This window comes from Nicotiana tomentosiformis, chromosome 5 (assembly GCF_000390325.3).
Source record: "Nicotiana tomentosiformis chromosome 5, ASM39032v3, whole genome shotgun sequence".
Lineage (NCBI taxonomy): Eukaryota > Viridiplantae > Streptophyta > Magnoliopsida > Solanales > Solanaceae > Nicotiana > Nicotiana tomentosiformis.
In genome coordinates, this window is record NC_090816.1 from 125,767,602 (window position 1) to 125,839,690 (window position 72,089).

Sequence of the window (72,089 nt, forward strand, 5' to 3'; positions counted from 1 at the left end):
GGACATGACAATATTTAAGTGTGGGGGTAGAGGATATATATATATATATATATATATATATATATATATATATATATATATATATATATATATATATATATATTTGTGTATGTTTATATTTTTTTATCCATGGATTTCTTTGTTCAGTTCTTTGTCATGGTCGTAATATTTTGAACTGAACACTTTCTAGAATTTTTAGTATATAAGTCGGCTAATAACTTCATTTTTTTGAGAATGAGATTTTGAAAAAACGGGATTAATTGAGTATCATCCATGTATTTTATGAATATTTTTACACTCTCATATTTATTTATTAGTGATTAAAATTATAATGTTTGTTGATCCCAGGTGTATGTGTTGTCAGGTTATATCGCCAAGTTCTCTAGCTTATTCGAAAATCTAGAACTTGTCTTAAATGTGGTTCGAGGCGAAATTCTAGGTAGATTTTTGAGTTGAGAAATGAAAGTAGGCCTTCCTTGTTGAACCATTACCTAAATTAACCTGCCTTAATTATATTTAATCACTTGCCAATCCCTTTGAACCTAAATAAATTATCCCTTAGTTTTTTGATAGCCAAACTTTAACCCTTAGCCTATTTTTATTATCACATCTATTTGTTCACCCTATTTTCTTTCCGGCACTTTGAAAATTCAAAAAACTAAGTGTGAGGGAGTTGTAGTGGAAGGAAGAAATGAAAGAATGATTGTTGGGTTTACTAATTTTTTGAGAATGTTGTCATGTGACTTTAAAAGAAATAAATTATTGCTTGTGAAAAAAAAAAAAAAGAGGATTTTTTTTTATAGCAACAAAGAGAATTTTGACAACTGAAAAAAAAGAAGGGAAAACAAGAAAAACACTGAAAGAGTTGAAAAGGGAAAGACAATAAAAGAAAGGAGGTTAATTTGTTTTAGAAAGAATAAAGACATTGGTGCTTAATTGTTAAAAGTATTGTGGTGCTTGTAAGAGACTTGAGTCACTTTATCCATATGCATCTTACTTATCCTTGTACCAACATTACAACCTTATTAAAGCCCTACATGATCTCAACTCAAAGACTCCTATATTAGTGGAGAACCACATGTGTAACGATCCGACCGGTCGTTTTGAGCATTTACGCTCCTTCAACTATTTGAAGTCCTGAATAATTTCCTATGAGGTATTATGACTTGTGTGAATTGTCGGTTTAGGTATTAAGGTATTTCGGGGTTAGCTTGGAAGAATAAAATTTCATATTGGAAGCTTAAGTTGAAATAGTTGACCGGATGGTGACTTATATGTAAACAACCCCAGAATAGAGTTTTGATGATTCCAATAGCTCCGTATGGTGATTTTGGACTTAGGAGCATGTCCGAAAAATTATTTGGAGGTCCGTAGTGGAATTAGGCTTAAAATGCCAAAAGTTAAATTTATGGGAAGTTTGACCGAGGGGTTGACTTTTTGATATAAAGGTTGGAATCCGATTATGGAAATTGGAATAGCTTTATTATGTTATTTATGACTTGTGTACAAAATTTGAGGTCAATCGGACTTGATTCGATAGGTTTCGGCATTGAATGTAGAAGTTGAAAATTTCATAAGACTAAAGTTTCAAGTGAGTTCGCACAAGACCTAATATCAAATAAGTATAACTCTCATGATACAAAGTGTTATATGGTTTATTACCTATTAAAAGAAAGATATTTGAATTTAGTTTCTAACGCTTCAAACCGTTCTTCATTTGGACATTCCTACAAGATGTTATGACCAAATTACCAAAGGCTAAAAAAATACAATTCTACGACCAATTATGCGATCGCAAAACTGCTTCTGCTACCGCAAAACTTGTCGCAAAATGGACCAGAAGAGCCCAGTTTTGGGCACCGATTTTGCGGCCCGCATACCCATTCTGCGGTCCATTATGCGACCACATACCTATTTTCGGAGGGTTAATTTTTTTATTTTTATAACCCAAACCCATTTTGATAAATAGGCTTTGGGACTCATTTTGGAGCAACAATCTGACTTTTTTAGAAAGAAGGGAGAGTGTTCTAGAGAGAGTAAGAAGCTCAAGTGCTTTGTTCATCAAGATCTTGTTCAAGCTTTAAAATCTAACAAGGAAATATCACAAGATCTTCACCCAAGAGGTAAGGTTCTAACCCCTAGTCTTCAATTTTAAATTTGGGTAAAGATGGGTGATTAAGAGTATGATTCTTGGGTGTAATAGTATCATTTATACATATCAATAAGGTTTATGAAAAGATTGTTGAGTTCAAATGGGTATAGATTGGGTTGAAAATGGTAGAAATCTTCAAAGACTTTAATTGAAGATTTGAGGGTCGAGTTGATGTCGGAATTTGGTGAAATTTATATGGTTGGACTCGTGGTTAGATGTGCGTTCATATTTTGTAACTTTTGAAACTCGGGTTACGAGACATGGACCCCACGGGCATTTTTGAGGTAATTTCGAATTTTATTAAAAAATTAGTATCTCCTTATAGAATTAATTACAATAATTAGCATTGACTGAATCGAATTAATTATACCTAGATACGAGGCTTTCGGAGACCGATTCTCATGGCAAGGTCTAGCGGAATAAAGAATTATACGGTTTGAGGTAAGTAACACTTCTAAACTTGGTACTGAGGGTATGAATCCCCGAATTTGGTATGATATAAATTGTTCAGAGGTGACACTCACGATTGGTGACGAGCGAGTGGACGTGCACAATATAAATTATGTCTTGAATAAATCCGGTGTAGTTGTAAAGATTCAAGAATTATGTTATTATATGAACATGTGCCACGTATTAGAGGAATTTAGTTGAGGCTAGTATTAAAGATCATGTTTAGGCTATGCGCCGATATTTTAGGACCCATGGGGTCGTGATGTTATTGAATTAATTGTTCTAAAATATACATTTCACACTCAGTAATAATTGTCCATTGTGAGGATATATATGGGATTGAGCTGCGCAACGCAGTAGGCCAATTGGCTTTATATATGTTGTTATTAAATGGATCGAGGATGCCCGCCTGCAGCCGACCTCATTGGCTTTACTATTTTATGGATCGGGGTTGTCCGTCTGCAGCGGGCCTTATAGGCTTTGTTATTTTACGGATCGGGACTGCCCGCCTGCAGTAGGCCATATTGGCTTTGTATTACGCTTGGGCTGAAAGAGCCCCTCCGGAGTCTGTACACACTCTCAGTGAGTGTAGATGATCATCGATATTCAGGATGGACTTCTCAGGGCATGGACTTGCCTTACTTACTGCTTATATATATATATATATATATATATATATATATATATATATATATATATATATATATTTGGGATGGATTTTCCTAGGGCATGGACTTGCCTTACTTATTTGTATTGTAATGAGTTTATCTGGACATGGATCTTGTTCGTATCATTTATATTTGCGGATAAATTATCCCAAGACTAGACTAGCCTTATATGGTACTGTGTGACTAACTGTCACTCGATGTGCATATATATATATATGGGTTGGAATACCCCTGGACTGGATTGACCATAAACAATACCAAGTAATAGGATAATTTGTGACCAGTATTTACATGAGGTCTTTCTACTGAGATGTCATATGCCTCATATCATGCATTATTGATCTATTTCACTTGTATTGAATTTAACTGTTGAACTTGAAAGCATGCCTACATTTCTGTACCATTATTTTTACTGGACTGTACATGCGGAGCTCATCATTTCTTTCAGCGTAGAGGTTAGTCTTGTTATTTATTGAGTCAGTTGTACTCATACTACACTCTGCACCTTGTGTGTAGATCCAGGAGCTCCCGGATACGACGACTGCTAAAATTCAGAGTTATTTCTGTTGGAGAGTATCAAGGTAGCTGCTTGACGACCGCAGACTTGATTCCCTTCCTGTTTAGTTATTGTACCATTCTATACTTCAGACAGTGATGTTTAGCAGTCAGACTTTGTATTCATTTATATACTCATATACTCAGTGACACCAGGTTTTGGGGATGTTATATTTGAAATTGTGAGATTTCCTCTGCTGAATTTAATTATTTTATTTTCAAATTTAAAAGATATGGTATTTTATTGAGATTTTTGGCTTGCCTAGTATTGAGATAGACGCCATCACGACAGGTGAGATTTTGGGTCGTGATAAGTTGGTATCAGAGCCTAAGTTACATAGGTCTCACGAGTCATGAACAGGTTTAGTAGAGTCTTGCGGATCAGTACAGAGACGTATATACTTATCTTCGAGAGGTTGCAAAACCCTTAGGAAAAATTTCACTTTCTTGTATTCTGTCGTGTGAATTTATTGATTCCGGAAGCTAAATTTCTGTTATTCTATTCTCTCACAGATGGTGAGAACATGTACTAATGAATCGGACGGTAAGCTACCAGTGCCACCAGTTAGGGCCGCGAGAGGCCAAGGTTGTGGTAGAGACCGGGGCCGAGGTGTAGCTCGTACCACAGTTAGACCAATACCGGTAGTACCATCAGTTGCTCCAACTCAAGAGCAGATTGCGGATATAGTTGAGCCGACAAGATCAGCTTAGGTACCAGCTGTACCAATTGAGATTCTAGTCATTCAGGAGACTTTGGCTTAGATATTGGCAGTCTGCAATGGTCATGCTCAGGTGGTTTCGGCTCAGGCAGCACCTGCCACTTCTCAGACCGGGGGAGGTACTCATACCCCTATTGCTCTTACTCCAGACCAGGTAGTACAGGGACTCCAGATACCAGGGGTACTACCAGCCCAGTCGGCTGCAGCTGCTCAAGCCCCGGTAGTTCCTGTTATGGCAGATGATGAGCAGATGATACTTGAGAGATTTGAGAGGCCTCAACCTCCATCATTTAGCGGAACTGAGTCAGAGGATGCTCAGGATTTTCGGGATAAGTGTCAATGGATGCTTCAGATAACGGGTATTCTGGAGACCAGTGGGGTCTCATTCACTACTTTTCAATTTTTTGGGACTGCACTCAGATGGTGGGAGACTTACGAGAGGCGTAGGCATGTTGGCATAACACCCCTTACTTGGCAACAATTCTCCGTGGTCTTTTTGGAGAAGTTTGTGCCTCAATCCCACAGAGAGGAGTTGCACAGACAATTTGAGCAGCTTCGCTAGGGTGATATGTCCGTGATGCAGTAGGAGATGAGATTTTCTGAGTTGGCTCGTCACGCAGTCTGGTTAGTTCCCACTGATAGGGAGAGGATTATGAGATTCATTGATGGCCTTACATATCAGCTGCAATTACTTATGACTAGGGAGAGTATCTGGTGCTACTTTTGATGAGGTAGTAGACATTTCTCGGCAGATAGAGATGGTTTGTAGCCAGGAACGTAGAGAGAGAGGGTCTAAGAGGCCTCGTGGTCCAGGTGATTACATCAGTGTTCCTTTAGGGGGTCAGTTTTACCGCGGTAGGGGTCGTTCTTATAGACATGCTCAGACGAATCATCCAGTTCACAGTGGTGCATCATCTTACCATGGTTCATACAGTTTTCATTAGAGTCAGTCATCTTTCAGTGCACTTCCAGCCCCAAGTACGCTCCGTGCACTATCAGTCCAAGGATCATACGTACCAGGTCCTTTTGGTAGTCATTCTGATTCCTGCGGTCCGCCTCAAAACTCGCCACCATTCTTCGAGATGGAGTGCTATGAGTGTGGAGAGCTAGGCCATGTGAGGAAATATTGTCCCCGCCGTACGCGAGGTACAGTTCAGTAGAGGAGTCAGCTCAGGGTGGAGTTCAGTTAGCTAGGGGTCGCCCAAGAGGGGGAGGCCGATCCGGTGGCGGTCAGGGACGATTCTATGCTTTTCCTGCCAGGCCAGATGTTGTTGCTTCAGATGCAGTGATCACAGGTATTGTCTTAGTGTACCACAGGGAGGCATCTATATTATTTGATCCTGGTTTCATCATATTTTGTTCATTTTTGGATATGCCCTGCGAGTCCTTAGTTTCACTTGTTCATGTATCCACGTCGATGGGCGATACTATAATTGTGTACCGGGTGTATCGGTCGTGTGTGGGAATTATTGGGGGACGAGACATAAATTGGTCTTTTATTGCTTAGTATGGTCAATTTAGATATTAACTGGGTATGGTGAGATATCAGATGTTTTGTTATATGGCCTTGGGCCAAGTGGGGGAGTCTGCTATCTACGATTTGATTGCACGATTAGGTGTGGTATTGGTTTTGGTTCGAGGCATACTGTTGATTAGTTATGACTTGCATAGGTTGAGAACGGGGATGACTCGAGTAAGAAAATTTCTTGAATGCATGTTACATTGCATTTTATGAAAGTATGAAAATTATGGAATGAGTAAGTTGTTATTTTGAAGGATGTAGTGCACACGAAGTATGAATTTGATTGGTCATGTTAAGGTAGGGTTACTTATTTGAGTGTTAATTGTGCTAAAAGAGCACATGTCCTCCGGCTTGTTCGGGAGGTGCAAGTTAGATTTGAGCATAGCGGTGTGTTGTGAGGGATTTAGATTTATAGGTACAAGGTGGCAATTCATTCTTGAAAGGAAGATCACAAATCCTAAACGGAATTGTCAGTGTTATATATTAGATTAATGTTATAGTTTCTCGGTAATCCTTGAGAAGGGTATGCGGTTAAAAGTTTTTTTAAAAATTGTTTTGGATTACAGATATTCATTGGTATTACGGTACTCTCTTGGTTGATAGACTTTTGATATTCAAATTATTGATATTATTGGCACGTGAGTTGTCCGTGCAGGTTCAGATATTGATACTATAGCACGTGAGTTGTCCATGCGAGTGATATTAGTGTGAGCTCTAGAAAAGCTGGTTACTGTTATTAGACTTGTTTGTATGGGTTCTACTACATATAATAATAATGAGCTTATAGCATTACAATTGTGGTGGTGCTTGTTGAACTTACAATATAGTTCTCTACTTTGAGACATCTCCCATATTTGGGTATACAGATTGCGCAGTTGTGTCTTAAGTTATATCGATGTGGCGTGTCTGTGGGACAATTGTATTTAACAAAATAACATTATTGGACCTAGAATGGGTACTATCAGGCTTGATTATTGTATATTCGAGAGGATTGTGGTTCTGGTTGGGGCGAGAGAGCTCCATGACTTGTCGATCTGATAAGAGGTTATGAATTATTGATTGTTTCTTTCATAATTGGCAGTGTACGAAGGTTTTGGAATGAGGTTCTGTTGAATGCGAGGTTTAATACTTGTACTTTGTTGGTTTGGAGTAGTTATTGTGATCAGGAATGGTGCTACGAGAGAGCGAGTTGTGTAATATGCTGGGTGATTATATTTGTGATTATAGTTATAGCTCGATGCATCTTGTTCAGACTCATACAATGTGTAAATGTAAGATTCGTGTCTGGAAAAGAAATTCTGAAAGTTTGGGAATTGAATTCCAAGGTTTTTTGGGGCTAAGATTAAATTAAAGATTTTCAGTTGTATTATGTTGTCAGGCCTATATGGAATAGGGTGATGTGGGATCACCCCAGGTATGTGCATGGTAAAGAGGAACAGTGATTTAAAGGCTTAGGAACAACTCTTGGCACGTTCGAGGACGAACGTATGTTTAAGTGGGGGAGATTGTAACGACCCGACAGGTTATTTTGAGCATTTACGCTCCTTTCAACTATTTGAAATCTTGAATAACTTCCTATGAGGTATTATGACTTGTGTGAATTGTTGGTTTTGGTTTTAAGGTATTTCGGGGTTAGCTTGGAAGAATAAAATTTCATGTTGGAAGCTTAAGTTGAAATAGTTGACCGGATGGTGACTTATATGTAAACAACCCCAGAATAGAGTTTTGATGATTCCAATAGCTCCGTATGGTGATTTTGGACTTAGGAGCATGTCCGGAAAATTATTTGGAGGTCCGTAGTGAAATTAGGCTTGAAATGCCGAAAGTTAAATTTTTGGGAAGTTTGACCGGGGGTTGACTTTTTGATATCGAGGTCGGAATCTGATTGTGAAAATTGTAATAGCTTCATTATGTCATTTATGACTTGTGTGCAAAATTTGAGGTCAATCGGACTTGATTCGGTAGGTTTCGGCATTGAATGTAAAAGTTGAAAATTTCATAAGACTAAAGTTTCAAGTGAGTTCGCACAATACCTAACTTCAAATGAGTATAGCTCTCATGATACAAAGTGTTATATGGTGCATTATCTATCAAATGAAATATATTTGAGTCTAGTTTCTAACGTTTCAAAACGTTCGTCATTTGGACATTCTTACAAGAAGTTATGACCAAATTACCAAAGGCTAGAAAAATGCAATGCTGCGACCAAATATGCGATCGCAAAACTGCTTATGCGACCGCAAAACTGGTCGCAGAATGGACCAGAAGAGCCCAGTGTTGGGCACCAATTTTGCGGCCCGCATACCCATTCTGCGGTCCATTATGCGACCGCAGACCTGCTTTCAGAGGGTTACTTTTTTTATTTTCATAACCCGAGCCCATTTTGATAAATAGGCTTTGGGACTCATTTTGGAGCAACAATCTGATATTTTTTTTAGAGAGAAGGGAGAGTGTTCTAGAGAGAGAGAAAGAAGCTCAAGTGCTTTGTTCATCAAGATCTTGTTCAAGCTTTGAAATCCAACAAGGAAATATCACAAGATCTTCACCCAAGAGGTAAGGTTCTAACCCCTAGTCTTCAATTTCGAGTTTGGGTAAAGATGGGTGATTAATAGTATGATTCTTGGGTGTAATAGTATAATTTATATATATCAATAAGGTTTATGGAAAGATTGTTGAGTTCAAATGAGTATAGATTAGGTTGAAAATGGTAGAAATCTTCAAAGACTTTAACTGAAGATTTGAGGGTCGAGTTGCTATCGGAATTTTGTAAAATTTATATGGTTGGACTCGTGTTTGGATGGCCGTTCATATTTTGTAACTTTTGTCGGGTTCCGATACGTGGTCCCCGCGGGCGATTTTTGAGTTAATTTCGGATTTTATTGGAAAATTAGTATCTCTTTATGGAATTAATTACAATAATTGGTATTGACTGAATCGAATTAATTATGGCTAGATACGAGGCTTTCGGAGACCAATTCTCGTGGAAAGGGCATAGCGGAATAAAGATTTACACGGTTTGAGGTAAGTAACACTTCTAAACTTGGTTATGAGGGTATGAATCCCTGAATTTGGTATGATATAAATTGTTCGGAGGTGACACTCACGATATGTGACGAGCGTGTGAACGTGCACCATATAAATTGTGTCTTGAATAAATCCCGTGCAGCTGTAAAGATTAAAGAATCATGTTATTATCTGAACATGTGGCACCTGTTAGAGGAATTTAGCTGAGGCTAGTAATAAAGATCATATTTAAGCTATGTGCCGATATTTTAGGACCCATGGGGTCGTGATGTTGTTGAATTAATTGTTCTAAAATATACATTTCACACTCAGTAATAATTGTCCATTGTGAGTATATATATATGGGATTGAGCTGCGCAACGCAGTAGGCCATTTGGATTTATATATGTTATTATTAAATGGATCGGGGTTGCCCGCCTGCAGTAAGCCATATTGGCTTTACTATTTTATGGATCGGGGCTGCCCGCCTGCAGCAGGCCTTATAGGCTTTGTTATTTTACGGATCGGGACTGCCCGCCTGCAGTAGGCCATATTGGCTTTGTATTACGCTTGGGCTGAAGGAGCCCCTTCGGAGTCTGTACACACCCCAGTGAGCGTAGATGATCATCGATATTTGGGATGGACTTCCCAGGGTATGGACTTGCCTTACTTACTACTTATATATATATATATATATATATATATATATATATATATATATATATATATATATATATGGGATGGATTTTCTTAGGGCATGGACTTGCCTTACTTATTTGTATTGTAATGAGTTTATCTGGACATGGATCTTGTTCGTATCATTTATATTTGGGGATAAATTATCCAGGGCTCGACTAGCCTTATACGATACTGGGTGACTGACTGTCAGTCAATGTGCATATATATACGGGTTGGAACACCCCTGGGTTGGATTGGCCATAAACAGTACCAAGTGACTGGATAATTTGTGACCAGTATTTACATGAGGTTTTTCTACTGAGATGTCATATGCCTCATATCATGCAGTATTGATCTATTTCACTTGTATTGAATTCAACTGTTGAACTTGAAAGCATGCCTACATTTTTGTACCATTATTTTTACTGGATTGTACCTGCGGAGCTCATCATTTATTTCAGCCCAGAGGTTTAGTCTTGTTACTTATTGAGTCAGTTATACTCATACTACACTTTGCACCTCGTGTGCAGATCCAGAAGCTCCCGGATACGACGACTGCTATAATTCTGAGTTATTTCTGTTTGAGAGTATCAAGGTAGCTGCTTGACGACCGCAGACTTGATTCCCTTCCTGTTTAGTTATTGTACTATTCTATACTTCAGACAGTGATATTTATCAGCCAAACTTTATATTCATTTAGATGCTCATGTACCCAGTGATACCGGATTTTGCGAGTGTTATATTTGAAATTGTGAGATTTTCTTTGCTGAATTTAATTATTTTATTTTCAAATTTAAAAGAGATTATTGAGATTTTCGGCTTGCCTAGTATTGAGATAGGCGCCATCACGACATGTGAGATTTTGGGTCGTGACAACATGATAGTCAAGCTTATGAAAATTTTTAGTGGCTTGAGATACTTCTTTGTTGAGAGTGTGCGAATTTTTCAATGTCCTTCTTTGTTTTGTATTGATATATTGTGATTTATGGGCATCTATCTTCATTTGGTGAGACATACTTGGGATTTAAAACTATTATAATTTTGGTTCTCAATAAGTAAATATGAGTACGATTAAAGATTATTTGAACTCGTGGTTTGATCTTGGTTATATTCTTGTTTGCAGAAAGTTCACATAATTTTATTTTAAAAAATTTAACCGCTATTTTATTCTGTGTACTTTGCTCGAGGACGAGCAAACGTTCAAGTATGGGGGTATTTGATAAGTATATATTATATATGTTTTTAGGTATATATTATATTAAATAAACAAATACTTTATTTATAGATATGGCGCTTTGTTTAATATTTGTACAAATTATTAATATAAGTTGCAGAAAAAAAAATAAAAAAGAAAAGAAAAAAGAAGAGTGTTCAAGCAGAGATAGCAAAAAGGCCAAGAATGGCATCCCCGATCCAAGGATGTCATCCTCAATTCTAAGGATGATATCCGTGGAAGAAACAGCCGGAGAAAATTGATCAACTCAGACCAAGGATGACATCCCATACAACATCCCAGGTCAAGGATGACATCCTTGGGAATTTATGCTTGTGTTTGTCCCTATAAAAAGGGCGTAAACTTCAATTGAAAGGAGAACCATTCTTGAGCAAAGAAAACCAACTTTAATTATTTTTTTTTAGTTTTAAAAGCTATTTATCTTATTGTAGGAATAGTATTTTTCTATTTTATCTTTTCTCCATAATAGAGTAATTTTCTTTGGTTGGGATATTAGATGAAGCCATAAAAGTGTTATAATAATTATCTTAATTTTATTATCTTCTTATGTTGATATTTTCTCTTTATCATCATTATACACCAGGGTATTTGATATTGATTATTTCTATTATTTGATATAATTATATCACTTACTGAAATCTTTATCTTGTTATTTTGTTTCTTATTCGGGAGAAGAGAAAGATTTAAATAAGTTTATTGATTTAGAAAAGGCTAATCGAAAGAGGTTTTTTCTCACTTGGTGCATTCAACTAAGATAATTCTTGTTTGAAGCCATTACTTTAATTGGTTAACTACACTAATCGAAAGAGGTGTTATTAGTCAACTATTGTTTAATGTCACTAACTGTCAATAAATTAATAACATTAAGCGCAGGCGGTACTATTTATATATTGTTGTTATATGGAGTGATGTCTTAGAAATAAGTGATCATTCTTCAAACAAGGTCTTTATTTCACTGTTAATCGACTGACTACACTAATCGAAAGAGGTGTTATTAATTGGTTACTTTTATATGATTTGATTGAATTAGAAATAAGCGATCATTTCATTAAATAGAGAAATAAATAATAAAATTTTGATTTTATTATAATGGTTTATCTTGCTGATTCACAATATCCCAATCTCTATCTTTTGTTATAAGACTATAAATATTTATTGCTTTTATTTTTCTAATTTTTTCAACAACTCTCTCCTTACCAATTTGATTCTCTCAAACGGTGACAGACAATACAAATCTGTAGCCTAGGTGGTTCCAATCTCTGTGGGACGATATCTTAAACTTTACTATAATTTGACAAAGTACGAGCAAAAAAATCATATATGCCCAGAGCTCGTCATGGCCTCTTGAGAAGCTTGGCCAAACAGGCTAACAAACTGCTTCTCTTCAAAAGTACTTATTTGAAAAGCACTTTTGGAAAAAATACTTCTCAAAATAAGCAGATTTTTTTAGCTTGGCCAAACAAGCTATTAGTGAATTTGTACATAATATAATGTATCTGTATCATTGTATGTGACTAAATAACAAAGAAGAGAAGAAAGTTCATCAGAGATGGCGTTTTTCGGCCAAGCAAAATACTGTTACATTGTATTAAAACTAAAAATGGAGAAGAATAAAAACCCCGACCCTCAAATCTTCTCCGGCGTAGAAAATATTACAGTATCCGTCGTTCATGTTACATTACCCATGCTCTACTCAGATTATTCTGACATCATTTTTTCTCTACGCGTAGTAGCCCTAGCCTCATAGCGACGATCCCTCCCTGCTATGGAGGAATCTGATTTTGATGAAAAGGTTCGTCTTTCCCCTCTTTCTCCCAACATTTTAGAAGTGTTTTCAATTGCAGTAACCCTAGAAGTTCCGGCCAGAGAATTCACGATTAAAAGCATGTATTTTGCTCGAAGAGAAAGAGAAGGAAGAGATAAAGAAAGAAGAAAAATTATGAGAGAGAATTGTGTGTTAATTGAAAGAAAGAGAGAGGAAAAACATAAATAGCGTATTTCACGCCTCAATTATAGTATATACCATAAATACCTATTTTGCTATAGAAAATAAAATATAAAAGATAGCTATAGAAAATAATATTTTAAAATATTTTTGGTTTATAATAAATAGGGTATATATCTTTGATATAAGAGGTAAAATTTCCTAATTTTATCCCACATGCATAAGCTTGGTTTTTGAAGAAAAAAATTGTCAAATAAAATAAACTATATACAAAATATGTCCTTATTTATATTTCATTCTTTCTTTTTTCCTATTAAAATTAGAATAAGATTCGTAATATGAACCAAATGAAAATACTTTGAATTCAACATTGCCCCTCGTATGGGCAAACATAATAAAAATCTAATTTCTAAAAATCGACATCATATTTACATGGGGCTCAAATAATCGTGAAGATAACTTGCAATGTTAATCTTATTAACGTGCTTGTGGTTGATCGGCTTCTTTTGTATGCCTAACTACATGTAACCACATTAACTTTTTAACATCTAGATATCTTTAATATACTTGTGTGGTAATCACTTGCTTGATCTTAACTTCTCAGTACATAATCCTCGATTTATGTAGAGGCAGCTTAGCCCTAAGGCAACTAAAGCCAAGGCTTTGGGCCCCAACAAATATAGGACCCCAAATATTACTCATATTATATATATAACAAGTATATTTTAAATAATTACTCCTATAATTCTACAATCTAATAAGAGGGAGTTAAGCACACAGTTGGACGACATGTCTGCTTGGGGTTGTAAGGATAATTTGGTCATTTCAGGTAAAATGGAACATTATGGTAGGCTACAAAGGAATATTACTATAGCTGCTATATAAAATTTTGAGTACCTTGACCTTCACTACACACTTCTCACATAGCTTTACTTTGTAGTTTGTTCTCTCCCATGTGGACCCCACGTCCCCTCACTACCTAAACCGTCTCTCAACTTTGCATTTTTCACCCACTCTTATCATTACAATTGTCACTATTTACTAATTGCATACACTTATATTAATCTTTTAGCTCCTGGTTATGTAATTAGTCTATAGTGAATTACCACTATATGTAAATTATGTGACTAAATTTTTGGAAAAGTTTATAAATTATTTTTTAAAAAAATAATCAAGTTTTTTGTTAAATAACCACAAGTGGCGTAAATATTTCAATAGAAAAAGGAATTTGTGTTCTACTTAATCATATTAAATTTATAATTAACTTGCTTGCTGATAAAAATAATAAGAAAATATTTAGTTACTTCTAAAGTTATCATGGCATTATGCAATATTAAATTACCTCTTTCTGGTAAAATTTATTGTTGCACAATAGCTTAGATTCAATTAAGACTTAATAAATTAAAAATACTTGGAAATATAATCATACTAATTAATTTTTCAACTAATTTCAACACTGAACTATAATGAAGAAAATTGTATTATACTATAAAAATGCACGTAAAATGGGACTAAAAATTTGACAAGGATCAACTTATTAATTTATTAATTTCAAATATTTGATTTATAAATTTTATTTTAAGGTCAATTTGACTAATTTCTAAAACAAACAGAAAATCAATTCATTTTTAAATTAAGATTGAGCACAAAAATTACTAATGCAGCTATAAAAAAGAACTAAAACCTCTAAATTTGATTAAGGATGAATATAAATTAATTTTAAATACGGACACTTTACACAAATACCGATGACCAATAGTAAGAAGACAAATGCATACTTGGAATAGAATTAGGAATTCAAGAGCAAGAAAAAATATTTTTAGAGTCAAATGTGAGAAGGAAAAGAGTTTTTTATTTTATTTATTAATATACTTTAAAAAGAAAAAATATGAATTCAAAATGTCATCATATAATTACCATCAATGTTTTGCCCCCTTGAGAATCGGGGCTTGTAATCGCCTCATTTTAATAAAGCTCAATTTCATACTGACTAAGTAATTATATACAAAGATGAATATACCAAATTGTTAATTTACTCAAACTTAATTTCAATAAATATTTTCAAAGAAATATTAAAGGTGCGTATCCGAGTTCAATTGGTTGTGCCCGTGCTAGCACAGGCCAACGCCCATTCTTTATAATAGTAAGTAAATCCTTTCAAACATTTGCTATGCCAATAATCATTATGGCATAGTCCAAACATTATGTTATTTTTCAGGGCTAATTTAATTGAAGTATAACAAATGAATGACATACACTTAAATGATCCTCCTCCATTCTTCTTATTCTCTTCAACTTGGATCAATTTTTTACTTTATGGTGGCTTCTGTACATACCTTGAACTAATTAGTTCAATATTGATTTTTTGGACTTATTTTATAACAAAAGTACTACGAAAAACTATCAAGTAGATCGATAATACTCTAATCAATATACTAATGAAATAAAAGATTGGGTTATATAATATTGCTCATAGAAAAATAAAGATATTTTCCCCAACGGAAAGATATTTTTCGAAAATAAAATTAATAAAACTTTACCTAAGATCAACAATATCTCAAGAATGATTAAATAAATCGGCTATATTATTAATTAGGAAGAAAATATTAGAAGAAATTGATATATTTAATTCTTGATATATTGCCTTCAAAGGCCTTTAATAACGATTCAGTTTTAGGCCCCTTATTCCATCGAGCAGCCATTGGATTTATGTGTAGTCGTTGAATCATCTAACTTGCCTTTTTTTTTTTTGCTGTTCTTGAGCTTCCTCCTTCACTAACGATCTCGATTTAAGTTTTAGAAGAACGATTAAAAAGAAAGAGAGGATAAATAAGAAAAAAAAAAAATTGTAGACGAACCAAAAATAATTCTAGCACGCTTCTGAAATAATAGAAATTATGACCAATGACCTTGAAAATCAATAATCTTGATTTTTGACCTTTGCTTGTTTCATGGTCAAAACTTTAAAGTCAAAAGTCAAAATCGTTATTCATGGGACAATTGAGGGATAATTTGAAGTTATGCGCATGTGGCAAGCGGGTCAAAAAATTAATAGTGTTACCAAAGTTTCCTATTTCTGCAAATCACCCATATTCAAAGCCCAATCCAATAGAATTGTTCAAGCCCAATACCCCTTCCATTTCTTCACACATCATCAGTGACTGAATCTGCAATCTCCGAGCTAACTGTGATTCGGAAGCATCTTTATCACACTTCCCTAACGCGCTCGACGAATCTCCTGATGAAAACCTAGAAATTCGAGGTCGGAAAATCATCGGAAGTATAAATCATGGCCGCGATCGGAGTAATGCCGGAGATTAATGGCCTAAAACAGAAAAGCCGAAGGTTTTTCACTCTCTTTCATCCTCATTTCAGCTTAAAAAAATTGCGAAATGATCCGTGTTAAATAATGAGAATAATTGCTCATGTTTTGTTTGTTTGTTTGTTTGTAGGTCAGCTGTAACACTAATTCTGACGGTTCTCACGAGTTCACAATCGATACTCATTGTGTGGTCGAAGAGAGCTGGAAAGTACGAGTACAGTGTAACAACTGCTAATTTTCTGGTTAGTGGAATGGAAGAACAGTTAATTTTCTGATTCTTAGTGTTGTTTTGAGTTTATAGTCGTAAACTATTGCCCAATTGTTACTTTGTTGTGTAATTTGACTTAAAGCTTCCATGTAATTAGGTAGAGGCATTGAAATGTGCATTGTCTCTTGCGGCATTGGTAAGAATCTGGAGAAAGGACGGCATTACTGATGATAACAGGTTTGTAACACTATTTTTATTGTTAAATTTCAGTTTCCAGGGGATACAAAGCTGAAAGTGCTAAATTTTGCCCATTTTTTTTGTGTGTTATAAATTTCTACTTGAGCATTGCAAGCATAGATTTCGGGATAGGAGAATATATTGAGAACTTATCATACTTTTTTAATTTATTTTGTATAGTGTTTGCTTGAGATGAATTTAAATGGAGAAATCATATATCCGATCCTAACTTGTTTGAGACTGAGTAGTTGTTATTGTTGTGATAATGGTGGTGTTTGGACCAATTTGCGCACACCTCGGCTATTCCGCCGAATACCTGCTACTTTCCACCAACATAGTATTCGAGTAACTCTACTTACCATGGCTTGGGCAGATAATCACCTGGTATTTTTTGCCTTTGCTGGGATTTGAACCTTGGTTTCTAAGGTTTGTACTCATTTCGTTGACCACTAGGCTAAACCCTTGGCTGTTGTGGAAAATGCATTTTCACATATTAGTAAACTCAGTTGGATACCCTACCTTGTAAGATCTTAGGGGAATTTGCACACAAGGCTCATGGTTAACTTAAGCAGATTTTTAGATCCAAACTTTTGGTGTTTATTCCATCTTACTGTTAGACTTTTCCTATGTATATGAATTAGCTTTGGTTTCATTGAACCATTTACTATTAGCTTTTAAAATTTTCACTGTAATCTGTATATCAACTTATGACTAATGAATAACAAAATAAGTTACTCCTTTGGAAGATTGCCTTGGTGGATTAACACTGCAGACCGTCAAACATTTTTATTTAACTTGTCTGTTGAATAAGAATTTAGATACTAAGGTTTGTTTTCTGTTAAAGAAAAGGTTGTTTTCTGTTATAAAAAGGCTAGTTCTTTTCTCTCATAATCTATTAATCTCTTGCTGTTTTTAGGTTGAGCACTACGTGGGATGAAGTTAAAGTGTATCCCATTCCCGCTGCACTTTACCTTGTCAAGAATCTACTTCAGGCAGGTTTAGCTTTCTCTTTGGTTATTTCTTCTTTTTTAACTCCCAAACTTGATTAGTTCTTCTATCTCACATGTTTATTCGCATATAGTTGATTGAAATCGCACGGGTCTTTGCAGTATTACATTTTTGCATACGTAGATGCTCCTGGATATCAGATACTGAAGAACTTGAACATTATCAGCACCGGCGTATTGTATCAAATTATTCTTAAAAGGAAGTAAGTCCTTTCACTAATTAAGGGTGTCATATGGGAACACACCGCATAGGAGAGTAAAAAGTTTTCTGTGTTTCCATATATATGGTGTGCATCTGTTTTGTTTAGGGATGGGAACAGGGTGGCTATGTATCCCCTTAGTTTCACTTTGATTTGTCAACGAAGGAGCAGTTAACACTCACTAAAGCCTATACAGTTTGTTGCGCCATGTCTGGGAGTTGAGTTGATTCTTGGTAGACTTTATTGTTTATAATATTAGGATTAGGGGTATATCTATCTATCCTGAAACCTTGTACCGCAAGATTGTCCTGCACTGTTTTCTGTAGGGTGGATTAACTGAAAAAGCTTGTCCTTTTATGAAGTTTGAATTTTATTCATGTAACGGAAAAAGTGAGAATCTTAAATTCTCTATGAAATGCATTTGTCATCAAGAATATTGTATGTATCCCAAAACTGTAAAAACAGAAAAAGGTTCCACTAAAGGCACTCTTCAAGGAAAAGCTTTTCTTATAAAAAAGAAGATTTAAAAGACTGATATGACTATAGGAAGCTGGTAATGTATGTGGTTTTTCAAGGTGACTGCGGGTATGGTACACTGTGTCATATTTCTGGATAGTATTTTAAGAATCTGCTCCTAATTGTTTACCTATTTTGATCTTCTATTTTTTGTCACACTCAAAGCAAGATTGGCTTTCAGGTTAACTGAGATTCAATGGGCTGCTTTCATTCTACTGTGTGCTGGGTGCACCACTGCACAACTTAATCCTAGGTGAGTTTAACATAGTAGTTTCCGCATCTTATCTCTGGAACTGCTTATATGGATGGATAGCTGTATAGATTTTTGTGTTTCAGCCTGGAGGATAAAAGATGAGAATCATGGTTACTGCTTTGTTCTGTTGATTCTATATGAATGGAGAAATGAAATATTTTGACGGGTTTCTCTAATGAATGATGCTTTCTGTACAGTTCTGATCATGTTCTTCAGACTCCTTTGCAAGGTTGGGTTATGGCTATTGTAAGTTGCAGATATTCCATGGGACTAAAAAATATTAAGGTTAAAACAAATTCTTCTGATGGTTGAAATACCTCGTTGTTTGATTTCAGGTAATGGCCCTTTTGAGTGGTTTTGCAGGAGTTTACACAGAGGTACATCTTTTCAGATATGTTCTATTAGATTAGTAGTTTAAAGATATGCACTTAATGACCTCAGAACTGCTTCTGAATGATTTTGCTTTACTATAGTTATGCCTGTTTACGTAAATTTTGAATTACCATCTCAGGCTTCGTCAACATAATGGAAAAATGCTCATCGTAATGTTAAAGTAAACTAGACTCAGATACTATGTGCATAGTTTTGTAAAGTAGACTCAGATACAATGTGCATAGTTTTGTTTTAACTTTGCAGGCTATAATTAAGAAGCGACCTTCAAGAAATATAAATGTTCAGAACTTCTGGTTGTATGTCTTTGGGATGATCTTCAATGCTTTTGCAATAATGACTCAAGATTTTGACGCAGTCATGAATGAGTAAGTTGATAGCACTCCTTTCTTTCACTTTACAAAGTACATATTTGCATTATGCGCTGTTTGTAACAGACAATAGCTCTTCTTGAAAGGACAAGTATTTCATCAGATTGGGGTTTATATTTTGTGATCTATGTAAAGTTTTACAATTTGACCTTATCTTCTGCAGTGGATTTTTCCATGGATATACACTGATTACGGTTCTCATGATTCTCAACCACGCACTAAGGTTTGATATCCTCTAAGTCTTCTTAGCGGTAGTTTATACATTTTAATATTATGGATATGTTGTCTAATAATACAAGATCATTGGGAAGTACTCTTTTCTTGTGCTAACTATTTCATGTTACCGAGGCATACATTTATTTGGAAAATCTCCGTGTTTTGCAGTTGCTTAGTTGAGTCGTTTAAGTTGTTCTCTTGATGAGCATTAAGTTAAAGGAACTATTGTGTCTTGGTTGAGTTAATTGACATAAAAGATACTACCCACTAGGTAAAAGCTGCCATGCTGCTTTTTTCCTAAAGTGTTTGTTTACCGTATTTGCTCAATGTACTGTCATTTTAATTTTATTTTTTTTGTCCCCGCATGTGGGAATATATTGGGTATATTGTTGTTGTTGTACTGTCCTTTTAATTTTTTATATTGTGCACACTCATCCTTATTGTGTTCATTTGCAATCCTAGTTAAGCATTCAGTATGATTTGCTTATATACTGAAAACCATTTAACTGCCCCTCCAATTTAAGCTGTTTACTGGGTTATGTGGATAGAGTAACTTTGGGTGTAAGCCTCTCATAGGCTGCATTATTCCGTTTTTTCTTTTGCGTGTGGTTTTTGATCTAACATTCTGTTATTCAACTGTTTTAAATTGGATTGATTGCATCATGGATAAGCAGTTTTTCTATTGTTTACTGACCAAGACTTGTCTCTGCAGTGGTATTGCAGTATCAATGGTGATGAAATATGCTGACAATATTGTGAAGGTAGGGATGACATTCTACATTTTATCTGTTTGTGCATCTGCATTAGTTTGCGTTAGATGGGTTCATCAATCTAGTGCTAAGCATCGTACGCCAGGAGATCATCCTTGAATATCTATGTTGTGAGCACAATGTCTGATATGCTTTATCTTTTCCTAGGCTATGTTGCTTTTCTAATTGAAGAGTAGAGCAATTAAGGTAAACTGGACTAGAGGTCCCACTCCAGAAATGATGCACACTAAGCTGCTAACTTATTGCTTGATATGTAATTACAGAGAAAACAGACATGCCAAAATATTTAAGATATCGCTAGAAATTTAGGGCAGCGGTTAGGCAACTAATTTTTGGAGTGCTAAGACATTGTTTTAATCAGGCATGAAGTTTAGCTACCATTTAAAGAGCCTCTTAGATTTCTCTTATGAAGTTCTAGCATCAAGGATGTACCCATACCCACACATCTTCAGGGTATAGAAATGACTGGTGCAGTTGACTATGAGACTTGCTCTTCCTCTTCTTTAGCTTTAAGTTGGTGTGCTTTCGAGGAGGTATAGCTATCCTTTCGGCTAGTTTTTTCTCCCAAGGCCTGTTGATTTGCCGACCAAGTGGTGGACATTTATCATATGCAGGCATCGGACAATCTTTCAATCAGTGGCGCCGCAAAGAAAGGACGGAAATTTTAGTCTCTCGCACACACAATCTGCTTATGAACTGAGAGCTTGCAAGATACCATTTTAATATAGCTTGTAATTGTTTGCAGGTCTATTCAACTTCAGTTGCAATGCTACTGACTGCAGTTGTTTCTGTATTTCTATTTGGATTTCACCTTTCCCTTGCCTTTTTCCTTGGTTCCACGTAAGTATGAACATTTGTTTTACTTTACCTTATCAAAAAAAAGTGTGAAGGTTTGTTTTACTGCTTCGTTTTAACCCTTGGGGAAAATTCCACAAATTTGACAAGGCACATAACTGAAAAGAATTTTATGCTTCTTTGCAGCGTTGTTTCAGTAGCAATATATTTGCACTCGACTAGCAAAGCCCGAAGATAACAATTGAGTTCATCTTCTGGGTGTTCTTTCTTTGCCAAAATTGTAAGCGCATAACTATTTATCCTACAACAGCTTAAGAGTTGGCCCTGGATTTATCCTTGGAATGGAGTCGGCATTTGAATTTGGATACTTTTGATCAAGTACTAAAATCCTGCGTATGGGCACTTGCAAGGTGTTGTTTCAATCTTGAATTCAAATAGCAGTGCTTATTGCCCCAGGAAAGGGATTCGATATGTGCTGAAGATGTTATTAGTGCAAGAAGTCCTGGACAGTCCACTTTGTAACACGATACATTTGACGCGATGCATAATTTCATGAACATTTTTTTGCTCTTTCAAATGTAATTATGGACTAGTTGGTATTGTAATAGCAATTTGGGCAATAATGTGTTTGTACAATGTCCGTTGATGTTAATACTTGTTTTGGTGTTAATTTACATAGTTGTGTCACGATTCATCTTACATCCAATATTAGACCATCCAAATCACTTGTGAAATTTATTGTAATATGCAATCGTGCATAAAGTGGCTCAAGGGGTAGGCTAGTAAAGCCTTTGTTTTATGCCCCAAAATTTTGAGGCCCCCAAAAAATTTAATAATATATTTTATCATTTTTTCGCTTAGATAAATGAAGCCTATAGATTAAAAGAAAAAAAAAATGAAATCTTTATTAAAAGAGAAAGATTATTTTCTTTTAATAGTAATTATATTAAAATTTTAAATTAAATTACTCAAATCTTCATATTAGCAAATAAGATTTTTTGTTAACAATATTCAAGGTAATATATTACAAATAAATGGCTAATATCTTATTAACATGAATTAACCTTCATCATTATTATTATTATAATAAAATTATTATTACTATGTGAAATTGCCCCTCCGGGGTAGGGGTAAGGTCTGCGTACACTCTACCCTTCCCAGACCCCACTAGTGAGATTATTACTGAGTTGTTATTGTTGTATGTGAGGTTAAAGGCTTAATGTCTTTTAAGACTATTATCATATAAATAAATAAAAAAGGTAACATTAAATTTTGTATATTTATATTCAATTAAGAATTTTAAGATTTTGCTACTAATCTAACGCATCTATGTACAATGCAAATAAAACTTCTGTACTTCAAATCCAGGCCTATTGTATGATGTACATTACCTTTGAAATTTTCTTGAATCTGCCTATTTTTTTTTTTATATCGATGAAAGTCACCTGATTCTCATGATATTTACGGAGGCTAGAAAATAAGATTCTACCAACTCTTTTCTAATCCGAGAAGTTAGCCATTAACATGCCATTTACAATTGTTGGATCATTAAATCGAAATAGAAAGCATAATTTGGTAAAATGCTAAATTCAACAAGCTACAAAAGTATCCAGAAAGCCAAAAATTTGACCTTTATGCAATGTTCATGTATACTTTCATCAGTACAATGTACACGATTAAGAGAAAAAAAATTAAAAAATACACATCTTAAAGAATCTACGCAGAATTCTTCAACCCAACAAGAAGCCAAAAATTCGGCCTTTATTCAATGTTCATGTATACTTTCATTTGTACAATGTACATGATTAAGAGAAAAAAATTTAAAAATTCACACCTTAAAGAATCTACACAGAATTCTTCAACCCAACAAGAGCAGCCCCCCCCCCCCCCCCTCCAAACCAAAAAAAAACCCCAAAAAACAAGGAAAAAAGAAAAAGAAAGCATACAAATGAAAAAACTGTATGCTCTGTCTTACAAGTTTTTGCAATGGAGATCATCTTAACAAGACTCCATTCCCTGTCTTCTCCATCTTTTCTTCACACTATCCATTTATATGAAAAATATTGAATAAAATATTTAAGTTTTGAACTCATATATTCAAAGAACGTAGAAAGTTTGAATCCTAGATCTGCTGATATTAATAGCTGAACTTCTCATGGAGATGGCGAAGATCCAAAACTATGCCCTCTACAATAACGTAACTCCAAAGAAATTTGCCTTTCAAGTTTAAGTTGCTTATAGAAATTAGCTATAAACATTTCAGCTCTTTTATCAATATCATCTTCTGATGATGGATAACTCATAGTTCTTTGAAGTCCTTTAAATGAATTAGAACCTGTACCTGAATTATTTGGACTCAAATCATCATTTTCAAAACATATTACATTCAATCCTGTTGGTTGTTTTTGCAATTTCTTCTCTTTGAAACTCAATTGATGTCTTTTTGAAGATGCTCCAATCAAAGATGAAACTAACTTCCATTTGTTCATATCAAGATTCAGCAAAAAAGTTATCTTTTTTACTGCCCTCTTTAGCCTTCCTATTAAAGACCAGCTCTCTGTCCCCATTTTCTGAGCCAAACAAAAAACAACTATTCTGTTTTTCTTGTTGTTGTTGTTGTTGTGGTGATTGCTTTTTGTTTCCTGTTTGTTTGTGTGTTTTTTTTCTACTTGTTGCAGAAGAATGTAGAGAAATGGATAAAGGGTAGTTGCTTTTTGATATTGTCTTGAGGGTTTTATTGTTGGGGTTGGTAGGAGTATGGGGGGGTGTGTATATATAGTTGGGCAGAGGTAGACAATAGTTGGGCAGAGGTAGACACTGACTCAGTCATATTATGGGGCATTTGCAAAAATGACCATTTTTATGCCACTATTTTAATTTTGTCATCAATAATCTAGGGAGCTAAAATTCCCCCCCCCCCTCCCCCCAAAAAAAAAGGCATATTGCAATTTTTTCATATTTTACTAGGTTCAGACCTTATCCCTACCTTATGAAGGTAAAGAAACTATTTCCGGAAGACTTTTGGTTCAATATTTCAACATAGAATATATATATAATATATGTGAAAAGATCACTAAATTTCAATAAATATTAAATTTTAAATTCATAATTTTAAAAAATACAATATGTTATGTGCTAAAATTTTACAGATTAAAACCATCAATTTTAAATCCAGAATCTACATGTGTGGTTAGGTACATGCAAATATGAAATGCATGGGATGGTAGGGAGCAAGTTGGTAGGGTTAAGGAAAAAAAATGCGTAGGGAAAAAGACAACCGCGTTATTACAAAAATATGACAACTACACACGTTAAGAAGCTAGAGGCCGAAAGTTTTTCGGTTTAAGACTTTCTGGTCAATGGTTTTGTTTTTGAACAATTCTTTGTTAGAAATTTATGTTAATTTTTGTTTTGTGTAATGTTATTAAGGTTTAATAATTGGTTACATCGAAGAATATTATTTTAGGGATAAAATAATGAAAGTTTGATTAGTTTATGATAAGAATAGAGTCATAGGCAAATGCTTAATGATTTATCCAACTAATCATTTCTTGTTTGGTTAGTTAAGACCAAGTCTTTATTATTTCTGGAAAAAAAAGTTTGTTTTAAGTTACTTTCTTAGTTTGAGAGGGGAATTCAAGACTTAAAGTTTATGGGTTCCTACCGTAATCTCAGATTAATATACAATAATTGTGGGTTCACAATTAGATATCTATAAGTATTTAGTGAATTTCTTAATAGAAATACAGCGTTTACGCAAAAGTTATTGGTTCCCGAGAACAGGGGCGGCCCAACCCTAAACACTTGCTTTAAGCCCCAAAAATTTAAGGGCCCAAAATTACTAGTATTCTCTATATATAGTAGTATATTATTTATATAATTATCTTTTATTATTGATAAATTTATTTCTTTATTGTCATATTAATTTTTAATAACTCGATTTTTCCCTCTAATTAATATAACTAAAATAGTTTTCTGTCAATCTTATTTTACTTTTTTACTTAAATATTTCTCTATTCATTGGTTGGTCACGTAACTATATCTAATAATCTAACTTATTATTTATTTTTCTTACATAAATTATACTCTCTCCGTCCCAATTTATATGAAAGTGTTTGACTGGACATGGATGTTATGAAATAAAGGAAGACTTTTGAAACTTGTAATCTTAAATAAATCATAGAAGTTTTTGGGCTAGAAATCATCTCATTAATGGTAAAAAAAAAAAAAATCTAAAGTTGAATTGTTACCAAATATAGAAAGGGACTTACTAAAAAAAGGAGTCACTTATGTTTTCTGGGTTCTCCCATTTCAGTTATGATGCAATCAACGTTAAATTCATTTAATTTTCTGTATTTCATAAAACTAAGTTCTCATTTTTTTAATTCCACATCACTTGTCTAATTTTAAAAAAAAATGATGTTCATTAAATAATATATATATATATATATATATATATATATATATATATATATATATATATATATATATATATATATATATATATATAAGGCCTCTTATTAAGATTTTGCTTTAGGCCTCCGATGAAGTTGGGCCGCCCCTACCCGAGAACCCAGTAACAATACACTGTTTAGCTTTAGGGCTTATATGGTTATTTTAGAGAATATTGTTGAGAATAAGTCAATGTGCTATTATTATTTAATTAGCTGGATGGATTAAACATTTGTTAAAATTTACCAAAAAAGTGCATCTCATTTTCTACATTTGTTTCTACGATGGAATTACATATTATGATCCTAATACGGAACAAAAATCTAATGAGGTTATGAATGTTGTTTAATTTTTGAAAAGAAAAACAGAAAAAATATGTTTGGGATAAAGATTTAGTTGATTGATCAATTGAATAGACAAAAATATACTATGTCTTAGTTCTAATTGTATGCTTCATTTCCCTATCAAGTAGTTAAACAAAATTATTGCCACTTAATGACTAATTATTGTTAATAAAATTCACACTTTTCATTCTTGACATCAAGGCAATGAACTAATGATACAAGATTAGGCCATAAAAAAAATTATATTGCTACCCATTTGGAAACAAACTTATATTTAACTGCCGGCTAATTAGAGTATAGTGATTAGTGGGTATGATTAAACTAAAATAAAGGAAAAGAGAAAGAAGAAAAGGATAGGACTTTATATTATACTACTTTATTTTTTGTATAACTTTTATATGCAACTAGTTGCTAAAATATTTAAGGCTTTTAGTATGTTTCTTTAAAACATTGATCCCCTCAAATAAGAGTATCCTGATATTCCTGTACTATCATCGTGTAATATTATTAGAAAAAATTATATTCTCCTGTTTGAAATTATATGACACTCTTTTCATATTGATATATCTTAAACTTACTTGGCATCCTTCTATTTCGATAAAACTTGTACAATTTTTAAAAATTCAAATTTATTAAACCATTCAAATTCTAAATTTTAATTTGATATTTTCTCTATCAAACTAACTTTCAACCCATATTTTAATATTTTTTTTCTCGACTATCACTACATGAACAATAAATATCATAACTTGTTTTCGGTCAAATCATATAAAATGTTGAAATAACATATACAAGTACATTTTTTCGCACAACTGCAACATTACATGATAATTAATAAATGTCTAGAATATAATGGGGGTCCAAGAATTCAATTTTGACTAGTGGAATAAGAACTAATAAAGCATATGCCTTACAACTTTCTGGCAAAATGAGGGGCAATGATAAGTAATTTCCTCTGAATTTAATACTACTATTTTGGATTATGCTTCAAATACTGGGAAGTGCATTAGAATAATGAGTCAATATTCTAAAACTTGGATGCCAAGTCTCCATTTTGCCACTTTACGTTCATTATTAATTAAGCACGTGAGATAATTTTACACTTTGAAGCTTCATTTTCAAGTATTCCTTAGGCTCATTTGACCGTTTCACCAAATGATTTGAGCCCTTCTTTGTAGTTCAAGTTCTAAGCAGGGACGGAGCCAGAATTTTCGTTAAGGAGTGTCAAAATATATAAAAGTAAACATACCGGAAAATTAAGAGGAGTCAATACATAGTATATATATACATATAATTTTTTTTCACTTACCTACATAGTGTATTTTTCCCGCTAAGGGGTGTCATTTGATACCCCTTCTTGTAAGGTGGCTCCGCCACTGATTCTAAGATTAAATTATAGGATTTATAAGCCTATCAAATTCAACGGTAAAAACTTATATTTGCATCAAATTATATTAATTTATAATAATTATGTAATATTGAGATAAGAATATATATACTACTTTATTATAGTTTAGTAATAACGATGTGTGTGCATACTAGTTTTCTCTCCAACTCAAATTTGAGATATATTGGTAATATACTTGATTTTATTGCCCTTAATCTTCAGCTCTATTTTGCTCTTTCCTTTTCCTGTCTGCGTCAAGTATTCTTTGGTCTGAAGTGAAAGTTATAGTAAATATATTCACTACGAAAAAGCAATAACCAAAAAAGGAAAAGAAGAAATAAGTATAAAACTAAATCGATTTCTTATTCTGGAGATTTTTCTTTGAGTGATAGGATATGATTGTTAAAATGGAAGTAAGCAAAACGTTTGTATAAAAAAAAGGAATATAAGTTTTTCCATTATATTAAAGGAATAAGTAGGCAATTAGCAGCTTGCGATGCACTTGTTAGTTCTTTATTTAAGTATTAAATTTATTTAATTGAAGGAAGTTCAAGCATATTTCTCCTTTGGTGGAAAGCAAAGGTATTTATTATCTACGCTTAAAAGAGAAAGCAAAAGGAAAATCAATAATAGCAAAGAAATGAAGCTTTCAAAAACAAGTTCTCCAATTTCTAAACCTTGGGATGCCAGTCTGTAAATTCTAATCATTGGAGAATGAGAATAGTCCAATTTCTTAACGTTAGGATGCCAATTTTTAACTTATAATCATAATTCATATATTGACAAAAGACGAGTTGATTTCACATTTTGACATATTCCGCCATCACATCATCGTAAGGCACTGAAGATATAAGTCACTTTTCTGAAAATATTTGCAAGAATTTTGAAAAACTGTGACGTTAATCCTTCATAAAAATTGATTTCAAAATTGCTTTGCGTGTGTGAGAGAGAGAACAGTAGCTATGCTCTATTACTATTATTTATTAACTTGACTTCACGGGACAAATGCACAGACAATGTGCATGCATAAAAGCAGGGGCGGATATACCTGGTCGGATCGGGGTGGCACGCCACCCCCGGCAAAAATTCTTAATAAATATGTTGATATCTATAAAAAATGAGTTATAAAGTCAAACCTCTCTATAACAGTCTCGTCTATTCCTATATTTTTTGATTTTTATAGTGAATGACTATTATACACCTATAACAGCATTTGACGTTTAAATATTTTTTGACTGTTATAGATAAAAATTATCCAAAAATCAATTACTTGAAAAGGGCTAAAACTACCCCTAACCAATTCACTTGGGTTTAAAAATACCCTTCGTCCACCTATTTTGTAAATATTGCCCCTAACGTCAACTTTCCGGCCCACTCATACCCTGAAAACTAACAACCCTATTTTGATTAAGATAATTTTTTATTACTTATTATGTGTCAATTTCCTAATGACTTAAATTAAAATCTCATCCCACATCCTATTAGCCCATTCCATGACCCAAAAATATCCATACCCGACCCATGACCCGCTTTTAAAAATGCCCTAACTTCACCTCTCAACTTCTCCTCTTTCATCCCTACCCTCCCACTCTACATTTTCTCTAATCATCCCCCTCTATGGCCAAAGTACAATAACTCGTCATTAGTGACTGAGGACCACCGTCGGCTTCAACTTTAAGATCTTCACCCTTCAACACCCACGAATCTTCCTCTCCTACTCAAATTTTTCGGTCTTAATTTAATTTTTAAATTAATATTTTTTTGTTAAATCTATTTTTTGAGTGAAATCTGGTATTCTTTGAATTAAATTAATGGTTCATTTTAAGATTTTATGGTTTAATAAGTTATGTTTCTGCCAAAGTTATATTTGTTGTGCCACCATGTAATTTTTTTTGGAGTTAATTGAATTCATGTGAGTAAATTAGCTTCACAGTTCGACGGCGGTGATTTGGCTAGAAAACTGTTGGCAGTGATTAAGTTGGGAAAGATGAACAGGGAAAGGGATAGGTTACTAAATAATAAATTAATACAAAGAAAAATATGAAATTTTGACACATGAAACCAAAATAACGATTGGATCATGAGTTGGGTATGGAATCAAGTGTTTGACGGGCTAAAAAGGATTTAACGGGTTGGAACGACTAAGATGGATTGTGAGTGGCTTATTTACGGATCAGATTTGGGTTAGAGCGGAATTTCTAATTTTGACCAATAAGCAATTGCCACATCATATACAACAAAAAAAAATTATTCAGCAAAGCATGAATGAGCCAGAATTTTAACGGTGAGGGTAGTTTTTACAAAATAGGTGGAAGAAGGATATTTTTAACCCAAGCGATTAGGTTACGGGCAGTTTTGACCCTTTTATGTTTCTTTTTAAATGTTACTTATAAAAGATAAGAAAAATATTCAAATTTTAAAAAATCTTAAAATATATGCATATTTCACTAGTTAAATGTTGGAGAAAGCTAATACATTATTAATAAATTCATAACTAAACGTATGAAGATTTAAACTCTAAGGCAGACATTTTAAAGCTACCTAAATAAATAATTATTTTTAAGACTGATGGAAGAACTTTGTAATTGTAACTTGTTTCGTAGATTCCATTCTCTTACTAGCGATATAACGCGCGAACTGGCGAAAATTCGTGTCCAAACTTTAAGCAAAAAAGTATCCAATAGCTTTTCCTTGAAGACAATCTAAGAGCTTAACAGTTAAATTTTCTATCTAAATATTTTTTAAAATTTGTCCAGTGAAAAAAATATCATGTGCAAATCTTCAAATCCTATATCTTATGCAAGATAGAAACTTTATTTAATGGAAAAGATTGTGTGCATATTTTTAGAATTATTATTAGTAATTCTAAAATTCTATATGGCTGTTATAGAGGGGTAATTCTACAAAGCTGCTATAAATATGATTGTTGCCGTTATAGGTAAAAAGCTGTTATAGAGTGATAAAATATAACTTAAAAAATCGATTCTGAGAAAAACTTAGCTTTTAAAGTGAATAGATGTTACATATATATATATATAATGCTGTTATAGAGAAGTCTGACTGCATATGTAAAGTGGCACCGAATTACGCAAGTGACATGTGGGTGCCATGGTTCAAATGTTGCTTTTGAAGTCTAATGTACCGCCCAGGTCCGGGTTCAATTCTAAATCCCTCCATCTTCTTTCTTATTTTAAATTTCTTTACATTAGCCTTCATTTTGCTTCCTATAATTATATCTTATTTCATAAGCAATTTCTTTCGATGAGTAATTTTAGAATTTTAAGTACTATATAGTTTCTCTCTTTCTAGTGATACAATATTAATTTATATAATGGAGTACAATTTGAGCAATTTCTTTTGTTGGCTTTTGAAAAAAATATCCTAACAAATAGAGGTTTTAAGTTTTCTTCCTCTGTTGAGGCTTCTGCCGGTCATCTTTACCAGCTCTATCTCCTCTTTGATTCTCATAGATTGATAACTTTAAAATTTTGGCTTTGAAAATAATTGTCATATAATGCAACAATTAAATGAAAAAAATTAACCCAAAAATAATGATCAATTAATCAAATCAAACAAAAATTATATAGTAATTAAGCTACTCTTTAAGAAAATTTTCTAATTGTAGGCGTACTTTCATGAAATAATTTTTTATATACTTTTATCTAGAAAATAGTAAATCAAGCGTAAAAAAGTTGAACTAAAATCGAATATATTTGCCTTTTTAAAATATGTTTTTAAAATATGTATATATGTATACCTACCACTAGTCAGAAAGACCGACTAGGAAAAATGGATGACCGAATAGTGTGTGTATATATATATATATATATATATATATATATATAAAACTATAGTGGCACCTGCAATCTTCAAATCCTGGATCCGCCTCTGATCATACACAACTAGCAAGAGTGCAAGACAATACTTTGCTTGCAATTCGTGACATACGTCATAATAATGCCTGGGTTATGAACTAAATTCTATACAAAAACGGATGATACAGATCATCTGGAACTCCAATATTATCGACTATGGTTCCTGAAACCCTCATTTCATGGGACAAAAAAGAGCTATAGTAAATTCTCACATAGTGCCTATCTGGAGGATGAAAAGAATCTTAGCATACTGATGTTAAATATCAAGGGAATGACCCAAAATCCTATATATACCGACCAGCCAAAGATGTTTCTCCAGTAATAATCCTGTCACATTAACTTCAGGGATCAATAGAGATACTTTTGAGCACATCACGATTCATCATCTATTACGTAGTTTGAATTTCCTAGAATCAACTTTAGCTCATATACACAGGAAGGGTTAGGATCAATCTCATCACATCCCAGGTAAACTTGCTATGGTCCAGCCTTGAAACTACACACACAATCACCGTTGTAAACAAATGTACAAGGTTGGCAACTAGGAGGTTTTTAAGGCTATGGAAATCCTACACAAATATAATGATATCACTGGCAAATGCCTACATCCATTGACAAAAGACAAGAGTCTTGCATGTGGGCTTCAGCCAAATACATGATTGGGATGCTAAGATAATATTATTGAATATTTAATTAGGAATATAGAGTAGGTTGTGCCAAATACTTTTAGATATAAACCTGATTTGTCTAAAGGCATCATCAATTTAAATGGGATCAAATAGCAGACCTAAAGTTTGGCCAGGGCATATTAGTAAATGACACAGGTCTTAACACCTTCTCTAAAACCACCCATCAAAGACGCTGAAACATATCAACTAAATATTGAAAGTCCGCTATGTATCAACCTGTCTGACAACTGAGACTGCAAATGTAATCATTATACTGCAGATATCATTCAACACGGCAAAAGAGTGCCAGGAGAGTTCATACCTGTAATACCTAATGTGGAAGAAGGGGTTCTTTCTCATCAGGTCCAACGCGATGGCTAGCCTGTAAAATGTCGTAAAAGATGAGAGGAATACATGCATGCATAATCTTTTGAAAAAACAAGAAAAAAGGTCTTTGCAAGTTGATCAGAATCTTACATCTTCATTTGCTCCAGCGGCCATATTTATGAAGGATCCATCCTTTGACCTGTAGAGATCAAGCACTCAAATTTTCTTCCAAAGAAGAAGCACTAGAATGATGATATCAAATGTGTAGTGAGATAAGGCAACACAAAGACTAAAGACTTCGCACAACATGCATCAAAGTGATAAATATGTTTTTCTAAGACACCTGCATAGATAAGACCATATATAGAAAAATAATAGTTTAATGGAAACTAAGAAAAAAAAAACAATTGTTTAACGGCTCCATTGAACCAGAAGAAGCAATTGTTTCATCTTGACTCCGTTTGATTCCATGGCCACTCAAAATAAATCATTAAGCCCTCTCTGCTCTTGGAAACGAGGACCCTGAGGAAATTCCCTATTTTACTTTTATAATTCAGAGAATATTATTAGAAAAGCACCAGGGCAGTGCGAAAAGATAGATGAGGCTCAATGCCTCTAGTACATCAAGTCATGCATCAACATAGTGGCTAATACTCTGGTTGGCCCAAAAACTGATAACAAACAATAAGAGCTCTTGATCTGAAGAATAAGGATTCTCACTCAAATGCTGTCCTCTTTCTTCCTTTTCAAATTTTCCAATTCTGAACTGGAGGGTATTCCCTATTTTGAAGTTTTTGACATGAAAACTCCTTTTTTCTCCGTTCTTCATTTGCCAATTACTTATCATTTCATAGGCTTAGCTAGCAGTCACTAAAAGGCTTCCCGTTTGAAAAAAAGTTGGATCCTTCCTCTCATTTTTATCCATTCTGATATCTTGTGAAGACAGCCACAAAGTGGAGATGTCATTAAGTCATGCACTTCTTTGTCACTTGTTTTACTTTCTAGATACAATTAAGTTTCATCAGTTGAACTTCTCGTAAAGGCTTACAATTCAGCAAGCGGACCATTTAATCAAGAAAGTAAAAAAGCAGTAATAATTTGGATATAAATCTAAGGTTGCAAAGCTTTTTCTCTTTCTGGGGGAATAAAGAGCTCATGAAATTTCAAGGGCTCCATATCCAAAGCAATATTACCAAATTAACTTACTTGGCTGCATGAAAGATATCTTGAGCTTTTGTGATAGTGAAAGGTAGAGGTTTGCCACTGGCCATCCAAGATTCACCCAGTTACAACTAGCATACTAAAGGATATATATATATATATATATATATAGGGAAGCCGCCTTGGCGTAACTGGTAAAGTTGGTGCCATGTGACCAGGAGGTCACGGGTTCAAGCCGTGGAAACAACCTGCAAGGTAAGGCATACATACATACATACATATATATATATATATATATATATATATATATATATATACTGTAACCTGGGTTCCGTATCTCCATACTCTTGGGGTTTAGACAAACTTTTGACACTACCGACTCATAAGAATGATAAGTACTTGGTCCAAAACAATCTAAAGGGCAAATCTAGACATAAGCATCTCACAAGCCCGTTGAGATAAGACGTTGTAGGGTAACCCTGATCTCGTGTGTATATCAGTTTTGCTTTCACAAAGTTGAAACATAAAAGAAGAGTGCACCTGTAGTCGTTCTGAGAATCCATTTCCAAACTGTCGTTTTGTGTCTCATCCCTGACCTTTGCAAGAGGTGAAAAGAACTGAAAAGTTGAAGCTTGACGTGAGCCCAAGCAAAAAATTGATCATGCCACTCAAAATTGATAACAGCATCCAAATATAACCTGATGCATCGAGATAAATACAATAGAGATTCCTAAGATGAAGTTCATAGTAAGGGTATGTCCAAACAGAACAGCAGATGCTATTCCAGTAAAAATAGTGGCAACAGTTGATGAATACTTCTTCAGAATTGTATCTGCAAAGGAAATATTGAAGCTATGATTAGTTAATGCATTTAATTAACAAAATTTAAAAGACATACAAACACCATGGAAAAATGAAATCTGCATGTCAGTCACTACCAGATTGGACCTACCTTGTAAGAGCTAGGAATCTAAGATCAATAGCACATGCAGAATACTTAAAAATTGAGACGATCCATTTTTGAAGTGCAGAAATTGGCCAAATTTAAGGAGAAAAAAGCCGACTCCCACATACAACAGAATTATAAAATACCAAAATTTTATGGTATAGAAATGGATGGTTATATGGGTTATAAACATGATGCATTTCGTCGACTTGGGAAGCCAAATAAGTGAGAGAGGCCTCACCTGCATACTTGAAGAAAAACGAAGACAGGATTCCCTGAGCTGCATTGTTGCATATTAAAAACATTGTTGCTCGTGAGTGTCCCCGTAAGATATCCAAAGTGTCAGGTCCTAAAGAGCATTTGGGACAGAATTTTAGCCACGGGTAAAGGAAGAAATTAAGTTTTGATACGTCCTCAGCAATGGTAAAGGTGAATTGATACACCATAAACATTTTAGCCAAAGTCAAAAAGACTTGGGGAAGTATAAGCAAGTTTGGATCCTGCCATGGATGGTATTTCATCTAATAGTCCCAGAGACAAGATTTCCCGTTCATACCTTTGAAAATGGCAGTTCCAAGTATGCCTAGGAAGTTGAAGATTGCACCATATCCGTACAAAAACAAATTCTGCAAAGAGCAGTTCAGTTGTTTGCATGGATCATTTACAAAGTCATAGACACCGATTAAGCAAAGCCACACCTAGAAGTTAGAAGGACCTCATTACTTGGAACATCCAGATTATCATACCATTAGCTTGTAAGATTACATCAAGCAAAGATACTGCTCAGGAAAACCTGATTATTAGCAATCCATAACAATTCGATGTGATGGTTCAAACTGACACTGAAGTAACCATGGGAAACGAAAGAAGAATAAGCTAAGGAGGAGAAGATATCTATGGTTTTGCCTGGGAACCAGTTGAATGAAGTCAAACTCACTGCAGCAATTTAAAGCATTTTAGGAGTGATCACCAGTAAAAGTTCACCTGAAGATAAATGCTAGTTTCGAATTGGCTCTTCAAAGCATATTCATTGTAGACAGAAGCCAGTGAAGGAACAGTGACCTGAATTATTATATTGCATCAGTTTCTATACATTAAATTAGGCAAACAGGTGAAAAGCCAAGAAAATATGGCATTAAGGTTTTTTCCAGTACAAGTGGCACTATTTGTGAACCTTGTGTTGTGTATTCTCTTAGGACCCAAAAAAAAAGGGAATATGCATGAACATGGAACATTGCGAACAGATGAGTAGTCATTAAGAATTATTTTCATATTCATACTTACGAAAATCATGGTATACAAATATGCCCCTGTTGTCACTGGAAGACCCAAAGCTGTTGCACCTTCCAGTAAAGTGCGCAGCTGATTCACACTGATGCCAATAAGCAATAGTGCAAGAGCCTCCCACTGCAACCAATTAGTTTAGACAGTCATAGATAACTAATATTTTTCAGGCTAAGAGATGCATAAAGACAGCATGGCCGAAATCTAAAGATCAACTAAATACAGGTGACAATAGTTAATAAACAAACCTCTGTTTCCTTAACCGACCTGAATTATGGAAAAACGACGTTTCATAATCATCTTTAACAAGATTGCAATTACCAAAACCTGTATGTTTGACGAAATAAAAAAGCAAAATTATCACCAACAGAAACTTCAAGAAAATAAATCTACCAGCAGAAGAAAAGGAAAGATGTGGTACAAGTATGCTAAGAAATAAGTGAATCCTCAAATTAGGCATCGCAAGCACTCAAGCAGTAATCACAGCATCCTTGAATACAAACCGCAATTAAACGACTAGCAAGCTCACCACCTAATTCCAACTACAACACTTGATGTGAGCCCATCGATTCCAGCTTTAGGGGCTGGATTACTATGGCAACCCATGCTTGTGCATTAGACAGGCTGCCTGATGGATCAGCCAAGGTGCAGTTGGCCCGGGCACCACAGATATCCCAAAGAAAATTAAGGACTAACCAGCTCACTACCATCCAAAGAGAAACAAGCACAAATGTTTTTCTTCCACTGAATCCTGAGTGCACATATGTGGAAAATCTAACAACTACAGTAAATCCTTCTTGGTTGTGAAAACTACTCTAGCCTGTAAAATCCACTTGGTAATCAGCTACGCCTACTTGCAGATTCATCAGGGAGATATAACTTTAGGACCAAAACTACTTTAGAATTCTCACGTGAAATTGCAAGCTCTGACAGTGTCAGCAATAACTATAAGCAAATGGATACCTTCAAGTTACTCAGCATCTTTACAGTAGCAGGGTTAAAATATAACTGCACAAAGAACAACAGTGCCATTAGGAAGTGCGAGAGGATGGTTTTACTCCAATAACATGCACCAAAACTGCAGAACTTTTGGACTAGACAAGAAAGTGAGTTCATTAGGTAACAAGCGCATAAGACAAAAGTACAAAGGCAAGAGGACATGAATTCCTCATAAGATTTTGAAGAAAATAGTCATAACAGATAGAGAATATCAGAAATCCAGAAGGTATACATTTCCACTTGAAATGACAACAAAATCTTTTCATGCCAAAGTTCTCAACTTTCAAGGAAGATACTCAATTTACTTTCTGATCTAGAACAGGAAAATAGGCTATAAAAAATCTTCTTGTAATGTACATTTTGAGTTATATGTAAAAAGATCTATAACTTGGAAAGCACATGATATTCCATAATAATACTAGAATAGCACACTACTGGAAACAAATATCTAAGATAGAGCCAGTATCGATCAATTATGCCTCAATACCAAGCTGGTTGAAGTTGGGTACATGAATACCTCTATAACCCATTTCGTTCTATTCATTCCCATCTAAGATAAAGACAGTAAGTCCATGAGAATATGATAAGCCTCTCACAGAAAACCTTTTAATACTACAGATCCAAATGAGGAACCACAAAAAAATATACCTGCATGATAAACTTCAGGTAGTTATTAATAGCATAAAGCAAAGCTGGAACAGCCAGAAGCACATTGTTCCGAGCAGCCTGCAATTAATAAAGGAAATGGTTCGTATCAAGAGTAGCCATGAACATACTTCCCTATAATTCATAACATCCCACTTGCGTCCTACGAGGTCGAGGAAGTCAGAGAAAGAACTTCTGAAAAGTTAGCTGCATTAATTTCAATATTCAGATTAGCCTAAGATTTAAAGAACCACACACATAAGCACTGATTAATTAGAAAGAATTAACTTGGTGAAGTGGAAACCTATTACTTTTTCTCTGTGACCAGATAGGTTCCCACATGTTACGAGGTGGCTTCATAACCCTCTTCTCACCTGTTTATAGAAATGTAGACGTAAAATAATAGACTCTTTTGTTTATTTATGACTAATATATTGTTTAATTAAGTGATTATGTAAGATTAGCGGGATCTCAGGATATTTCGTTGCTGTCTGTTTGCATTATAATTTGTATTAATGTGAAGTGAATATTTAAGATTAATTGCTAAATTATGTGAGCATAAAATGTATTTCACATGAAAAAACAATAATGTAAAAAAGATAAAAAAGCCAAGAATAACGTGAAGAGCTTTCGGATTCCAGAGAGCAGATCCTGTTAGTTGACAATAGTAATATTTTCTTCGTACTCTTATCCCCACTCTGTGCTGAATAATACAAAATTGTGGAATGGATGATGGAGATAAATGGCTCCAGTTAACACCGGCTTACCATTTTGGCACCTTTAGTGAATTGCTCATAAAATGTTTAATCCCATTCATAGAGTCTTACAAATGTAGCTTCTCCCCTTCATATGTTTCAACAGAAAAAAGATCCCCTTCATATGGAAGAGCCTCCATATGACATGAAAGGAGAGGAGTAATTGGGAAAAGAAAGAATCGACTGCATGCTTGGAAGAAAATTTCTATACAAGCTAAACTATCATCCAAATATCAACTAGATTAGGTATATTCTTTTGCCTAAATGAAAAGACACATCTCACTGGAAACATTATTTTATTTTTTGCACAACTTTACAGGGGCTTGTATATCTATACAAGCCTAGTGAAATTTACCTGGAACAATGTGGAGAAAGAGAGAAGAGACTTCTCGCCGGCCTTCTGGCTTCGAGCCTTCAAATGATACATAAGATTGAGACATTTTAGAACAAGTGAATAGTTACACCAACTACCAAGATATCAAGAAGTTAAGCACAAATTATGATGCATATGAGCAATACCCAGTAGCGAATTTTGTTATATTGAAAAAGAAGAGAAGAACCTCATAGAAAAATTGAAGGTGTAGAAGGTTACAGAATAAGTTAAGAAATGACGAGAGACAAAGCATACCTGTAAGCATAGCATTACTACTGCAAATGCAACTTTTGCTAACTCAGTCAAGAAATTAACACTAATGGGACTGAATTCGAATTTGCCGTCAACTTTAGACATGTATACAAGTATAGGCTGCAACAAAAGAAAGAAAAGAAAATATCTTTTATTCAATGTACCTACATAACATAATTTAGAATACTTACATGAAGAAACCCGAAAATATTCCAGTACTACACAGTTCTGAAAAATGACTACTCTAAGACACATTTCTCTTTAAAGAAATACAACTTTGCAATATTCAATATTTAACATGGAAAAAGTAAGGATATCAAAAGCTCAAGGCCATACCGAATACCACCCCTCACTAAAAGAGGATATTTAGATTGCGAAGCACTTTTATTGGCCAAAACCTCCGTTAACCAGTATTTCTCGTGGAAAGCATTTAAAATCATGCAACAGGCTTACCCATCAATTTCTTTGGAGCCAGTTTACTTTCTACAATCCAAGCTGACTCCGTCTTATTAATATCAATAATTTTGCACAATTTAGCAAATTATACTAGAAGTCTAGAATAATCACAATTGCCTCAATCAAGCGAAAAACCAGCAGAAGTAAACATCATAATAAACAACCCTTAGTCAAAGAAAAAAAGGGATAGGCCAAAATATCCAATTCAACATAATCCAGATTTGGTTAGCTTTTGGTTCAGTCCGATCCATTTTGAAATAATTTAATTCAGTTTATCAAAATTTTAAAGCATAAATAAATATACGTGATTTCCAAAACATAATAAGTTTTGTCCAATTCGATTAATTCTCTCAGTTCAAATTCTATTGAATGTGATTAAAAAACATAAAATAAAAATAAAATTTAAGTTAGCAAATATACCTATTCAATCTACATATAGCTAGATTAATATTACATTTATTGATGACATCACTTAAAAAAAATTGAGAATCAAGAAAAATATAACATTAGATGGATAAAAAAAAAGAAAATGATTAAGATCACATTCAAATAAAATTTGAAAATCTAGAATGAGAAAAAGGAAGCAAATATATAATTGTAAGTAAAAAATAAGGTTGTACAAAGGGAGAGGAAATACAAAACTGAAAAAAATAGAAGGAATTAAGAAGAGGAGTAAACTAGGACCACAAGGGACAAATACACCAGCTTGAGAACACAACGAGATTCGATCCTGAGCCCTGCGTGTGGGAATTTGGCAGTTCAACTGTGGCACCCACGGTCATTTCGTGACTTCCGAGTGCCACCCTTTTCCTATATACATGTTTTCGAGTAAAATACCAGTACATAAATAGAATTTTACCCGAGCGTCCGGGTGCCGTGCCACCCCCAATCCCCTACGTAGATCCGCCCCTGCTGCTACCTCCCACAAGAGTAGGTACCAGGTAATTCTGCCCACCAAGATTTAGGCAGATGAGAAGAAATCACCTTGTATCGCTCCCAATGTATTTTTTTATGATGATGGTGTCCGGACCAGCTTGCCCACACCTCGACTATTCCACCGAGTACATGGTACCACCCTCGAGCACAACACAAGTACCTGATAACTCCGCCCACCAAGGCTTAGATGTATGGGAAGAAATCACGTGATATCGCTCTCAATGTATTACTTAATCGCTCTCAACACAAGTACCTGATAACTTAATGTTGTTGTTGTTGAGACTACTATATAATTCTAAACTAAGAACATTAGGGCTTTGATAAAACAACAAAAGTATTAAGAATACCACACTTTTTCCAGCTCATACGATTGGCTTCGTACCAGTTAACTTTCAATATGCATATTTTACTCAACAAATTAAAAAAAACTTTAAAAAAAAATAAAAATTGAGCTGATTATTTCTAGTTTAACTTAATAGTTGAGTAGTAAGGAGTGCTAATACCTGTAAACCGACCAACACGCAATCACCGACAACCAAAAAAACGTTGAAAGCGCGTGTTTTCAACGACACATCAGTGCGATGATGATCGTAAGCTTTAGAAACCGTTCTCGTGTTAGGCGAAACTCCTAATTTCGAGTGGCAAACGCTGCATTCCGCCACTCCATTCATCTCGAACTTATTATTGCGTAAATGCGCGTATTATTTATAGCTGTAATTTTCTAATTAATCGATCGATCAGTGAAGAAATTAGTTTTTGATTTTGATTTGTGTTTTGTTGGATCTGAAAGTTTTTGAATTCAATTGAGGAGATGAGATGAAAGAGGCAAAGAGCAGTGAATTTGAAAAGAAAGTGAAGTCTCTTTGCCGTGCATTGGTTGAAATTTGAGGGGCACTTCTTATATACTTGAAATGACTTAATTGCCCACAGTCTTTTATGTCGATGCAAGCGGCAGCAGTTTTGGAACCGAACCGAAAAATCAAACCAAACCGATTAAAAAATCCGACTAAGTTTGATTTGACTTAATTTAGTATTAATTAAAAAAAATCAAATCAAACCGACATATAAATATATAATTTTTTAAATATATTTTTAAGACTTTATATTAAATTTTTTTAAAAAAAATATAAAAATATTTAGAATCCTCTCGTGTGTTAACTTTGAAAGCGTACATTGACAAAAAATTATTAATAAACTACTAAGAAAATAACTATCACGTGTTACTAATAAAATTCTCTCATTGAAATATTTTAATAGATCATATGCTTGTCAATTTTTTTAATATTTACTAAATATATATTCACTTATCAAAATTCACTTATCAAAATTTTATCTATAAAGATTCGAATAATATTCATATAACCAAAAAATCCGAAAACCCGATAAAACTCGACAAAATCGAACCAATCCAAACCGATATAGTTGGTTTGGTTTGGTTTTGATAAAAGCCGAACCTACCCGATCCATGTACACCCGTAGCAAGCGGGACCGAAGAGGGTAGTTTTGTCTTTAGAAGAGTAGGGAAATAAGCACCTCGGATTAGATTAATGCGAGGTATACTGAAGTAGAAATGCCAAACATGGTCCCTTAAGTTTGAGGGTTGGTTCAAAGTAGTCCCTTAAATATCTTCTGAGCAGTTTTGGTCCTTTAAGTTTACCAAAAATTAACACATTTGGTATCCTTCAAATGTTTAACAAACTTTATCCATTAGATTTAAAGAGTTGTGGGATAAGAAAATTAAAGGAATTCGTGCTTCATCTCCAGGCATAGTGGTATTTTTCACCTGAGAAAAATGCCCTAACGCTGAAGGCATTCCCGGATTCTCCTCCCATTTCTTTTTTGTTTACATTTACATGTATGTCTTTTAGAAATATATAGAAGTACAAATCTCATTTTAAATTGCAACCTATACTGAAGTTAGAGAAAATGACAAAAATAATCTTTTATGTTTGAGAGTAGCTTCAAAATAGTCCCTTAAATATGCACCGAGCAGTTTCGATTCTTTAAGTTTGAGGTGTAATTTTTGCTATTTTAGTATTTTTTTGGTGTCTAGTGCAGTTTTTGTGTTGTTATTTTTAGGATTCGACGGGACTTTCCCAGCATTTAAGGTTAAATCTTTTTTTCCCCCACCGTTTCTATCAAACCTAACAAATATAATTGTTAAATATCAAGTATATTTTTAGTGTTCTTGATTAAAAACTTAATGAAAAAATTACAGTATTGCTGAATCTTGGCTGCTAATAAAGGAAGTTCTTTATTTAGATTAACACTGTTAGAATTATTAGATTAAAACTCCAATCTTAGTTTTTTTCTTGGCCAAATACATAAGCAGCCCCGTAAAATTATCAGCCATTTCCATTGTTTTGCATCATTATGCACCAACAAGGAAAATGAATGAAAAGATAAGTCACTACACATCACAATGGAAGTTCTTGAGCTTAGACTTCATTTTTCCAAGAACCCTTATTATTTAAAAGTTCAAATGGTTTCATAATCTTTACAAAGCATTGTATAGTTTCTCAGATAGCCTAATTCCAAGCTCCCACCTTTTAGCTATAAGGGTAAAGTGGATGCACAAAATGAAGTGCATTTCTAAGTCATAAAGAATGGAATCACATATAGAGATAATCAGGGGATTTGCTCAAACTGCAGCCGCTTTGATGGAGAGGAAATCAGAAATCTTGTTGGCGTAGAAATCTGGTTGTATAGAGTTTTTGGGATCTTGAAGCATCGATAAAGATGTCACACCTAGAACACGAGCAAAAGATAGTTTGGATAACAAGGTTGAAGAAGCATATGCATAAAAGGAGAACAATATTCTTTCTGATACCTGAGAGAACCAGAAGAGTTTTGCAGCCACCATTTTGTCCAAACAGTATATCAGTATCTAGTCTGTCACCAACCATGCATATCTGGGACTTCTGGATGTTAAACCTGTTGTAGTACCATTATAGAAGATTAATGCAGTAAGTGTTATTGAACGTCTGATGTGCACATAATAAAAACTGGTCCATTTCTCCAAAAGATTTTCTAATATTCCACAGGATGATAGTTTTATGCTGATCAAAATTGATTAATCTTTTTTTTTTCCTGTGAATGTGAACCTGAAAATGATAGAAGAATTGGATCCACATGGATCAAGAAACATCTTGGTCCACCACATATATAACAACTAATCATGTGGATCAACAACAACGACAACAAACCCAGTAGTTTCCCACAAGTGGGGTCTGGGGAGGGTAAGATGTACGCAGCCTTACCCCTAACCCGGAAGGGCATAGCGGCTGTTTCCGATAGACGCTCAGCTAGAGAACGACTGAAAATAAAAAAGTAATTGCAACAAGTAGGAATAACAACAAGATAAAATAAGATCGAATCCAAGAATGCAGTGAAACTCTAGGTAGTAATAGCAATCTATGAATAAAAAGATATCATACTAACACTAACGCTAGCGAACTGAGTAAGACAAAGAGAAAATGCTTGACTACCTAAAAACCTTCTACCATAATCTTTGACCTCCACACCCTCATGTATAGGGCTATGTCCTCAGTCAGCTCCAGCTGCGCCATGTCGCGACTAATAACCTCTCCCCAAGACTTCTTAGGCCTACCTCTACCCCTCCTGCTACCCACCGAGGCTAACCTCCCGCACCTTATAACTTTGGCTTCTATACTTCTCCTCTTAACATGCCCGAACCATCTCAAACTCGCCCCCCGCACCTTATCCTCCACATGGGTCACTCTCACCTTTTCCCGAATAACTTCATTACCAACCAAACAAGTATATTGTTGAAAGGATTAAGAATCACAGTGATTATAGAGCAGTAGTGAAGAGTTGAAGGTCTTAATTAGACAAGTTAAAATTTCACTTACTTGTACTTGCAATGAGAAAATCCTGCATTCATAGCTATTTAATCTTTATAGCTAAAAGTTCACTTTTGGATTGACGAGCTTTTGGAGCAGTACTAACTTTTTAAATTTGTTGTAATCTACTAGAATGATAGGAAATCCAACACCACAACCAACCAACAAGGGTTGTGATGGAGTGGTAAGTACTCCTTCATCCTTAACCAGAGGTCTCGGATTCGAGCCCCGGTCTGGAGTTGTTGTTAGGGAGCGCTTTACCCCTTAATATGGGACTTCCCGGTGCGAATCTGGATTTAGTTGGACCCCAATGTGGGTACCGGACGCCGGATGCGGAACCAAGAAATAAAAATTAATAATGACCTGCATGTTAATTTGATGTTGCCAATGCACTAATGTATAAAACCTTGATGACTAAAAGAAGCTTGCATATTCACACACCAAAAGCCTGTATTCAGAAGACAATGATCCAGAAAGCAAGAAAAGAAGACAAAGCAAGAATGACAGGTATAATTGTAGAAAGTGAGGTGCCATACTCATTAGCCAAGTAGTCCATCATGAAGGTTGAGGGCTTTCCTACAACAAGTGGTTCACGCTTTGTAGAGCCTAGGATCGCACCAACCATTGAACCACCACCTGAAGCAACAGAACAGCAACAATGCAGCTTAGTTTAAAGATGAAAAAAATTCTTTTATGGCTATGACTGTACAGAATGATCAAAGCAGAAGATACAAAAAAATTAGAAATAATATTAACTAGAGTAGGATCTTAACACGGCAATAAGTTGATGACAATGTAAATGCTAATTGAATAAATCTCCTCATCGTTCTAACTATATCGAATTCCTTGACTATAACAACTAACAAGGTTTCTCCAAATTAGGTTTATCCATACTACGACAGTCTCCGTTAGCGGGATTCAATTTTTACCGATTAGATAAATGATTGTGAGGAAATGGTCAGCAAGTCAGAATTCACGAATTGCAGTTCAACTTTTCTTGACCCGCTTTCTGACTCGAGTATGTAAGACAGAAATAGCACGCTTCAGTTAGATTACCAAATTCTTCAGCTATTATACAAACTACACATGTTTACTGAACCCCAAAATTTCTACCTCTTTTCTTCTTTGTACTCTGTCCCTAGATACTGAAAGTTCTTTTCCTCTTCCCTCAACTAACATATATGCATATGATCCCTCAACCTCCGTTATTTCTCTCATTTATTGACTTAAAACATCTACACAAATTTTCTCCCCTTCCATCGGGTCATAAAAATGATATAAGTTCCCATTTTTTGTTATTTTCTTCCCTTAACATACTGTAGAGGTTTTAAGTCAATAAAAATCCTCTGCCGCATAAGATTCCTTGAATCCATAAAGTTAAGCGACTGACGACAAATTGATCATGGGACAAAGTCTAGTTTCAACATGCTCGTTAATCTCTTTCATATAATACAAACTCCAGACCCAGAAATATTGAGTCATTCGCAACGCCTGAACATGTGACATTTTCTGATGAAAATTCTGATAGTTCACTTCTTCACAACATATACTTTTGGACAATGAAGCTGACTTCAACGGAGAATGGATTCAACAACTAACTTCTACAATGAACGGTTAACTCACATGACAAACATGTGAAACTAACATTAAAGCATAAGACAGGAATAACCTGCCCATTCCTGAGCATCTGTAAGATGGGTAACAGCATCACGGTTTGTAGCAATAAAGAGACATCCTGGATTTTCACGTATGCACAGGGTAGCGTACCTTCATTACATAAATCAAGTCAGAGATGTGATATCGACAGGTCAGAGAAAATTTATACAGACAGATGAATGCACAAATAGGAATTCGAAGCTTATACAATTATAGCCAGCAAAATACCCTTCACTCCCCCCCCCCCCCCAATCATGTCATCAACAGGTTTTGTATGCGCAGATAGTAATTATAGGCTGAATCAGGTCTTCTAGCAAGGGGAATATTTTAGTGTGGGATAGCTAAAATGGAATAGATGATCGGAACTTTGAGCAAAGATAAAGGTACTATATGAGTGGTTAAGCATATATAATCCAAGCAAATGCATGAAAAAAGCTCATAAGCTCATTACTGGTTAAGCGTAAAACAAAGTAATCACATTGCTAGATATTATGCGGCAAGGAATATTGATGCAGAAAAGGTAAAAAGGATAACTCACTGAATTTTGTGGTAGTTGAAATAGCGGTCAAATCCAACAACAACAGCTCCGACCTAAAAGGTGTAGACACAACTCAGCACAATATATTTAAAAGATAGTAGAACTTGGTCTAATTTAAACGTAGAACACACACGAGAACAAAATAAGATAAGAAACAAGAAATGAAGCATACATCCTTATCCTGCTCCATCATATATCCAGGCTTTAGCTCTATTTTCTTGTCACCATCTTCCTGTTAAAAAAAGGAAAACACACCATTCAGTTCAGAAGTCAATCTGGTACTAAAGGAAGGCCAAAGAAGGCATCGAGCAAATGTCTTTGTAGCTCCACTATTTTGCAAGTAAACATATTTTTGTGAGTATACCTACTGATTGAATCCATATAATCTATATGGAACCTAATTTTCCCAGATATACATTCCTTTTCTCCTTTTACCCTGAAAAGGTCGGTTGTTCTAGTACCTTTCCTAATTAAAATTGGGTGTTTTCACAAAGGGAAATACCAGTTTATGTATTTTATTAATTTGTTGAAACCCCTTCTGTTAGAATGCTAAAATAAAATACAACAAGATTCACTTGTTCTTTCTCTTTATGTCAGTTGTCTCTTTTTAAAAGAGTCTTTTATACGTCTTTGGAGTAAATTGAAAGTAAAACATGAATTTTGGTTGAAAGATGCAAAACGACATGTATTCTTTCTCTCTTTTTGTTCTTTCTATTTTTTGTTGTAAGTCTTGTTATCTCATTCTTCTTGTCAAATAATTTATACTCGACAAAGAAAAAAGCATAACAAAGACTTACAAAATGAAAGATATGCATTCAATTAAAAACAATGGTCTAAAATAAGTATGGGATTTCGATTTAATAGTGCTTTCGATTAGATAACGATCATTTATATGGCTATAATACAAACATACACTACCATCTTATTTCATCAGACAAAATCCCATACCACAAGTATGCTTCACAAGATGAGAACATAACATATATCTAGTTCCATAGGTTACTTAAAAAATGGTTGATTTATTTGAAGTGAAAAAGTGAAAAACTATCATAAGCCAAAAGCTATTAACATTAAGATATATCATAGTTCATTCCTAAAAGTATAAAGGACTATTGTTTATTTGTACATACCGGTCCACCAATATGTTGAATGCCAGCTAACTCAAGCTCCTTCAAGATGCCTTCCTCACCAACAACGTACACCTTAAAAATGGACACCAATTTAACAAGTAGGTAAAAAATTATGATGCTGATAATGGATCTCAGCTTCTTAAGAAAATAGTATAGGTTTTCAGCAATATGTTTAAATCCATAATACTGTAGCTTTTATGCACCAGATAGCTTTCACGTTTAACAGTCGATTTACAATTGGTAAAACACTGTGAATTCAATTGAAGCTTACCTTTTTATCTTTTGGGAAGTCAATAGACTTCAAATAAGCAGCTGCAGCAAAGGATGAAGCAAAAATTTCCTCCTGTAAGGTGACTTGCTATTAGAACTTGATCTACTAGTCAACATAATATGAACTAGAAGAGCTGTAAGGCGTAAACTTACTTCGCTGACACTAAGACCAAGTGTTTCAAACTTTTTCCCATACTGCTTTCTAGATTTTGTTGAGTTGTTTGTAACAAAAACTAATCTTTTTCCCTGGAGAATGAAGTACACAAAATTAGATAGAGCAACCAGTTTTCTCTTAAGAACTACGAATAGAATGCAATGAGCAATCTTGTAATCAGCAAATGTAAGTATACAAAGAATCCAACATTAGAACTACTAACCTTTTCTCTGAGCAAATCAAGAGTTTCAGGGACCCCGTCTATTAGTTTATCTCCCTTCCATATGACTCCTGTAGATAATGGAAGAAAAAAGGACCTTATTTTAAGTAACTTATTCAACCTTTTTTGCTTACCATGTTAGGACCACAACACCAACATTCCTTTTCGGGGTAATTTAAGAGACAAAGATGTCAAGGGAAAGGAAAAGAAACCTAGACTATCACCTATATTAAAAATGCTAAGAGAAAAAGGGAAATAATCAAAGCTTTTCTGCTATTTCCTATTTCTTTCAGTTGCAAGTGTCAGAAGTTTTCATGCCTATTTCTCATCCAGCTCGGTCTTACAACTCTAGAAGAAGTTTTCAAATATCTATGTATTTTGATAGGCCAAACTTTGAACATGATCATCAACAATTAGATGATCTCTTACTATCTGAAAGAGAAGGGATCTCTTGGATATAATAACTAATCAAATTATTTTCACTTAAAAGTCTCTACAATCAAGCAAACAAGCTTAAATTAAAGGGATTCATGCAATTTAAATCAGTTCCCAAGCTAAAAGCTTTGAGTTGGAGGACTCTGAGCTTTTTGACAATAAGAGTCCAACCAATACAGTTCTTCTCTCCAATCTCCAATCTGAATAGAGATGATTTGCAATATCTATTTCAGCTTTTATACCCCTATGTTTGACACATTTGCTCACATTGATCTGCTCAAACTGATGTAGGGGAGCCTTGGAGCAATGGTAAAATTGTCTCCATGTGACCTATAGGTCACGGGTTCGAGCCGTGGAAGCAACCACTAATGCATACATTAGGGTAGGTTGTCTTCCCCGGACCCTGCGTGAATGCATGATGCATTGTGCGCCGACATGCCCTTTTGATCTGCTCAAACTGATCAAAGCCCCAGTCTCCAATATGGACATTGATAGATTGATGAACATGTATATATATTGGTAAAAATCTTAATTCACATTCTTCCTAACATTACTTTATTTAGGCTATTCCACTACAATAACAACAACTACCCCTTAATCCCGAACAAGTTAAGATCAGCTATATGAATCATCACTTCTCCATTTAAGTTCAACTCATATCATCATATACCAAAATAAATTTAGGCCATTCCACTATCACATTAAAAAAGGTAAGAAATGTTAAAAAGTATCATACGTTATGGGTATTAATTTAAGATTCTCATTATATATAAAATTAATTCAATGCATTCTATATGACCTATATCAGATGAAGGGGAGCTTTGGAGCAACGGTCAAGTTGTCTCCGTGTGACCTATAAGTCACGGGTTCGAGCCGTGGAACCAGCCACTGACAGGGTAGGCTGCTTATATTACACCCTCTTGGGGTGTGGCCCTTCCCCGGACCCTGCGTGAATGCGGGATGCTTTGCGCACCGGCCTGCCCTTTCCCTTGTTGCATTCTATATCAGATGTCATATTAACATAGCGAGAGCTTAATGCACTCGGCTGCTATTCTTTTAATGAATGTCATTTAACCCACTAATCCTAAGTTGTCTATATCATGAAACAACACAAAAACACACACCCAAAATAAATTTAGCAAAAATATCAAACACCTTAATTACAACTTCCAAAAAGCCCACTAAAACACTGGGACAAAGACAAATACCACTGAATTGATACACAAATTAAGATTAAATTAAGCAAATACAATGAGTATAGCAAGAAATTCACACCGTCACAATCAAAGATGAAGGTTTCAACAGAATCAATTAATTCTCCAGGATTTGTAAGGGGCTGAGCTGAAGCTTTAGTAACAAAACTTGATGCAGATTTCTCCATTCTTGAATTCCTACAATTCCATTTAATGGATTTTGCAGAATTGTTCAATGGGTTAGAAATGTAAGGGAATTTTTTGGATGAGATTTTGGGGTTATTAAATAAAAAAGTTGCAGTAGTAGAAGAAGAAATTGCTGCTGTTACTCTGCTACTTAGCATTTCTCTTTTCTTTCTTGTACCCCCTTTTTTCTTTTTTTTTTGGTGGTTGCAATAACTGCTATAAAGTCGTTACTAAAGCTGAATATAGAAAAAACTTTACTAAAGGAGAATAAAAGATTAAAAAGAAATGGTAGATTATTAAATTGTAACTGAAAATTGGAGCTGACGTGGGAAAATTGAGTGGATGAAGATAGTTATATCCGATTATGGAAAATGCAAGGCTGGAAATTAACTTCGTTTGTTTATTTTTATATGGTATGGAGTAGATATTCAGAATTGTTAACAAGGATCTTCAAGTACATGAAAAATAAAAAATTTGGAAAACCTAAGGTGAAGATCAAGCCCAGAGGATAGTTTTAATCATTCCTTACAAGCTTAATCTTTGCTATTTGAAGAGTATGAAATAGGTCAATCTCTCCTATTGAGTTACTTCCTCTCACCGGCATGAAATATATATAAATCGGGAATTCTCAAACTAGGTCGGCAGGCAAGACATACGGTGACAACTAGCTGTTGGTTCGAATGGTATTTCACTCTTAACCATAACTCATATGTTGATTCTTCAACATCATATCAGTTCGGACCTCCACTGACAGAGCTAAGATTTGTAGTTTACGGGTTCGAGATTTTAACGTAGTTACTGAATTTTAAATTAATAATTTATACATATTTGATGAATTTCTTAAGACAAATACAAAATTTGAATTAAAGTGATTGACTTTGGCCGAATCAGAAAAACTACACTCCAGCTCCCCTTACCTAAATCCCACTTGGTCTGGTTACACGGAGTAGAACTAAAAGGATCAATGAGGCCTGGTTGAAGACGTGGTATTATCACTTTTAGTCCTCGTCCGAAACTATTTACATCTAGTAGTCGAAAAAGTGTATACAATTTGTATAATTTTTGTATATAACATACATAATGTATATATATAAATACAAAAAATATACAAATTTTATATATTTTTTCGGCTATTATTTTTTCAGCGGCTATACAATGTCGTTTTTCTGTTGAAGATTTGCCAATTGAATAATTCAAGTTTGGATGAAGCCCAATAGCTCACACATTGGGGTACACAAACATCCATTTTTAGTAGTGCTATATAAGATTATCCAATACTTATTTTATTTTGATTGAAAATCTTAATTTTATAGTAATTCAAGATATTTGTGTCCCGAAAAATTGAACCGAAAAAATTAAAATTCAATACACATTGATTAATTCCTAAATAGCACCCCTTTAGAGTATGGGTGGCATGTGGAACGGGCCCGGTCCTAAGTGGGCTTCGCGGACTCGGTCCTAGGCGGGCCAGTCCTAAGCGGTCCCGGGCTTCGCGAGCTTCTTGTTGGAACCGTCCCGGGACTGGAACCACGAACTAACGGTCCCGGGTTAAGTGGGCCGGTCCCGAGCCCAAGCGGGCCTAAGTGGGCTCAACAGATACTTTCTATTTTTAAATTTTTTTTTTCAGTTAGAGAAAAAAAATAGTAATAAAAATATATAAGGCAATTCCTTGTAAATTATATTATAGAATTGTCACCTAAATTTTTTAATTTAAATTTAAAGACAAAAATATTATAAAGAGATATTCAAAGCAATGCGTTATAATATATATATATATATATATATATATATATATATATATATACTATATTATATATACATAGTATATATAGTATAGTATAGTATAGTATATACTATATTATACTATATATACATCTTAAGATATATATAAAAAGATAAAAATATTTTAAAGAGATATTCAAAGCAATGCGTTATAATTTTATTATAAAATTAAAAAATCATGGCAATATCTTTCTTAGTTTTCCTCCCCCCTGTGGAATGAGCACAACAAGGTGCTAATACCACCATTGAGAATAAAAAGAAACTAATCAAGATGTGCCAAAATATAAGGTACATATTAATTTATATGGTATCTCTTACAAATTTCATAAATCTTTTAAGGTCCGGAGGAATTTTCGTTGGTGGTGGCGGAAAAAAAGCTTGGTCATCACCGCTTCCAGGCGAAGCATCATCCTCCGCAAGTTCAGCTAGCATTTCTTCGTAAGCTTCGTCTACCTCTAGTTGTGATTCAGCAAGTCCAAAATTTCTTCTTTCCGAACGGATCCAATCTCTGAAAAGTACTGATTTTTTCAAGCTCTCGATCATAGATGCTCTATAGTCACCGAGTTGAAGTCTTGCTTGACTGAAAGCGCTCTTTGATGCCACTGTTGGAGCTTGAATAGTTAAAATGTCTCGGGCCATCCTTGAAAGAATCGGAAAGTGTTTTTCTTTGTCCTTCCACCATTCCAAAATATTAAAGGAGCCGTCGGGATTCACTTCCTCAATTCCCTGTGACAAATAAATTTCAAGCTCATTTAGTTATGAAAAATCACTAGTACTAGAACCTTGAGAACCCCTGAACCCTGCCCAAGCACTAAGTGCTCTTACTCCCGCAGTTCTTTTAGATGATTGAGAACTAGAAGAAGGAGAAAGAGTTGGAACATTTGGTCTAGCATGATCTAATGCAACTTGATAAGCATTATAAATTGTTTGAACATTTATTTTAATTGAGGCTATTGCATCCGGAAGTTTAGACAACTCCTCATCTTCAAGTGCTAAACCGTTATAACAGTTTCATACCAAAATTGAGGACCTCCTAATTTCATAGTAGGATTTAATAATGCAGCAACACCGTAAATAGGGGGAATAGGAAAAAAAAATATTTTTTAAACTTTTTTCTCATAGAATCAATAGCAAGTTGATAAATTTCCCCACCATCTGAAATTTACAAGTTCTGCAATATAAACTAAACGGTTAGAAAAAATAGGATAATATTGCCCAGAAAATTCATTTGTAGCAATATGAAATTTTTCTAAAAAATCTACAAATATTTTAACATTAGCCCAATCTGCATTTATAAGGTACTCATCATCATCACTTACATGAGCATTAAACGTTGAGTTTATGGGTTTTCTATATTCATATGCAACAACTAAACTTTCATACATGTAATTCCATCTAGTCGGACAAGGTTTAGGAACCTTTCTTTCTCTTAGGCCAAATTTATCGCATCTTTTAAAATATTCTCTAAGTCTACTTCTATGGTTTGAATAAAAAAGCCAATTAAGAGCCATTTTAACCTTTTCAATTTCAACATTTAAAATTCGTATATCATCACCCACAATTAAATGGTAAATATGACAAATACATCTAACATGAAAAATGTTACTAAATGCAGGACTTAGTGTAGTGGTAAGCGAGGCTACAACATTTGTGTTACTAGTAGCATTATCCATTGAAACTGACATTATTTTATCATTAATGCAAAAATATCTACAAATATCCGTAATCGTGCTAGAAATAAACTGCCATGCGTGACGTGAATTAATTATTCTATAAGCAATAATGCGCTTTTGCATTATCCAATCCTCATCAATCCAATGACTGGTAATAGTAAGGTAATACCAGTTGTAATAGCAACACGACAATTTATATGAGTAAATAAATAGCGCAAATATTATTCATATTCATGTTTATATTTATAAATATTGCTCTTTACGGTTGTGCGAGGAAAACCTTTATAAGTAGGATTATAAAAATTTCTAATATAATGCACAAAGTGAGGGTTAGAAGGAAAAGTATAGGGTAAGCATGTAACAGTAACCATTTTTGCCAATTCTTCCGATATTTTTTTGGATCATAATATAAAATACCACGGGTAACAGTGTTAATTCCCGATTGAAATTGATTTGACCCGGTACTAAGGTCAGCCTAACTAGGTGCACTTGTCCCCTCGGCCAAAGCTTTCATACGAAAATATCTAGCTTTATCTTGAGGGTGTAGCAATATGTGTTTGGTCAAACTTTTCGCCCCTTTCCGCCCCCCCCCTCCCGACTTCCAACATATTTAAAAACTAACTCTTTGCCACAAGTTTTATACTTAGCCCTATTTTTTTCTCTTAGTTGAGTAAAAAATAGCCAAACAAGAGATGTTTCTGCCCGTTTAGAAGGTTGTCTAGAAAAAGTAGGGGCAGTAACAGGAGGATCAGACGGGGCATCATTTGGATTATTATTAGTTGGGTTAACTTCAGGAGCAGGACTAGTGGGTGTATCGTCATCCGGTTGCGTTTCATCAAAATCTATTTCTTCATCATTATTTTCATCAATAGTTGGATTACCATAAAGAACATCCATATAATCATGGTTTAATTATTCATCGGGTGCAATATTATGAAAAAATTGACTTCCGATAAATTATAATAAACTATTATCGCTATCAAGAATAAGAGTTGTAGGACGGGTAACAGGTTTGGGTCGGAGAGCCGGGGGAAGTGGAGGAGGAACAAATTGGCCACTAAATTCACCACTCTTGAATTTTTCCTTATTTTTACTAAATATTTTTTTAAAGGAATAATCCATCTTAATCAATCAAGCAAAGTAAATAAAACAAACAAAACTATAATATTAAAACTTAAGAGTTGGAACGAGTTTACCGAAATGACGAACAACTTGTTGAAAATTAATTATCGTTGAAGACTTGAAGACTTCAATTCACCAACTTCACAATTTTGCACAAAATGTAACAATTAAGTAAGCAATTATAGAAGAATACTAGAGAGAGATTGATTGAGATTGATGATTTTGTGAGAAAAATGAAAGAATTAGGGGGTATTTATAGTTAAAAATAGGGAAAAAGTATAATTATAAAAAGTTTGAGGTTAAAACAAAGTTTGGGGGGGTTAAATGGCTATTTTGCAAATAGCCAGCGACTATTTTGGCAGACCAAACGACTAGTTTTTAAATGAACAAACGGTCAATATTTTTTCTTTTTAAAAATTATCCGTTGGGTCCGGATAGGCCCGTTTAGGACCGCTTGAACCGGGCCACTTCTCAGTCGGTCCCGGTCCCAAACGATCCCGGTCTCGCGGGCCTCGCCTATAGGACCGGTCCACTACCCAGCCCACCTCCCCAACAGTCCCGGTCCTATCCGGTTACGACCATTTAGGCCCATCGTCCATTTGGGCTTGCGGTCCTGGGCCGGTCCCGGTTCTAACCGGCCCACATGCTACCCTTACTTTAGAGTGGTTACATGGTATCATTTTTACATCACATTGATCCAATAAGAAGATTTGGAAGTAGAGGAAGATGTGCAACTTGCTCACCAATGTGTGCTTCCACACTTCAGTATAAAATATACTAGTGTATTTATTTGGACACGTATGTTGAAGTTTGATAATCATTCGAAATTTATATATTAGAATGCTTTAAAATAATTTATAAATTCATAATTTTACCAGTAAAGAGTATTTTTTTACACATAAATATTAGTGGATTTATATGTAAAACGAAATAAATGAATGAAAGTTTCTTTTTAAAACAACTGTACCGATCCAGTAAATTGGGCTTTTTCTATTTGGGTTGGACCAACAGACTAACAGATTCCACAGCTAGCGGGCCTAGCCCTCTTATTCATACATGGTAGTTATATGGTTTACGAAGAGAGATCTTTACACAAATAGCCGGATTCATGGCTTATTTTTTTCTAGTCGATATATATATATATATATATATATATATATATATATATATATATATATATATGTCGGCTATTTTTAAATTAAGAGATTAGGTGAACGGCTATTTAGGTTAATTTTTCTTACTAAAACACTGCTTAAGAGAAACAAAAAGAAAAAGAAAACCACAAACAGACCCTACCTGGTCAAGTTTTTAAAAATTAGACCAAATTTGAGGGGGAAAACGTGATTTTGAATAGTAGTAGAAATAGTTTCTACTCTATATAAGGAGGAAATATAAAGAAGAATTAACCCAAATAGCCGTTCATCTAATCTCGTAAATTAAAAATAGCCGACGGATGTATAATTCATGTATAATTGTATATAATTAATGTATATCTATGTATACCGGCTAGAAAAAATAAACATTGAATCTGTTCGGCTATTTGTGTAACAATCCCAAATATAAATTTGTAACTTCTCCTTGGAAGCAAAAACAGAAACTTAACATTTTAAGGACAAAGAAAACCATTATAAAAACTTATATTTATCAAACTATCCTCCTTAATCAACCCATCTACATCTCTCACTTTATCCTTTCTTGCCTCATCTATAAGTTACATAATGGGTTTAATTTTTAAGTGAACCTTTATGTGTCATTTTGTAATTTAACACTCAAAAATACTTTTCAGAAACATTTATCAAACACAAATTATTTCTTTAATACTGGCAAAATACTTCTCATAGGATTTTTAGTCAAATAAACTTTACCATTCTTCCAAAGTACTAATTTTGAAACTCTACGTTAAAAGACGTCATGTTAAATAAGCAAAATTTTAAAGTTTGGAATAAACATCCTTTAATTTGTTTCTATGGATTTGTCTGTGGTGGTTTTCAATTACTTTTTGGTGCATTTCACCAAACATTTTGTTACACTATCAACAATATAAACAATAAATTCAGTGTAATCCTATCACATGGTGAAGATAATGAAGTTGTTTTCAATATACTCTCGACTTTTTGTTACACTAGCATTTGTATATAATAATAACTCTCGGATAAAAACACCCTTTACTTATAGATGGATTATTTCTTGTGAACATAAATCGTTTATTTTTTAATAGTCACCTAACTCTTAACTCTGGAGTCCTAGCTCATGTTTTGTATTGATGATTATAGGATGAGACACATAGAAATTAATGTCTCTTAGGTAGATTCAAAATTTTAAATTAGTGGGTATATAGTATCATTGTACTTACTATTGTTTTGCTGTAATGGAAGTGAACAAAATATAAATATATTTTTTCACATACATTATATAATTTAAGTCGTTTGCAATAAGTTTTGACGAACTACATTATATATAATTTAAGCTGAAAGCAGTGAGTTTCGCGAATTCATTAACAATGTTTCACCGTAATTTATACTTAACTGCTGTAACAGTTAGCTACGAGAACTGATCTTACAGATTTCATTTTTTTCACAATTATTCATAACCAAACTATTTTGGTCGTATAAGAATGTCATTTAGGGTTGCATGTCTTTACAATAAACTAGATTCGCTTAGTATTAGCGACCAATACATATATAATTAATTGTTAATTAAACCTCCATATAGTTTCTGTATTGAGGCAAGCACAACTTACTAGGGCGGACCTACATTTAAGGTTATGGGTGCTCGAGCCATTGACCCGACAGGTTCTCGCAACTGTCTTTCAAACAGGACCTCGAGAGGCAAGCATGGATGTAGCTCTAGGTAGGGAGCGAGCTCATCTTCATTGGATGTCTGATGAAAATGGAGGGTTTCAACTGAGCTTCATGAATTAAAGAGAGGACTCAAGACGTCATAACCTGTGTCGAGCCTATGAAAGAGTATGCCCGAGTGGAGCTGAAGATTTTGGAGCTTCAATTACTCCAATTTTGAATTTGAAAAAAAAGAAAGAGATAAGATATCTCATTCAAATTTTACACTAAGCTTTTGATATATGTGTCCCTGTACTAATCCAAGGAAGGAGGATATTCAATATAATCAAACAACAATTCCCAATTGTTTATATTTTGAATTATTCGGAGAATGCAATATCTGATATATATAAAAAATATAGATAATAAAACCTAATTTTTTCCCCTTCACTCAAAGAGGTAAATAGGGTCCAAATAGAGATATGTAATCCATAACAATGTATAGTAATGTAGAAAGGAGTAAAAAATTAAAGCTGATTATTATATTTCACTGAGCATCCAATAAACAAAAAGTCTATTGAGTGTTTTTGGTTTATCAACTTTATGTTAAAGGTTGTGAGCACCCACAACCTTAAAATATTGGTCCGCCGCTGCTTAATTATTACAATATTCAATCAAAGTAGCACTGTAATGTGAATAAACATTAATGATCCACACCTTCTTTACCACCAATTCTATGGTAAGCCGATAACTATAAACATCACATTGTCTCCCTCAATGGAGAGCTGTTATGTTGAAGATTGATGCATCAAATTACAGCTCATATTGTTAGCAAATGTCCACTGGGATATGATATATTATAATAACTCATGTTCTAGTCTAGCACTTAAGAAGTTTGTTGAAAGGGTCCCAAATTAAACTCTCTACTTTCTTTCCTTGGACCTCCATTTTATGTGGTAATAATTTTGTGGCAAAAGTGTCTAGAAATATTTTGTGATAGCGTATTATAGGAAAATTCTCTTTAGATTTGCCAAAAATCTTTGAAATTTATTTAATTCTCTTGAGGGTGGCTTGCTTTGGTTTTGGTGTATTTCATGTAACAGGCTATGGTCCTGAAATATGATGTCCGACCCTTATGGACTAATGAGAAAAGGGCGTGGAAGGTTTTGATCCTTTTGTTCTAGGAGGAAATTAGGTGGCCTATTCCATCTTAGCGTCCGTCCAACACACAACGTCTATACAAAGGATTGCGTATGAAAAGTATTGAAACCGTCCTTTCTAGTAAAATTGCTGCTGTCTTTTTTGCTGTTTTTATTGTTGCCGGAACTATGTGATATGATTCGGCAACTATCCCGATTGAATTATTTGGCTCCGCCACTACTCCCAACTCCCAAGCAGATATAGACCGGTAACTTTCAGTGTCAAGGCATAGGATCTGATTTCAAAATCTCTAACTTGCTATGTGTCTGCAACCGGTATTCTAAAACGTTGGAGTTATTTTTTCTTGGAATTTGGTTGATTACAAGTTCATTTTCTTGGTTTTTAAACTTTGAATAGTGACATTTTCATAAACCAGTTCTCATGCTATCGTTGCAACATGCCATGCATTATTTGTGTTGAAGGGTTAATTTTTACATATAGTCACCAAACTTTATCTATTATAATAAATTACAAATATATTTTGCCACATAAAAGTAAGTGAACCAAACAAAGGCGATAACAATATGTCGGACTTGAATCTTGAAACCACCAACAAGTTAACATTTTTATTTAAAATTATCAAATACGTATGACCAGTGGCGGAGACAGGATCTCTGCTAAAGGGAATAAAAAAAAAGTTAAAAAAAATTAAAGAGACCATGGCCAATGGAAATTAAACCAGTAACCTCACAAATATTTTGAATCTCCTTGACAACTAAGCTACGTTTTTGGATTGTGTCAACGCAATTCAAATTATAATATATAGAGGCACAAACGAAATTTTTTCTTACATCTACATTGTGATTTTCTTCTAAATCTGCCCCTGCATATGGTTGGGTTGTACTTAAATGTCAAAATATTTTGCAACAATTCATCGTTAGCCGGAATGACTTATATTTTTTGAGATATATCAGAAGGAGTAATATACAACAACAATAACATATCCGGTCTACTTCCACAAGTGGGATCAGAAAGAGTAATATAAATAACACACATTTTCAATTCATCAATTTGATAAAAATAGAGAAGCAAAGTAAGTTTTCTTAGTGTCTGTTTGCATCTTACTTCCTGCGGTTCACTTTAATAGATTTTTTGATTTTTTTTGTAGTCCACAATATTTGATTTTTTCATATATCAAAAATGAATGAACCACTTTTTTCCAAAAGTTACCCTTGGAGTCAAGAGTCTAGGAGTATTTGTTATATTTCCAATGAACAAATTAAGGTTATATAATTAATTTTATTATTAATTAATATTAAAAGGTGAATTCTTTAATATGTGTGAAAATAGCCAAAGATCCATTAAATTAGACCGGAGGGAGTATTGATGAAGGAAGTCATATTGTATTAACCTAATTGTGGTCCTAAGGCATTACTAGTAAGTGGCCGTCACAATTGATTGAATGCGATATATGAAAATAGCATTAATTAGACTATTTAAGAGTATAGTTGGGCTTTGTCCCTCAACTCGTTATATCTAATTAAATTCAACAACTGAAAGTTCCTTGTCTTCACTATACAACTATGTGCCATTGAAAATGAAGTCACATATTGTCTTTTGTCCGTAAAAGTTATTTTTTTTTTGTTTTGATTTTTTATTTTAAGGGTAATTTTGGAGGAAAATTGTCTTTTTGTTTAAACGTGAGAAAATAAATAATCTACAAAGATGAGTATTTTGAAGGAACAAGGATATTGCGCCAAATTGAAAACGTTTTACAAATTCATTGAGATGTAACTACAAAGTTATTAGTCGGAAGTGAATACGTTTGAACCTCAAAGAGAGAAAATTTACAAGTTTGATGACTCTGAAAGTCGAATCATCTACTCTTTCCGTTTTAATTTATGCGATATACTTTGAGTCGATACCGATTTTAAGGAATAAAACAATGATTTTAGAAATTTGTGGTTTTAAATATGTTATAAGATTTATATTGCTATAACACTTTTGAAACTTATGAAATTATGGTCTTAAACATACCATAACATTTGTGTGACTATAAAAACTTCTCATTAAGGAAAAAAATAATAATATGTAAGATTAAACTTTTATCAAATATAAAAATGTGACATTCTTTTATAGATGGACTAATAAAGCAATAGTAGTGTCACTTATAACTTGTTTGGCCAAGCTTCTCCTAGGCCAAAAATACTTTTTTAAAATAAAAGAAATACATTTTTTAAAGTTGAGGTGTTTGGCCAAACTTTTACAAGAAGAAAAAAAAGTTTTTTTTCGGTAGAAGCAGAAATATTTTTTGAGAAACAAAGAAAAGTAGCTTCTCCCCAAAATAATTTCTTTTTTGAAAAACATAATTTAAGAAAATACTTTTCAAATTAATTAACCAAACACAAATTACTTTTCACCGAGAGTACTTTTTTGAAAAGCACTGTTTAAAAATATACTTCTCCAAATAAGTTGATTTGAAGTTTGGCCAAACAATCTATTAGACCAGAATGAATGGAGGATTAACTAATAAGACTGATGTCTCTAATAAAATGATTGGAGAAGAACTTAGTCACTTAATTGCTTAAGTTCGATAATTCTAAAACTAATTACCTACCAACGAATAGAAAACCGACCTGTTATATAGGGACGGCATTATATAGGGGCATTAAACTTTAGTTTTAATTGTCTCAATTAAAGAAACTACAGATACATAGTTTGATCATTAATCAGTTTCATATCTTCTATCGAGGGGATCAACTTCTCCAAATTTTCTTAAAAGGGAAATTGTTAAGGAATTTTTTTTGATAATTTCAAATGTCAAACTAGCCATTGACTAATACAACAGAAGAGGGCCCCTTTCTATAATAACATTAATGTTAGGACAACCTTAGATTTAGAGAAGTTGGTTGAAATAGCAATTTTCTAATCACCAACTTTTCTTCAAATCTTAATTGCAATGCTTTGTGACTTATCATGATGAGGAATAATATAGTAGTACGTAGTACATACTAAGAGAACTTGTAATTAAAGTTGTCGCCATGTGATCAGGAGGTCACTTGTTCGAACAGTAGAAACAGTCTCTTGCAGAAATTCAAGGTAAGACTGCGTACAATAGACCCTTGTGATCTGACCCTTCCGCGGACCCCACGCATAACGGGAGCTTAGTGCATCTGACTGTCTTTTTTTTTTTTATAAAAAAAATCTACGAAGAGATTAACGAAAGGAAAGATAAATAGGTTAAAGTAAACGAATCGATAAAAGTTGAGCAATGATTTGAAGTTTATTGATTCTGAGCTTTGCTTCTGAGCCCATAACCTCTCATGGTTACGTTATTGGATTCACAAATATATTTAATAGATTTTCTAATACAAATACACGATTTAAAAACTACTAGATTCGGCCGAACTCGTGGCTAATAATCTAGCTGCGCTCCACTACAAATTTTATTGACATTATAAGTATACATAACATTAATTTAAGTTTTTATTTCTGTCAATCATGGGTTTTGTATCATAGTTACTCTTAATAGTAACATTATTCCAACTAACTTTTCTAGCTGTTAAATACACAATCATTTCCATCAATCTAACAACTCAACCGATTCTTAAATGTTATTGCCGAGTTATTAATTGTAAAGTAGAAAGGGTACGTCATGGAGTTCTCATGACCTTTGTTTTGTTGGAATCAACTTGCTAAAAGAAAAGGCTACAAAATTAGGCTGAATTCTTATCACGTTAGCACCTTTCTCCTTTATTTACAAAAGTATTTTCAGAAAGTTGAAGACCTTTTATATTTAAAGCAAACTCAGTATTATTCTTAATTAGTATAGTTGCTAAAAGTAGGTAAAGAGTCTATACTTAAGAAATGATTTGTTTTCATACATCTAAATTCTTACTACAGTTGGTAAAATAGTTTTAAAGCAAGAATGATATTTCAAGTTTATAAATTAAAAAAAGGAGAAAAGTTAACATAAATAGTTGCACACTCAATCACTTAAACTAAAAATAGTTTGATGATATATATTATACGTATAATTCATGTATGAAATGTATATAATCATATATAATCAATATATATTATATTTATACCGTCTAGAAAAAGTAAACGATGAATCATGCTGGCTATTTGTGTAAATACTCCAAACAACAAAATTTAGTGAAGAGTATATGTAGTATAAGTTTTCTTGTTTAAAGTGGCAGGTTAGTGTCATAGGTTCTTGAGTGACTAACAAGATTTTTTAACAGAAATTTCTTAACCTATCTATGTTTTTTTCTGCCTTAATGCTTCTATGCTTTTGACCTTTAATTCAACAACAATAACCCGATATCCGAATAAATGAGAAGGATTGCGATAAATTAATGGCCAAAATAAACCGTATCAATAACCAACATATCATATAGGAGAACAGAATATTGTTCAATAATCAAGTAATCATTTAGATGCAAATCTCATAGTGGATCAATTAACAATACAAGAATAATAATACGATAAGGATAATGACTATAGATTTAAAGATGCATAAGGTAAGGAGAAAAAGGGGAAAAAAAGAGCTTCAAGTGAATAGTGTATGAGATATCGGACGTCTTAGAGAAATTAATCTAAATAATTGTTTGCCCTAAAAATAGTCGATATATATAGTTTATGTATACCGATTAAGAGTTGTTAATATTTTTGGCCGAGCGTCCAATTGCGTATCTTTCCTGACTTTTTACTAGCTGCTCGAGTCCGATAAGAAATCGATCTTTATACAAATAACCGACCAAATTCATTATTTACTTTTTTTAGTCATATACATAGATTATACACATATAATTCATAAATTAAGCATATATTATATCTCCACCGACTATTTTTAATTTAATTAGTTGGATGAGCGACTATTTCAATTAATTTTTCTACCTTTAAAACTCTAGGCAATTGCCAGTAGTATATGACATCCTCGAGAAGATATTAAAGACAAGCTGTACTGATACTGAAATCACATAAATGTAACTATTATTAGATTTAAACCAGTAAACTTCTTACAAATGTCACACATCCAGCTTTTTTTCTATATATCTTGTTCTTACCTAAAACATGTACAACCATGTGACTGAAAAATATCACCAAAATCACTTCCTTTCCCCTTTCACTTTACATAATTTTAGTACTATAAATACATACAACTCTAAGCTACCAAAACAAAACACACCACACACAAGAAACACAAAAAATTATATCACTATATTCAATATGGGAACTCTTTATCAACCCCACGAATCAACTATTCAAGAACTTAAGGTCACAATTCAAGACACAAGCTTAGTTTTTCCTTCAGAAGAAACTCAGAAAAAACCTATGTTTTTATCAAATATTGATCAAGTCCTCAATTTTGATGTCCAAACGTTGCATTTTTTTCCTGCCAATTCTGAATTTCCACCAGAAATTGTGAAAGAAAAACTCCGAAACGCGTTATCGAAAGTACTAGTTCCATATGATTTTTTGGCTGGGAGGCTTAAGATGAATCACCAAATTGGAAGGTTGGAAATAGATTGTAATGCAGAAGGGGCTGTATTTGTTGTAGCTTCAAGTGAATTAACATTAAAAGAAATTGGTGATTTGGTTTATCCTAATCCTGGATTTAGACAACTTATAACTCAGAGTATTGATCTCTTGGAAAAAGATGATAAACCACTTTGCATTATCCAGGTATGAAACATGTCCTTTAGGTACTGCGCTCTCTGTTCCAGTTTATATGATACTGTTATTATTTTCGGAGTCAAACAACTTTTGTCTTGATCACAACTTTCTCGTATACAATTTATTACTTTTAATTATATAAATTAGAAAGTTGTGATTTTGTTGTAGTTTAATCAAGCTTCTAATTATGTAAATTTAATTTATTTTTAAAACATTATAAAATGATGTCTAGATTTAGACCGAAAACTTGTATGTTTGTTTTTCGTACTCCGAACAGTTTCATTCTTTATCAATGATTTATGTAGTGACGACATAAATTTTTTTATACTATCAATATAATTTTAACAGATTATATAGGTTATTAGTTTATCTTTTAGGTTCTTAAATCATGCTTAATACGTTGAGAGTTATTTATTATACTGTCAGTACATTGTAACATAAAGTCGTTTCTATTTCAATTGTTTCCTAATTATTATTGATATGGTCAGGGTATAAGTTGCTTGCATAACCATATATAGAAATTTAATAAAGTTTCATGGACAATTCATTTAAAATAAATCGCCTATATGTGGCTTTAGTAATTATAGGAAATCTTAAGAGATCTATCAATAGTTCGCTTATAGAAAGTCACTTATCCACCCACAAGTTTGCCACTATTAATTTTGGTCCCAAAATATTTGTTTGTCTCTATTTCTTGTGACTTCCTCCTTTTTTTTAAAGACTAATCTTATAATTGTCAAATTCTCATCTGAATATTTCTCTCACTTGAAATGTTTTTGCTAATAATAATTTTTTTAAAAAAATATAATGTTCGTCGCATTGTGAAAGAGCTCTTCTTTTCTCTCCCAAAAGAAAAGAGAAGAAGGTAAGAATTAAAAATTGGCCTTTTTAAGAAATGTATTTTATTTCCATTAAAGGTAACATTAAATGAGTAGCTTTAATTATTGTAATATTGGACCTAGCTAGAATAGAAGCGCAGAGCAGTCATTAATTAATTCTCTTCGAGTTTTTACCAAATGCCAACTACTCAATGATACAAATAATGCCAATGTTTTGGGCGGCCTCCTATATCAGGATAAGTAAATGATGTTCTTTCACATCTTGTCTCATCTTTGATGTTAATTAACAACAAAGGTGAATTTAAGATGGATTTTATAGTTTAATTCAACTCATTATTTTCAAATCGAATTATATATACATATGATAAAAATTAAAAAATTTAAGAAAATATACTTATACTAAATTTATCTATATGACCAATCATTTTCAACACCTAACAATGTGAAATTGTTACTCTTTTGTTTTTATTCATTAGTTAAAAAGGATAAGAACAAAATTTTTTCACTTGGTATCCCCCATTTTACTTTTTCATAGACAAATTTGGGGTCATATATACTTTTAAGGTTAAGCCTTCGCCTATTACGCAGCTCTCCTAGCTTTTCAAAAGACAATAAACACAAGATTAATATTGATCTTAGAAGATTAAGATCCATAATTTATTATTGAGACACATTGGCATTAAATTCCATGTGCATGCTAAATTACATATCATTGTCAAGCCACATTAAATGATCATAAATGGGTTTGAGAACCATATTTCTTCTCCAAAGCCACAAGATTTGGTCATGCGACAGATATAACCATTTATTTTTTTAGAATTTTTATACAAATAATCGGCCAAAATTATAATTTATTTTCTTAGACAGTATACATAAATTATACATGATTGAACACATTTATATATATATATTGGATGAGCTGTTTAGGTAAATTTTTTAATTGTTTTTACCTCTTTTAGGTGACATCATTTAAGTGTGGTGGTTTTGCAATGGGCACATCAACAAATCACATAACCTTTGATGGAACAAGCTACAAGATTTTCTTACAAAACTTAGCTTCTCAAGCATTTGGTGATGACAAGCCCTTAGCTATTGTCCCATGCAATGATCGTTCTCTTTTAGCCGCTCGATCACCACCACGTGTCGATTTCCCACATCCTGAATTACTCAAATTGGAAGTCCCTATAGGTGAAGAACTAAATCCTACAGTATTTGAAACCCTAGAAGAAGAGCTTGTGTTCAAAATATTTAAGCTTAATTCAAGTGACATTAGTTCATTGAAGGACAAGGCAAAAGACGAAAATGCCCCTCATGCAAAAGTTACAAGTTTTAATGTGGTAACTGCTTATGTATGGAAATGCAAGGCATTATCTTTTGATGTTGAGAACAATTCAGAGAGAATTTCCACTGTTTTATTTGCTGTTGATATAAGGCCAAGGCTAAATCCACCATTACCAAAATCATACACTGGAAATGCTGTTTTGACTTCCTATGCTTCCGCCACGTGTCACGAGCTCGAAGAATGGCCATTTTGTAAAATTGTGGCTATGGTATCAAAAGGGGCTATGAGAATGACTGATGAATATGCTAGAAGTGCAATAGATTGGGGAGAATTTTATAAGGGATTTCCAAATGGAGAATTTTTAATTTCTTCTTGGTGGAGATTAGGGTTTTCTGAAGTGGAATACCCTTGGGGAAAACCTAAGTATAGTTGTCCAGTGGTTAGCCATAGAAAAGATATTATTTTGTTGTTCCCTAATATTGATGATGGTATTACAAGCAGCAGCAATGATGGGGTCAATATTTTGGTTGCTCTTCCTATCAAACAGATGGAGAAATTTGAATCCTATTTTAATAAGTTTTTGTTGGCTTAAGATAATACTTTTTTTTAAAAAAAAATGAAAGATTCTTATATATATATGTTGTAAACATGATGAATGTTGAAAATTATTTGTATGGTGCTTCTAAAATTATTATTATTATAAAGGATGATTTGCACAAATTTTTTTTTTTTGGGAAGGGTTTATTGTAATAAATGACGGAATTTGATATATGGTTGTTTATATAATAATATATATAAAGATCTTGGCGTGCATACTTGTGGATGATGTGTTACATAGGTACTTTTTGACTTTTCCTATAGAGAAATATTTATTAGTGTTTGATTCATATTTATACATAAGAAGTCAACACAATGGCGTAGCTACCCCATTACAAGGGTGGTTGAACACACTCCATTGATTTCGTTGAAAAATTATAATGTGTATATAAATTAAATACTATTTTATATGGTTATATATTATATTTGAACACCCTTCATATAGTTGAGAGTGATAATCCAGCGGTAGCGGTTCAGGGTGTTCAAATGACGTATTGTTCACGAGTTCAAATTTCTGCCTATTTTATTTGCCAAAATTAAACGTAGACCACCATGTGTGGCCAATTTGATTCTTTTTCAATCTAAAATTTTTTCTAATAAAAAAACTCTTAAAATTTAAAATTTGTGTAGAAATAAATAACTAATTTAAAAAGTACTTTTTAACTAAAAAATTATTTCTTAAATAAATTTTATAATTTAAAAGTCAAGCTCTACAAAAAATTCTTCAACAAAAGCTCTTTACAAACTGCAAATTCTCTCGACTCTCTCTTTTCTTTAGTTTTATGCTTACTTTTATTAGTAAAATTTTTGATGATGTCTTTTTTTATTTTTATTTTTTTGATATGATTTATAAAATTATAGTTCTATTAAAAGTTTTTTTTAAGCTAAATGTTGTGTAGTAATATTTTGTTATACGATTCATTGATGAAAAAATTATTGACCTGTTTAAGATTTGAATTCCTTGAGGGAATTCCTGGCTATGTCACTGCTCCAACGAGAGTAATACTTGAAATGATAATCCATAAAAAATACCAAAGTGCACGTATTTTCCCAACGAGTATATTAACTTATTTTATTTCTTGGATATAATGTCATACATTGCCAAAAGGGAGAGCTAGGATTTTGAGTTCATGAGTTTCTGATCCTAGAAAAGACAATTTGCCGGGTTTTAGATAAATTATTTATACATATATATTAAACAGATGCATATTATAGTCGACGGCCACCAGTGCCATTTTCCCTTTGGCCATTAAAGTAAACAGCAGCAACAGGTAAGCCAAGATTATGAAGCTGTGCAAAATCTCTTGTGTTGAAATTCTGACGACTTTGAGGAGCATAGACATTATTTTCTCGACGTAATTGCAGAAATAGCACGAAAACAAACCGATGTATTCCTATTGTAGGCCTTGGGCTCTCATAGGATACCACTTCATTGCCTATAAATTAACCCAATAAACAATCAAATAAACAAAACATAAATTAAAAATCATGTCTACTCCTCGGATTTTTCAAAAATTATGTCTGATGTGTGTCGGCAGTGGCGGTGCCACATACACTGAAGGGTGGTCAGTTGAACACTCTTCATCGAAAATTTATATTGTTCATATAAAAAATTATAATGTATATATAAATCAAAATTTACTTTTTATACATATATATTAAATCTTGAACACCCTTACTGAAATTTCTGATTTCGCTATTATATAGCGGATCCTCTAAAAGTAATATATTTTTTAAGGATCCAATACGAATGCAACAATTTTTTTGAGAATCCACGCAACATAACTTATGGCTACTTTTAACTCTCAATTTTACGTTGTCTTTGTCTACTTATAACCCTAAAGGAAAAAAAAATACTATTTCCTCGTTTCGAAAAGAATGATGAAATATAAGAGTAATAAAAATCGTACGTGATTAGAATGAAGGACAGAGACTTACCGAAGTTTACTCCTGTAGTTGCTGGGATATCAGTGACCAACCTAGCAAAGAATCAGCGCACTTGTTGAAATTGGGTAATTCCAAAAATGTTTTTTTTTTTTTTGCAATATGATATTCTTAAATTATCTGTAAAAGAATATGATATTTTTCGACCATATTTTATGAAACAAAAGTGAGTATAAGTTTTATTTCTAGCATTTGTATTCCATAGACTTTTCTTGACTTGTTACATAAATAGCCGGACAAATTTATTGTTTGTTTTTCCTAGCCGATATACATAGATTATGCACTGATTATATATAGTTATACATATATTATACATGAATAATACTTATATTATACACATATCAGCTAGTTACATAAATAGCCGGACAAATTTATATAGTTACGCTAATTTTGAAATTTAGTTGCGCTGTTCAAGCTCCCGTTTAAATCTTTTTTTTCCCCGCAGTTCTCATATAGTCTAAACAATCGGAATTTGTTAAATAGTTGACGAATAAATCAAAGGTTCTCTTTTGGCAAAATTTAAAGAACCCAATCTGTTCAGAAGTATGATTTCTATTCTTTCCAAGATACTCAATCCAGAAAGATCGGATTGAAGTGAATATATGCGAGAGCTACTGAAAATTGCCATATGTAGATTACAATGATAGAAATGTTGAAGTGTGTTAAAAAGTAGGTGAAAATCACGAGAAATTAGGATTTAAATTAATTCAAAAAGATAAGAACTCTTTCATTTTTGGAAAAATGACATTGTATATCTGCTTTAAAAATAATAGCCGAAAAGTATATATATATATATATATATATATATATATATATATATATATATATATATATATAGAGAGAGAGAGAGAATACATTTATGTATATATAAAAAATATATAATTTTATATCCTTTTACCGCTATCGGATGCAGAGGGGGACGCATATGATGACTTAAGGGGTTACCAGCACCCAAAAACTTCGGCAAAAACTCCATATATACTTGCAAATATTTTAAAAAAATAGCCAGATATTAGCATAGACCTCCGCACCAATCTTTGAACAGTGATAAATTTTTATTGAATGTCATGATACCCCGTTTTAGTGGGCAAAATTAGAGTGGTATAAAGCTATCAGAGAAATCCGATATATTGGAAATTCTTATTATCACTGGTACGAGAATCATGCTTCTTTGAACTTTGAGGAATAACAGTGAAGGAACTTAAGGGCTCATTTGGGACAGAGATAAGGGATAATTAATTTTGGGATTAAATTTGAGATAAGTTTATCCCAAGTTTGGTTGAGATAAAATCGTGATATAACTAATCCCGGAATTAATTATCCCGAAATTATAGTATTTTTTTATCCCCATGGGAGGGTGGGATAACTAATTCCGGAATAACTAATCCCGAAATAATTAATCATAGGATAACTTGTTTCCGAACCAAACAATTCTTTAAAGTACAAGAATGCAATACTTAAGATTTGAACATGCAGTCTAAAGTGATTATATTCTTATGCCACTTTTTTATTAAATTAAGAGCTTATTTATATGAGATCGAACAATTTGTGTATGTATTAAATAAATTTGTTTTAGTGTATTAATATAATATAATTTTCTGGCGAAACAAATTCAAGTGAACCTCCTTTAATACACCCCAACGCCTAGACCTCAAACTCAAAACCACCTCTCACTTTCCAGAAAGCATAAGAAGAAAGAACAGTAAAACGAACATTTTAGTATTAATGGTGTAAAAATTAATTATATTGTCAGTATATATAAATTAAATCGACAAACTATATACTGACCAGTGCAAATACTCTCTCATGTTTGGGTTGGTTGGGGTCGGAGCATCAGGATCCACCATAACCTTAAAAAACAAGCGAAATTCCAAACATGTCTTGATAATTATTTCCAGAATAAGAAAACTACATGAAAAATCATGAAACCCTAGATTATACACTTGATTGTGTACAACTAGTGCAAAGGAACAAGAAATAATGGTATATATGGCTGGCCTTTGTTTTATTTTGTATGATGTAATTTGACTGGACACAATAGTTTAAGAATGAAGGAATTAAATAACTTTTTGTACATACCAAAAGTATCATAAGAACCCGTGCTCTTAAACAGTCATGATATTTCTGTGGTTATAAATAAATGTTATTAAGGGTAAAATGAAGAGATCACCTATAGAAAGACACAAATCTCATGTTCCCGTCTGAAATCCATAGAAATCTATGCTTTTCGATGAAAAGTCCGTTGGAAACATTTTTAGTAATGATTTCAATATAGAAAGGTGTTATTCTTCGTAGAACAGATAAAAACTGAAGACGAAAAGAGTGATATATAAAATGAATATAGGATTACCAGAGTGTAAAAGTTGCAAACATCTGCCCCTCCAATAACATGTCATGGTATTTCTATAGCTATAAGAACATGTTATTAAGGGTAAAATAAAAAGATCAAAGATAGAAATACACAAATCTCACGTGTTCATCCGAAATCCGTCGAAAACCTAAGCTTTCCGATGAAAAGTCTGTCAAAAACATTTCTAATATGGGTTTCAATATAGAAAGGTGTTATTCTTCGTAGAACAGATAAAAATAGAATAACGAAAAGAGTGATATATAAAATGAATATAGGATGTTTACTAGAGTGTTAAAGGTGCAAACATCTACCCCTCCAAGAACATGTCATGACATTTCTATGGCTATAAGAACATGCTTTAACGGTAAAATAAAAAAAATCATAGTGAAAGACGCAATTCTCACGTGTCCATTCGAAATCCGTCGAAAACCTAAGCTTTCCGACGAAAAGTCTGTCACAACAATTGTAATAGTGGTTTCAATACAGAAAGATGTTATTCTTCATCGAATAGACAAAAACAGAAAGACGGAAAGAGTGATATATAAAATGAATATAGGATATTTACCAGAGTGTAAAAGTTGCAAGCATCCGCCCCTCCAATCTCAATCCTAGGCTGGTGAATAACCTGAGAAGGCCTAAAGTCACAGCCATTAATAACCTCTCTACTGTTGTAAACCACTCTTAGGTCAATAGATCTTGTAAATGGATCCAAAACATCTCCAATCACTCTACCAAGTACCAATGTGTCTCTTCCTCTTGCCATTTTCATACTAACACTTTTTGCTTAAATGAGATTTATTTCTTGCTTTAATACAGTTTCTTGCATGAACTCAATGAATATGAGCAAAGGGTGTAGCTAACTATGACTATTTATAGTATGTTATATGTATGTTTGAGTATCTAAATATATGCTTCATGTCTTTTTGTGCCATTCCAAGAATCTAAACCTTTTTTATTCTTCTCTTTTTCTGCTACTTGGATATATATACCGTTATATTCGATCATCTTTCTGCAACTCAAAAACTTCCATACACGCAAGAGTTTATCAATCTTATTTGTTCTCATCTTCTTTCTATGCAACAAGTAGAAAATATCAACAGTGACAATATTGTTTAACTTCCTTGAGTTACTAGGAGCTGAGATTTCTTAGCTTTGTTAGGTGACAAAGTAAAGAATAATTACATT

General features: G+C 33.5%; 6 protein-coding genes across 11 annotated transcripts; 2 read left to right on the forward strand and 4 right to left on the reverse strand.

Moving 5' to 3' along the window:
* Positions 1-16,028: 16,028 nt before the first annotated feature.
* LOC104120375 (CMP-sialic acid transporter 2) lies at positions 16,029-21,898 on the forward strand. Its single transcript, XM_009632131.4, has 13 exons — positions 16,029-16,271; positions 16,379-16,490; positions 16,614-16,693; positions 17,610-17,685; positions 17,803-17,903; positions 18,598-18,669; positions 18,867-18,915; positions 19,005-19,046; positions 19,306-19,427; positions 19,594-19,653; positions 20,359-20,407; positions 21,162-21,256; positions 21,398-21,898. Exons 1-13 carry the CDS (start codon positions 16,216-16,218, stop codon positions 21,447-21,449), a joined length of 966 nt encoding a protein of 321 aa, XP_009630426.1. The 5' UTR covers positions 16,029-16,215; the 3' UTR covers positions 21,450-21,898.
* A 1,466-nt stretch (positions 21,899-23,364) lies between these two features.
* LOC104120366 (uncharacterized) lies at positions 23,365-23,778 on the reverse strand. The gene has a single exon (XM_009632121.2). It carries the CDS (start codon positions 23,776-23,778, stop codon positions 23,365-23,367), a length of 414 nt encoding a protein of 137 aa, XP_009630416.1.
* A 7,484-nt stretch (positions 23,779-31,262) lies between these two features.
* LOC104120337 (CMP-sialic acid transporter 5-like) lies at positions 31,263-40,949 on the reverse strand. 6 transcript variants are annotated; one of them, XM_009632085.3, is made up of 15 exons: positions 40,575-40,949; positions 38,683-38,799; positions 38,410-38,466; positions 37,303-37,380; positions 36,619-36,663; positions 35,923-35,982; positions 35,656-35,778; positions 35,356-35,433; positions 34,928-35,069; positions 34,613-34,720; positions 34,124-34,257; positions 33,966-34,042; positions 32,415-32,463; positions 32,260-32,319; positions 31,263-31,596 (listed from the first exon to the last, which is right to left on the reverse strand). In XM_009632085.3, exons 1-14 carry the CDS (start codon positions 40,740-40,742, stop codon positions 32,269-32,271), a joined length of 1,287 nt encoding a protein of 428 aa, XP_009630380.1. In that variant the 5' UTR covers positions 40,743-40,949; the 3' UTR covers positions 31,263-31,596; positions 32,260-32,268. The 6 variants fall into 6 exon arrangements, with proteins under 6 accessions (XP_009630380.1, XP_018634565.1, XP_018634568.1 ...); XM_018779049.3 differs by having other exon boundaries at positions 34,928-34,997; positions 40,575-40,948; XM_018779052.3 differs by lacking the exon at positions 40,575-40,949 and adding an exon at positions 39,995-40,476.
* A 1,539-nt stretch (positions 40,950-42,488) lies between these two features.
* On the reverse strand, positions 42,489-49,966 carry LOC104120328 (phosphoglycolate phosphatase 1A, chloroplastic-like). Its single transcript, XM_009632074.4, has 11 exons — positions 49,613-49,966; positions 47,906-47,973; positions 47,682-47,774; positions 47,530-47,601; positions 47,259-47,330; positions 46,301-46,360; positions 46,129-46,181; positions 45,604-45,701; positions 44,471-44,570; positions 42,902-43,005; positions 42,489-42,819 (listed from the first exon to the last, which is right to left on the reverse strand). Exons 1-11 carry the CDS (start codon positions 49,872-49,874, stop codon positions 42,713-42,715), a joined length of 1,089 nt encoding a protein of 362 aa, XP_009630369.1. The 5' UTR covers positions 49,875-49,966; the 3' UTR covers positions 42,489-42,712.
* Positions 49,967-63,377: 13,411 nt separating this feature from the next.
* LOC104112495 (acyltransferase GLAUCE) lies at positions 63,378-66,826 on the forward strand. The gene is made up of 2 exons (XM_009622430.4): positions 63,378-63,901; positions 65,691-66,826. The coding sequence occupies exons 1-2, from the start codon at positions 63,446-63,448 to the stop codon at positions 66,603-66,605; spliced, it is 1,371 nt and encodes a 456-aa protein (XP_009620725.1). The 5' UTR covers positions 63,378-63,445; the 3' UTR covers positions 66,606-66,826.
* An 829-nt stretch (positions 66,827-67,655) lies between these two features.
* LOC104112494 (protein VERNALIZATION 3) lies at positions 67,656-71,745 on the reverse strand. The gene is made up of 4 exons (XM_009622429.4): positions 71,470-71,745; positions 70,343-70,404; positions 68,549-68,589; positions 67,656-68,046 (listed from the first exon to the last, which is right to left on the reverse strand). Exons 1-4 carry the CDS (start codon positions 71,671-71,673, stop codon positions 67,820-67,822), a joined length of 534 nt encoding a protein of 177 aa, XP_009620724.1. The 5' UTR covers positions 71,674-71,745; the 3' UTR covers positions 67,656-67,819.
* Positions 71,746-72,089: the final 344 nt, after the last annotated feature.

Bases quoted from the DNA above. Each gene is read 5' to 3' on its own strand.
- LOC104120375 (XM_009632131.4), top strand. From the start codon at position 16,216: ATGGCCGCGATCGGAGTAATGCCGGAGATTAATGGCCTAAAACAGAAA. The intron at 17,686-17,802 runs GCAGGTTTAGCT...GGGTCTTTGCAG, and splicing joins TTGTCAAGAATCTACTTCAG to TATTACATTTTTGCATACGT. The intron at 17,904-18,597 runs GTAAGTCCTTTC...ATTGGCTTTCAG, and splicing joins CAAATTATTCTTAAAAGGAA to GTTAACTGAGATTCAATGGG.
- LOC104120366 (XM_009632121.2), bottom strand. From the start codon at position 23,778: ATGGGGACAGAGAGCTGGTCTTTAATAGGAAGGCTAAAGAGGGCAGTA.
- LOC104120337 (XM_009632085.3), bottom strand. From the start codon at position 40,742: ATGAATGGAGTGGCGGAATGCAGCGTTTGCCACTCGAAATTAGGAGTT. The intron at 35,983-36,618 runs GTATCCATTTGC...TCAAACATACAG, and splicing joins AGATGCTGAGTAACTTGAAG to GTTTTGGTAATTGCAATCTT. The intron at 34,721-34,927 runs GTATGAACGGGA...AATGCTCTTTAG, and splicing joins TGGAACTGCCATTTTCAAAG to GACCTGACACTTTGGATATC.
- LOC104120328 (XM_009632074.4), bottom strand. From the start codon at position 49,874: ATGCTAAGTAGCAGAGTAACAGCAGCAATTTCTTCTTCTACTACTGCA. The intron at 46,361-47,258 runs GTATGTACAAAT...TTTTTTTAACAG, and splicing joins TTCAACATATTGGTGGACCG to GAAGATGGTGACAAGAAAAT. The intron at 42,820-42,901 runs GTATCAGAAAGA...CTCGTGTTCTAG, and splicing joins AACTCTTCTGGTTCTCTCAG to GTGTGACATCTTTATCGATG.
- LOC104112495 (XM_009622430.4), top strand. From the start codon at position 63,446: ATGGGAACTCTTTATCAACCCCACGAATCAACTATTCAAGAACTTAAG. The intron at 63,902-65,690 runs GTATGAAACATG...TACCTCTTTTAG, and splicing joins AACCACTTTGCATTATCCAG to GTGACATCATTTAAGTGTGG.
- LOC104112494 (XM_009622429.4), bottom strand. From the start codon at position 71,673: ATGAAAATGGCAAGAGGAAGAGACACATTGGTACTTGGTAGAGTGATT. The intron at 70,405-71,469 runs GTAAATATCCTA...TTGTTTTTTAAG, and splicing joins CTTGCAACTTTTACACTCTG to GTTATGGTGGATCCTGATGC. The intron at 68,590-70,342 runs GTCAGTATATAG...ATTCTTTGCTAG, and splicing joins ATGAGAGAGTATTTGCACTG to GTTGGTCACTGATATCCCAG.